Source organism: Notamacropus eugenii, chromosome 5 (genome assembly GCF_028372415.1).
Source record: "Notamacropus eugenii isolate mMacEug1 chromosome 5, mMacEug1.pri_v2, whole genome shotgun sequence".
Lineage (NCBI taxonomy): Eukaryota > Metazoa > Chordata > Mammalia > Diprotodontia > Macropodidae > Notamacropus > Notamacropus eugenii.
Genome location: NC_092876.1, coordinates 196958069 through 197012856, shown reverse-complemented (window position 1 = coordinate 197012856; position 54788 = coordinate 196958069). Strand labels below are relative to the sequence as shown.

The 54788-nt window shown below is 38.6% G+C and overlaps 3 protein-coding genes and 1 pseudogene across 5 annotated transcripts; 2 read left to right on the top strand and 2 right to left on the bottom strand.

The window, feature by feature from the left end:
* Positions 1-14798: 14798 nt before the first annotated feature.
* Positions 14799-16896, bottom strand: LOC140507786 (uncharacterized). Its single transcript, XM_072615703.1, has 4 exons — positions 16827-16896; positions 16043-16125; positions 15412-15831; positions 14799-14954 (listed from the first exon to the last, which is right to left on the bottom strand). The coding sequence occupies exons 1-4, from the start codon at positions 16894-16896 to the stop codon at positions 14862-14864; spliced, it is 666 nt and encodes a 221-aa protein (XP_072471804.1). The 3' UTR covers positions 14799-14861.
* On the top strand, positions 15865-30679 carry SLC46A3 (solute carrier family 46 member 3). Of its 3 annotated transcripts, none has more exons than XM_072611820.1 (7): positions 15865-16047; positions 17221-17399; positions 17874-18087; positions 21200-22070; positions 23354-23437; positions 27597-27753; positions 29781-30679. In XM_072611820.1, exons 3-7 carry the CDS (start codon positions 17896-17898, stop codon positions 29863-29865), a joined length of 1389 nt encoding a protein of 462 aa, XP_072467921.1. In that variant the 5' UTR covers positions 15865-16047; positions 17221-17399; positions 17874-17895; the 3' UTR covers positions 29866-30679. The 3 variants fall into 3 exon arrangements, with proteins under 3 accessions (XP_072467921.1, XP_072467920.1, XP_072467922.1); XM_072611819.1 differs by having other exon boundaries at positions 15865-16127; XM_072611821.1 differs by lacking the exon at positions 15865-16047 and adding an exon at positions 16134-16289.
* A 2664-nt stretch (positions 30680-33343) lies between these two features.
* POMP (proteasome maturation protein) lies at positions 33344-52294 on the bottom strand. Its single transcript, XM_072611823.1, has 6 exons — positions 52175-52294; positions 50486-50583; positions 49623-49683; positions 43699-43800; positions 36555-36648; positions 33344-35105 (listed from the first exon to the last, which is right to left on the bottom strand). The coding sequence occupies exons 1-6, from the start codon at positions 52175-52177 to the stop codon at positions 35038-35040; spliced, it is 426 nt and encodes a 141-aa protein (XP_072467924.1). The 5' UTR covers positions 52178-52294; the 3' UTR covers positions 33344-35037.
* Positions 38883-40096, top strand: LOC140505636 (aurora kinase A-like; annotated as a pseudogene).
* Positions 52295-54788: the final 2494 nt, after the last annotated feature.

The following is a 54788-nucleotide window of genomic DNA, read 5'->3' as shown; positions in this document are numbered from 1 at the left end:
CATCTCACAATGTTGCTGACACTATATATAATGTTCTCCTGGTTCTGCTAACTTTACTTTGCATCAGTACATGTAAGTCTTTCCAGGTTTTTCTGAAATTTGCCTGCTCATCTCTTTTTTTGGCACAATACTATTATTTCATTACATTCACATACCATGATTTACTTAGCCATTCCCCAATTGATGAGCCTCCCCTCAATTTCCAATATTTGGTTACAATATTCCTAGGAGTTTTCCTTTGGAGATCTCTTTCAGGAGGTGATCAATGAATTCTTTCATTTCTATTTTATCCTCTGGTTCTAGAATATCAAGGCAGTTTTCCTTGGTAATTTTTTTAAAGATGATACCTAGGCTCTTTTTTGGATCATGGCTTTCAGGTAGTCCAATAATTTTTAAATTACCTCTCCTGGATCTATTTTCCAGATCAGTCATTTTTCCAATGAGATATTTCAAATTGTCTTCTATTTTTTCATGCTTTTGCTTTATAATTTCTTGATTTCTCATAAAGGCATTAGCTTCTATTTGCTCCATTCTAATTATTAAAGAATTATTTTCTTCAGTGAGCTCTTGGACATCCTTTTCCATTTGACCCATTCTGCTCTTTAAGACATTCCTCTCCTCATTGACTTTTTGAACTTCTTTTGCCATTTGGGGTAGTCTAATTTTAAAGGTGTTATTTTCATCAGCATTTTGGGGTCTCCTTTAGCAAACTATTGACTTGGTTTTCATGATTGGCTTGCATCATTCTCATTTCTCTTTCCAACTTTTCCTCTGCTTCTCTTATTTGATTTTCAAAATCCTTTTTCAGCTCTTCCATAATTCATATTTTTCTTGGAGGTTTCAGATATAGGAGCTTTCACTTTGTTGTCTTCTTCTGGTTGTATGTTTTAATCTTCCTTGTCACCAAGGACGTAAGAAAATATCTTTTTACCAAGAAAGTAAGACTCGATAGTCCAGTTTTTTCCTGTGTTTACTCATTTTTCACAGCCCATTACTTGACTTATGAGCTCTTGGTTAAGAGGGTTCCAGAAGTAACTTTACTATACAAGTGTAGTTATGCAAAAGACTTCCATAATAGTCATGTTGTGAAAGACTAACTATATTTCCCTCCATCCTATCCCACCCCCCCATTGATTCTATTCTCTCTTTTGACTTTGCCCCTCCCCAAAAGTGTTTACTTCCAATTCAGACTTCCCTCCTCTCATTTGCCCTCCCATCATCCCCCCTACATCCCACTTACTGCCTTCTCTCCTACATACCTGTAGTGTAAAATAGATTTTCATACCAAATTGAGCGTGCATGTTATTCCCTCCTTAAGCCAAATGTGATGAGAGTAAACTTCACTTTTTCCCTCTTATGTCCCCCTTTATCCCCTCCATTATCTTCTATTTCTTTCATTCTTTTGGTTTGGTTTTGTAATTTCTTGGTTTCTCATAAATTCATTAGCTTCCATCTGCTCCATTCAAAGTTTTAAATTAGATTAAATAATTTTCTTCAGTGAACTTTTGAACCTCCTTTTCCATTTGGCTAATTCTGCTTTTTAAAGCATCTTCTCCTCATTGGCTTTTTGTGCCTCTTTTGTCATTTGGGTTAGTCTATTTTTAAAGATGTTATTTTCTTCAGCATTTTGTGGGGGTCTCCTTTAGCAAGCTGTTGACTTGCTTTTCATGATTTCTTTCATTGTTCTCATTTCTCTTCCCAATTTTTCCTCCTCTTCTCTTACTTGATTTTCAAAATCCTTTTTGACCTCTTCCATGGCCTGAGACCTTTGCATATATTTTTGGAAGTTTTGGATGTAGAAGCCTTGACTTTGATGTCTTCCTCTGATGGTATGCTTCATTCTTCCTCATCCAAAAGGATGGAAGAAAATACCTTTTCCCCTTTGACCTAACAATACCACTTCTAGGACCATATCCCCAAGAGATCATAAAAATGGGAAATGGTCCCACATGTACAAAAATATTTATAGCAGCCCTCTTTGTGGTGGCCAAAAAATGGAAATCAAGGGGATGCCCATCAATTGAGGAATAGCTGAATAAATTATGGTATATGAATGTAATGGAATACTATTGTGCTATAAGAAATGAGGAACAGGAAAACTTCAGAGAGAACTGGAAAACCTTATATGATCTGATGCTGAGTGAAAGGAGCAGAACCAGGACAACTTTGTACACAGCAACAACCACAGCATGCAAGGATTTTTTCTGATAGACTTAGAACTTCATTACAATGCAAGGACTTAAAAAATTCTCAATGGTCTTTTAAGGCAAAATGCCTTCCACTTCCAGAGAAAGAACTATGGAATTCAATTGCATAATGTAGAAGATCATTTTCTTTTGCATTAAATTTTGGTTTGTTATATGATTTCTCCCATTCACTTTAATTCTTCTATGCAACATGACTATGGTTAAAATGAATTTAATAGGAATGTATGTGTAGAACCTATATAAAATTTTATGTCATCTCAGAGAGGGAGGGGAGAGGGGGAAGGAAGGAGAGTAAGGGGAAAAAAATCTAAGTTATATGGTAGTGATTGTAGAACACTGAAAAGAAATAAAATAAAATAAAAAAAGACAATGCCTTTTCACCAAGAAAGTAACCTTCTATGGTCTTATTCCACTCCCTACCTCTCCCTTTTTTGGGCATTTTCCCAGCCAGTTACTTGACTTTCGAGTCCTTTGTAAAGTAGAGGGTATTCTTTAGGGACCTGTAAGTTCTCAGTTCCTCCAAGGTGGCACAATCAAGGTGGCACAAGAGGAGTTTACTCCTCTCCTGTAGTGCGTTCTGATCTGGAAGCAACCACAAGTTTTTCTGTCCAGGGTCTGTGAGTAGTATTCCCCGTCCACAGTCACCACCTGCTCCACCAAGACAGCACTCCTCCTCACCCCAAGTCTGCCACTCAGAACTGTGACCCAAATTGGCAGCTCAATTCCCCCAGGGTCTTTGGGCTCAGGCCTCCAAAAATGGATGCTGCTGCTGCTGCCTTGGGGCCAGATGTAGGGCTGAATCCTGTTCCCTTCTCACCCAGGTGAAAGAGCTTTCTTACTGACCTCTGAAGCTGTCTTTGGCATTTGTGGGTTGAGAAATCTGGGAACCTCAGTTGCTGCCTATGATTCTGAGCCCTGAAATCTGCTCCAGTCCTGTCCCTGCAGCCAAGGCTGGGCTGTGCTCCACTCTGAGCCTGATGGGATAGATCTTTCCGGTTAGCTTTCCAGGCTGTCTTGGTCTGGAAATCTCTTTCACTCTGTCGTTTTGTGGCTTCTGCTGCTCTAGAATTTGTTTAGAGTCATTTTTTACAGGTATTTTATGGGCTATGGGTGTAGAGCTAGAATAGGTTCATCCTTCTACTCTATCATCTTGTCCCCTTCACCATGTCTTATGGCATAATAATATTCCAGTATATTCATATACCTCAAATTTCTCAGCCATTCCCCAGTTGATAGACAGTTTCATAGTTTCTAGCTTTTTTTCTCAACACAAAAAGAACTACTATAATTATCTTTGTGCATATGGGTTCTTTCACTCTTTCTTTCATCTCTTTGGAGTATAAACCAGAAAAGAGATTGTCAAAAGAGGGGAAAGAATGGAGTCTTCACCCTGTAGGCTAGTAATGTGACTTTTATCTTGGAGAAAATCTAGGCTGCATTATTAAAGAGATAATTAATGAATCTTTGGAAAAGGGAAACAGGAATTGTCAAGCTCTAGTATGGCTTCTTCAAAGAGCCAGTCATAGCAAACTAATTTTATTTTTATCCTTGACAGGGTTACTAAACTGATAGATAAAGAAAGGGAATAGGGTAAATCTAAGTTACTTAAATTTTAGCCAAGTATTTGATAAGGTCTTTCATTCTCCTGAAAAAATATGGAGAGATGTGGGATGGATGAAAGTACAATTAGATGGATTTGAAATTAGATAGATGGTTGGATCCAAAGAACCACAGAGTAATCTCACTGATGGTTCATTGTCAACTTAGAAGTCTCTAAGGGGAATACCCAAGGGATTAGTCCTTGGTCCTGTGTTGTTTCATCAAGCAGATGAAACTGGGAGGCATGGCAAATATCCTAGATAATAAAGTCCCCTAGATAATAAAGGGTCCCAAAGAAACCTGAACAGGTTAGAACATTGAATTGAATATAAAATAGTAATTTTAGTAGTGATAAAAATAAAATTTTACACATGAATTTGAAATATTGACTCAATGAGACAAGATGAGGGGTACATGGTAGATAATAGTTTGCCTGAAAGATCTGTGAGTTTCTATGAAATGCAAACTCAAATGAGTCAACAAGGTGATATGGCAGAAAAAAATTAATTTCATCTTTGGCTGAATTAAGAGAGCTTAGCTTTCACAAATGAGGAAGTGATAGGTACATTGTACTCTGCCCTAATTGACTATATCTAGGGTATTGTATTCAGTTCAGAGCACCATATTTTTAGAAGGATCATGCCAAGCAGGAGAACGACCAGAGGAAGGCAACCAGGACAGTGAAGGAATTCCAAGTTCAATCCATATATAAAGAAGTCAAGGAAATAGAGATGTTTAGACAGGAGAAGAGAAGATTTATGGGGAACATGACACATATCTTTAAGTGCTTTCAAATGGAAGATGGATTAGATTTCTTTCAGTCCTAGATCCAGAGAAAAGAACTATGAGCAATGGGGGAAAGTTGCAAAGAGGAAAATTTAGGCTTGTCATAAGGAAAATTTTCCTAATAATTAAAACTAACCAAAAGTGGATTGAGATTCCTGGGATTCTAGTATATTCCTCCTCATCAAAAATCTCCAAGAAAAAAACCTGGATGACCACTTATTATGTTTGTTGTAGAACAGATTCTGGGGTAGGGGAAGGAGCACTTTTTCTTTCTTTCTCTTTCTTTCTCTCTCTCCATATATATATACATATATATATATGTATATATATATAATACACATATTACATACATATATGTATGTATATATACATATACACACAAATATATGCATATTTACATATATGTATGCACATATGTACCTGTATACACACATACACATACGTACTAGAAGATGTATAATGCTAATAATACATACCATAATAATATACATTGTTAATTATTATAATTATTATTTACCGGTATTAGTTATAATATTATTGTGTTAACATAATTAATATATAAGTATTGTTCATTATATAATGTAATATATAGAATAACATACCAGATTTTTAGGCATATCTATGTGTATATTATATATATATACATATATAGGTATGTATGTGTGTATATATATACATACACATATAGGTATGTATGTGTATATGTCTGCATTTTGTATTTTATATATGTATATGTGTATATATGTATGTATGTGTGTATATGTATATGCTTATATAAAATAGTGAGGTCTTCTTCAACTCTGAAATTCTGTAATTTGGGCAGGTCTTTCAACTGTGTTACAAAGTAGGCAGCACCGAAGACTTACTTTGGGCATGAGTTTTCTGGGCATTTGTTTGGTGAAGATGGCCTAAAAATTCTCTACCAGAGCATGTCTGCAGAAGGTAATGTTCATTTGGGAATGGTGGGGAGCAAAAGAGGAGTGCTGAAAATTACTCCATTGCTTGATTTTTCCTATTGCTTTACTTTGGTTTTGATGGGATGCTTGGGTGCCTGTGCTTAGACCCCAATTCTAAAATCACATTTCTCTCTAAATCATATTTCTCCCTAACTTCAAAACACTGTCTCAGGCAGTTTCTTCCTGGCCCAAAGACAGCCTGCCATAGATCTCTCTTCCTGATATAGTAGCCAGTTGCACCTATAGAATTTACTAGTTTGAACCAGCTGTGTACTGACTGAACTGGCTGTGTACTGGGTAATAACAACATTTCTACTCACTGATCAATCATATGTATCCTAGACTTAGACACATGTATACTCCCTTATGTTTATCATGTCTAACAAAACATTGATAGGAGTACCCTGGATATTACTTAGTTAGTCCTTGTTCTACTGGGAGACTTTCATATTTCCCACCTGCATATTAAAGTTATCAGGTGATTCTCTCAACATTGAACCAAGCCTTACAGCCAAGTTTCCTCTTTAGATTGACTCCCAGTGAAGACTCTGGTGCCTTTTATTTCGTTAATTATTGTTACCCAAATCAGGAAGACTGAGCAATTGATCTGTTGGCAACTGTTGCCAATATTACAAGGGCACCAGCTTCTCTCTTCTTATGAGGCTGCCTCTATCTAGCATGTGAATCTAATGAATGAATGAGCCTTTATTAAGTACTTACTACATGCCAAATGCTAAGGATACAAATGTAAAAAGCAAGACAACTCTGCCCTCAAAGAATTTACATGCTAATAAGGGAAAACAGCACATTTAGGGAAATGTTGGCTAGCTTGGGATGCTTGATTGACATGTCCTTTATGGGAATTATAGTGTTGATTTGATTACTGTTCCCAGAGCAAGAGGAAGAAAATAGGGGAGAGAATAACTCATGAAGCAACATGGCAGAAAGATTATTGGAGTGCTGTGTGGTGGATCTCAAATCACTTGGTCACCAATCAGGAACAGAGGGTTCCTGGGTAGGAGCTAAAATGATGAGCCTACTAGATTTGCCACCAGACTATATCTCACTATAGGAAACCATTTCTCAAATATCTTATGGTTAATTTTTTTTATGGTTTCAGTGGATAGAACACTGACCCTGAAGTCAGAAAGACCTGAAATCAAATCCAGCCTCAGATACTTACTAGCTATATGGCACTGGGCAAGTCAATTAAATCTCTGACTCAGTTTCCTCAACTGCAAAATAATACCTACTTGCCAGGGTTGTTGTGAGGATCAAATCAGATAATGTTTGTAAAGTGCTTAGCAGAATGTCTGGCACATAATAGACATTTAATAAATATTTATTCCTTTCCCCTGAAAGTTACACAAACGGTGTTCAGCAACAGCAACAATTTGATAACTCAGAAATGAAAACTTGATTTCTTTCCCTAATATTTAAATTAAAAAGTGACTTATCTGGCATACTATACAATAGCCAGAACATATAAACACCAAGTTATTTCAACCTTTGGAGGTAGTGATTAATTACATATAAAGTGGTCTATTCTATTAGCAGGGAGACTTGATGACTAGGGTGGGACTTCCCTGGAGCTTGGGAGAATCTGGTTATTTGAATGAATTTTCCTGTGTATGTTGATTATTTCCAATTTATCCCATATGGATCTTGTTTATTCCCAGTTTCTTACATGTTGTCTCCTGGAGGGCAGGGACTATCTTTTTGCCTTTCTTAATATCTCCAGTGCTTAGCACAGTGACTGGCATACAGTGGGCACTTAAATATTCTTTGACTGAGTTGTAATGAGCCATTATCTCTCTTTTAATTAGTTCCTTTCAGAATTTTGATCAAAGAGTGCAAATAACTGTTGAGTTCCATAACTTCTGGCACAGATATTTAGTAGCTGTATGACACGGGGCAACTCACAGACTCAGTTTCCTCATCTGTAAAAATTGGGATAGTAATAGCACCTATCTCACAGGGTTGTTGTGATGAAAAAAATGACATAATACATGTAAAAAGTACTTTGTGAACCTTAAAGCTAGCTCCCAGACCAGACTAACCTTGGAAGGGCAGCCCCTGCCTCACATCCAGATACCAGACATACTTTTCCTGATCCTTTTTGTTCTCCCAGGCCTCACAAAACATGACATCACTATCCCCCACAAGGTCAAACCAGGAGAGAGGGCTTTGAATAGTTTAATCACCAGGCTCCCTCAATAGACTGATTTTTACCCACTCGTATTTTATGGAACTTTTTCCTCAATGATTGGTATACTCCCTGAATATATTTCTCATCCTAAAGACTCCAAACTCCTGACCACAACTGTATAAACATCATGGCCTAGCCATTACTGCCCACCCCCTTATACCTATTCCCTTCAACCCTATCCCCATCCCACAATATCTCATTACAGATCTATCTACTCCTTTCTTTGTGCCCTCTAGAATGCCTGTTCCATAGTTAATAGTAAACTTGATTTCATAGTAAAACTTTTCTTTTTCTATTCCTTCCATCTTCTGGCTCTCACTGAGAAAGTATCACCTTACTCCCTTCCATGTGTGATCCAGACACTGGCCTCCTGGCTGTTCTTCAAACAAGACACTTCATCTCCTGACTCGATGCATTTTCCCTAGCTATCCCTCAGGCATAGAATATTCTCTCTCTTCATCTTTGCCTTCTGGCCTCCTTGACTTCCTTCAAGCTGCAGCTAAGAATCTCCATTTCTACAGGGAGCCTTTCCTGATTCCCCTTCATTCTCCTTTAAGTGCCTTCCCTTTGTCAGGGGAGTCAAATAATAGCTAGCTGGTCCAGTAGAAAAGAATACTGGTCCTGGAGTCAGGGAGACAAGTTCAAATCCAGCCTCAGCTACTTACTAGTTGTGTGACTATGGAAAAATCATTCAACCTCTTTCTGACTCAGTTTCCTGAACTATAAAATGAAGATAATAATAGCACCTACCACATAAGGTTGTTGTGAGGATCAAATGAGACATTTGTGAAGTTCTTAGCACAGTGCATGGTACATAGTAGGAATTTAAATACTTGTTTCCTTCCTTCCTTCCTTCCTTCCTTCCTTCCTTCCTTCCTTCCTTCCTTCCTTCCTTCCTTCCTTCCTTCCTTCCTTCCTTCATTCTAAGATCCTGTCAAGATATTAGGAGACATCCTGTTTTCCAAAGCGTGGCATAACAGCAATCCTTTGAACTCACCTTCTGGAACTGAAAGTCCCTGGACTTGGGCAAGCACTGTTATGAACAGACTTTTTGTCACTAGACAACCTTGCCTCCTTGTTGCTGTTGTGTCTCACCACTGTGCCATACTACATTGTTTGACTCTTTGTCTAGCCACAAGCATATATCAAGGTTCAGCCCCACTGCCTTGGGTCCCCCACTAGGGGTGGGGCAGCGGCACATGTGTCTAATCTGCCTCCTTGCTTGCAAGCTGTTTCCTTAACTCTGAAATTAAACTGTTTGATTCCTGACTCTCCTACCTCTAGCTTTCTCTGTTTGGCTCCAGTAGTTCTCAGGTGAGAGGCCGGTTGGGTCTGTCTGACAATTCTTTTCATCCCTAAATCTATGCTCCTATGACCCTTTGTCCAGGATGTTGCAAGGGATTCATTTTTTGCATAAATTCTGATCAAAGGAGATTTATATACCTTGTTTAACCTCTCCCTTGGATCACTCCCACTATGTGCTGCTGAATGAAGATGAAGAAAATCATACAACCTCAACTGTGCCCTCACTGCTCCTATGGCTAGGCAATCCTACACCTCCCTTCTCAGCTCACTATCCCCATCTCCACAGCAGCTTATCCAAAACTTTGTATCCCTCATCAAAACTTCCGTGACTTCCCAATCCTTCACCCCTACCTTCTCAGCTGAGAACCTTGCCTCATATTTTACAGAAGAAAAAACAAACTGGTCACATGCTATGAGCTTCTTGTTTTCACTTCTTCTTCATTTTCTACTGCATAATAAACTCCAGTGGTTCCCTATTACTTCTTGGATCAAATACAAGATCTTTTTCCTGGCTTTTAAAAGCCCTTCACAACCTGTTCCTCTCCTTGCTTTTCCATACTGCTCTCCATATATGCTAGGATCCAATTGTACCAGCTTTCTTTCTGTTCTTCACACGCTCCATTCCATCTCCCAGTCCCATGCTTTTTCACTGGCTGTCCCCCATGCCCTCCCTCTTCACCTCTACCTCCTGAGTCCTTCAAGACTCAGTTTAAATCTCACCTCCTTCAGGAGGCCTTTCCCAGTACCCCCCCTTCTCCTATTGCTAAAGCTGTCTCTCTGAGATGAACTTCCATTTAACAAATAATATACGTGTATATTAACTTCTGATTAATCTATAATATATGCATATTTTATACCATCTACCACATATATACATACAACTATACATATACAAATACATATACACATGTATATAGCATGTGCCATTTTTGGAGGTTGTCTCACCCATTTGAATATGACCTCCTTGAGGGCAAAGTCTGTTTTTGTTGTTTCATTTTTGCCTCTCTTTGGTTCCCCAGAACTTAGCAAAATACCTGGCACACGGTTGGTTGTTGTCCTTCATTCCTGAAGAGAACCAAAATGATATCACCATGATAAAGCGAAATTTCAGTGTGTCCAACTGTGGCTGATCAGTTCAATATGAGGTCTACCACAGGTTGGGCAGATAGTCCATATAAATATTTGGGGGGCACTCCAAATTTGCGCATCCTGCATTTACTTTGAGCTGTCTCAATTCTGCTTTGCTCAAAGAGCACAACACCTTCTCTGATGTGGGCACGTCATGTTGAGCAGTTTTGTGCCAGTGTCTCCCATGTTGCACAGTCAAACCCAAGTTCTTGAGAGAGACCTTGAGAGTATCCTTGTATCGTTTCTTCTGGCCACCACATGATCACCTGCCCCATATGAGTTCTCCATAAAATAGTCTTTTTGGCTAGCATACATTTTGCATTCAAACAATGTGGCTAGCCCATTGGAGTTGTGCTGTCTGAAGCATAATTTCAATACTTAGCAGTTCAGCTCGAGCAAGGACTTCAGTGTCTGGTACCTTATGCTGCCAGGTGTTCCTCAGAATCTTCCTAAGACAGTTCAAATGGAAGGTATTCAGTTTCCTGGCATGATGCTGGTAGACTGTCCATGTTTCACAAGCCTATAACAGTGAGGTCAGCATAATGGCTCTGTAGCTCTTCATTTTGGTAGTTGATCTAATACCTCTTCTCTCCCAAACCTTTCTTTGGAGCCTCCCAAACACTGAGCTAGCTCTGGCAATGCATGCATCAACCTCATTGTCATTGTGTACATCCCTGGAAAGTATACTACCAAGGTAAGTGAACTTATCCACAGCATTCAAAACTTCTCCATTTGTGGTAACCAATGGTTCTACATATGGATGGTGTGGCTGATGGAGCACCTGTGTTTTCTTAGTGTTAATTATTAGGCCAAAATTAGCACAGGCAGCAGAGAATTGATCCATACCTTGTTGCATCTCAGTTTCAGAGACTGCATTGAGTGCACAATAATCTGCAAACAGAAAATCATGCACCACCACTCCCTCCACTTTGGTCTTGGCTTGTAGTCTTTTCAAATTGAAGAACTTACCATCGGTATGGTAGTTGACCTTGATGCCGTGTTCATGTTCATTGAAAGCATGTCAGCATGGCTGAAAATATCATGTTAAAAAGCATGGGAGCAAGCACACAGCCCTGTTTCACTCCTTTGGTGACTGGAATGGCATGAGAGCATTGTCCATTAGGCAAACATGCCATCATGAAATTGATGTACAATATTGATGAACTTGTCCAGGCAACCAAATTTTGACATAATTTTCCATAAGCCCTCATGACTAACCAGTGTCAAAGGCCTAGGTAAGATTTACAAATGTTGTGTACAGACCTCTGTTCTGTTCCTGGCATCTCTCCTGGAGTTGTTGGGCAGCAAACACCATATCGACTGTTCCTTGGCCCTTTCTGAAGTCACACTGGCTTTCAGGTAGATGACTATCTTCCAGGTGAAGGATCAGCCTATTAAGGAGGACTCTAGCAAGAACTTTGCCAGCAATGACTAAGACAGAGATCCGCCTATGATTGTTGTAGAACAATCTATTCCCTTTATCCTCATAGAGGTGGACAATGGAGGCATCCTTGAACTCCTGGGAGATAACCTCCTCTTGCCATGTAACCTGGCACATAATAAGTGCTTAATAAATGCTTTGGACTCCCTGACAGAATGAAAGCACAGGCAGTGAAAAACTCAGATTAGGAGCTTTGGTTTCTTGCCCAGGACTCCATAAATACTTTCTACCTTCCTTCTGGTGTCATCATGTGTCCCCAGTTAAATGATCTCTCATCGAGTCTTGCATGACTTCAATACTTTAGAGGAGTTTTCAAAGCTGTAATTCTGTTCCAGATTTTCTTGATGAGTTTTGTTTTTATATCATCTTCATTTCCAAATAGGTTGCTCCTGCCTCCCTTTCTCAGAGAACTGTTGCTTATAATAAAGAATTTAAAAAGAGGTGGAAAAAGTAGTTCTGCATAACTGGACAACATATCAACCAAGTTTGCAGTATGTGTATACGGTGTTGCACAGCCATCGTTCCTTATTGCTGCAAAGAATAATAGTTAACACTTATATATGTGCCAGTCACCATGTTAAGTACTTTACAAATATATCTTATTTGTTCCTTACAACAACCCTATGAGATACATGCTGTTATTATTCCCATTAATAGAGATTAAGTGACTTTCCCAGGATCATGTAGACAGTGTCTGAGGTCAAATTTGAATTCAGGTCTTCTTAACTCCAGACCTGGCACTAGGTGGCATCATCTAGAAGAAAAGGAGATGTATTTTCTCTCTTCTTTTGAGTCAGGCTTGATCATTATACTTATATCACATTCAGATTCACTTTTGCTGTTCTTTTCTTTACAGTGTTATAGCTATCGTGTATAGGCAGCTTGGTGGCACAGTGGATAGAGTGCTGGACCTGGACTCGTGAAGATTCATCTTCTTGAATTTAAACATGGCCTTAGATGTTTCTAGTTGTGTGACCCTGGTCAAGTTAGTGTATCCTGTTTGCCTCAGTTTATATCTATAAAATGAACTGCAGAAGAAAACGGCAAACCACTCTAGTATTTTTGCTAAGAAAAACTCAATAGGTTCAAGAAAAGTTGAAAATGACTGAACAAGTCATTGTATATACTGTGTTCTTGGTTCTGCTGACTTCATTTGCATCTATTCATATACATTTTCCTATATTTCTTTGCATTCTTAATTTTCATTATTTCTAAATTAAATGAAAATTGATTAAAATTCATTCATACACCACAACTTTTTTAGCCAGTTTCCAAACTACAGAAACTGTTTCTACAAATATTTTGGTATATGCAGGACCCTTTGTTCTAGCTTTGACCTTTTGCATAGTATTTACCTAGAAGTGGAATCTCTGAGTAAAAAATATTAGAGTTTTTCCCTAATCTAATTGCAAAATACTTTCCAGAATGCTTGGACCAATTAACATCTCTACCAATGAGACATTAGTGTTTTTGTCTTTGCATACCCTCCTCCCATGGACAATCTCATATTTTGTCATCTTTGTCAACTAGCTGAATTCAAGGTGCAGCCTCAGAGTTGTTTTGATTTATATTTTTCTTATAAATAGTGATTTAGAGGAATATTTCTTTTAGTTATTAATGATTTGTTAGTTCATATCCTTTAACTACTTGTCCAGTGAGGAATAGTTCTTGGTCTTATATATTGTGTTAGCTAAACTGTATCTTCCAGTATAAATTTTCAATCATTTTCCTTACGTCCAATATTACATTGAGTATATATTGACTCTGTTTGGAGAATTTTGTGAAGTTCTTTGTACTCACTCATCTTCTAAATTAATATTAATTTATATGCTGCAGTTATCTTTGTTCACAGTGGTACATTCACAGAAGCCACCTCCTTTGCCTTCAAAGGTCCTCATATCAGCCTTTCAGAATCCTTATGTTCTGTGAAAGTCCAGCTTAGATGCCATTTCCTCCAAAATTTCTTCTAATATTCCAGGTTATCAGTTTTCTTGCCCCATCTCAAACCTTTCTGTAGCCTAGATTTCTTCTGTGTCAACTTTATGAATGCAAAAGAATACTTTTACCAGAGAGATGTCATGAAGGTAGAAGTGACATTTTATCAGTGGATTGGATATGAGGAATGAGAGAGAATAAGAAATGGAGGGTGAAACCTAGGAAGAAAGAACTTCAGTGCCCAGGAGAATGAGGGGTGGATAGGAAGTCAAAGATTATGAACTGTATTTAATAAATATACATTTAGTGACTCGAATTAACTCTCATTAATATATCATTTGCTCCTCAATATAATCCTGTGATGAAATCTAGGAAGATATTATAATCTCATAAACGAAGAATCTGAGTCTCCAGCAAGGTTGTAAGTGACTTGATCAAGGTCATAGTGTTGTGGTTTAGATTCTGCCCACCCAGGGACACCAAAACTGTTCCGATTTCATGATGTGTTGTGGTGGAACCACCTCAAAGAATTCAGAGTGAGACCACCTCTAATCCAAGTATAGACATTTATTGAGATTGACTCCTCTCATGGAGCAGGCTAAGTTCCAAGAGGAACCAGCAACTTCAGAGAAGGCAAGATGGATTTTTTTAGGGTAAATTTTTAGGGTAAAAATGCAATTACATAACATAAATTATGAATATGAAAAAGGTGGGAGGGGTTTGTGAAGGGATTAGGTAATAGGGGAGGGGTCCCAGCCACAGTGGAACTGCAGGTAGGATTACCCACAATGCTTACAGAAAAACTCATTTGAGGAAGTATGTATGTATGATAATGATATTATAATGAGCCTCTCTACATCATAAGTTTACTCTAGGGCAGTTCTTCACTATTACTGTGCAGGTGCCTACTTAGGAAAAGTCCCTTCTATTACTTTGGGGTCTACATGCTGCTTGGGCATCGTGGTGGTACTGCTTTCTGATTGGCTGAGTATTGTGGACTAGATGGATGTGGTTGTGGTTGAGTACATGGACACACCTGCTGTTGCTGTGGGAAATATGAGTTCATGGACACACCTGTTGTTCTAGTGAGCAGTGAGACACATATCAAGAAATTAGGCTATGGGGTGGGTGGCTGGCTGGCTGGGTAGGGGCAGTGGGCCTGCTGTCTGTGGAGTTGGGGGGCAGCTTTATTAGGATTCCATCACTAGGATTACCTAGTGGCAGAGACAGGATTACAACCCAGGTTTCTTTATTCCCGGACCAATGTCCCTTCTACTCTGCCGTAATGCTTTCCTTTATTTGTTGAAAGAGGTTTTATATGCAGTTATCATCTCAGAGGTGGGTAGCCAAGTAAAAGTTGGATGTAGTCCGAAAAGTTTCTTTTTTTTCTGTGAATAAAAGAAAAATAAGAATAGCCAAGAATGAGAACGTGTGCCCTTTGCACTTTCTCTCTGCCCCTGATACATAGAAAATAGAAATGATCGGAACACACTTCCCTATTTTTAGCTGTCATGTTTTAAGGAGGATGTGTTTATCTGGTTTGGCTCTGCCGGCTCTGACCTAGACTCGGGCCTGACTCGGGCCATTCATCTAGGGACCTGGACAAGGCAGGAGAGGTTGTGCCCACACCAGAGCCACACAAAAGGCTGGAAGCTGTCCCAGAATTAACGGCTTTTGCGGAGGCCGGCCCATTTTCCCTTTTGTACTTTCTGAAGTAGGCTGGGTCCGCTCTAGGCTGACCTGGCCAGCGACTTTGCTGAGTCACCCCGCAGGACTAAGGGCTTTGGTGCTGAAGCGAAGTATTCAGCCCCGGGAATGGCTCCGTTACAAAAGAAAGACACTGACCCACACGCTGCGCTCTGCCAGCCAGGGCCGCGCGAGCCTTCGCTGCAGGGTCGCCCTCCGCGGCACCAGACTTGGAGCGATCCGACCCATCTGCCTTCGTGTCCCACCTCCGCTCAGAACCTCGCTAGCCAGCACAAACGCTGGCACGCAACTTGACAGGGGGCGGGGCCCGGACGGTGAATGACAGCGGCCCAGACCAATGCCTGGCGTCGGGCGGACCGCGGGCCTCGCGGACGGGCTTTGGTTTACAAAGAGGACAACAAAGTGGTCTGCGATGCCCCGCCGGCCCTCGGCTTCGCGCTCTCCCCCCACCCCGCTCCCTTCCCTCCCCGCGGCCCTTGCGGGCCCCGGGCGCGCGGGGCGGCCCCTCTCCTGGACTCTCTTGTCCTCGGGCGGGGCGCCGGTCGGATGCGGCCGAGGCTCCGATTGGGCAGAGCCGCGGGGGGGACGTCACTGTCTTTGTCGCGGTCCGGGGCGAAGGCGGAAGGGGGGAAGGGGAGGCTCTCTGCCCGGCTCAGGTGGAATGGGCTGAAATGAGTGACAGCGACGCGGCTGTCGACCCCCGGGGGAGGACGCAGTGAAACGAGCAGAGGGGCAGGGAGAGCCCCAGGAGGGGCAGGAGGGAGCCCACTTCAGGTGAGGGGCGAGGGAGCCCACCTGGCCTGCCCCGGGCTCCGGAGGACACCTGGATCCGGGGCTGCCGTTCGGGCACCTCTGTAAGTGCAAGGGGGACTTCAGGCTGGGGCAGAGTAATCAGACCACGCCCCTCGGACCACCGCCACCCCCTCTTTGTAACTGTGCGCGTCCGAGGGGTGTTCGATTCGTTTGTACGCCAAAGAGTGGCCCCGAAAGTCCTAGATTGCCTTAGTGGACTCAAGGTGAGCCCTTGCTAATTTCACTTTGGCGTGTAGATCTGGCGACGCAGATTGGCTGCATAGACCTGGCTACACAGACTGGCAGTATCAGGGGGTAGACCTGGCTTCACAGACTGGCAGTGTCAGGGGGGTAGACCTGGCTACACAGACTGGCAGTATCAGGGGGTAGACCTGGCTTCACAGACTGGCAGTGTCAGGGGGGTAGACCTGGCTACACAGACTGGCAGTATCAGGGGGTAGACCTGGCTACACAGACTGGCAGTGTCAGGGGGGTAGACCTGGCTACACAGACTGGCAGTATCAGGGGGTAGACCTGGCTACACAGACTGGCAGTGTCAGGGGGGTAGACCTGGCTACACAGACTGGCAGTATCAGGGGGTAGACCTGGCTACACAGACTGGCAGTGTCAGGGGGGTAGACCTGGCTACACAGACTGGCAGTATCAGGGGGTAGACCTGGCTACACAGACTGGCAGTGTCAGGGGGGTAGACCTGGCTACACAGACTGGCAGTATCAGGGGGTAGACCTGGCTACACAGACTGGCAGTGTCAGGGGGGTAGACCTGGCTACACAGACTGGCAGTATCAGGGGGGTAGACCTGGCTACACATACTGGCAGTATCAGGGGATAGACCTGGCTACACAGACTGACAGTATCAGGGGGGTAGACCTGGCTACACATACTGGCAGTATCAGGCGGGTAGACCTGGCTACACAGACTGGCAGTATCAGGGGGTAGACCTGGTTACACAGACTGGCAGTGTCAGGGGGGTAGACCTGGCTACACAGACTGGCAGTATCAGGGGATAGACCTGGCTACACAGACTGGCAGTATCAGGGGGTAGACCTGGCCACAGAGATTGGTTGCTTAAGGTGGGGCAGATTGCATCTTCCTCCTCCTCCTTCTCCCTCCTTTTCTCTTTCTCCTCCTCTAGTTGCCCATGACAAAGACGTGCTGGCAACCAGCCTCACCCTGAGGAACAGGTGAGTCTTCTGACACCCAGAACAATTGCCATGAGAGCTCCAGGAAGCAGTGGGTACTGAGAGTCAAAGATGGGACCCTAATACTCCCATCCTCCTGCCCTGCCTGACTAACAGAAGATTTGAGCTCCAGGTAAGTCTCAACAATCCTCTTTTAGCTTTTCCCGTGAATTTGTCCTGTAAAAATAACCCCTTGTATGAGGAGACGGCAAATATGCCAAGATAAATATGTTTGATTAGGCAATAGTGATACTCTGAAAGGCCTTTGTAATTTGCGCAATAAAAGCCAGTAGGTGAGTTAATTAATTGAAATAAAGTTAAAGGAATTAAAAACATGATGGGTGACCAAAGCTAATAGTGTAATTTAATAAAGGTTGTTTTCAAGTTTTAGTTCAAAATGGTACCTTCTCTTAAAAACAGAGAATCTGAAATCTTCCAATTTACAGACTCCTGCTCCTAGGCAAAATAATTTCTCTTATGGTCCATGTGTAAACTTCCTAAGGTCTCCTTAATTTTTCCCTTTCTTCCACAAAACTACAACTTCACATTTGCTTCAGTATTATGATACTGAAGTACATTTGATTGCTGGTTTTCTTTTTTGTTTCAGAGAATTAAACCAGATCTTCATCATGAAGAAGATTTTATTTATAGAACCTGCCATTTTCCTTAGTGCATTTGCTTTGTCTTTGACTAGTCCACTGACAACACAATACATTTATCAGAGGATATGGAAGGAAACAAGTAACTATAGCTACATAGATCATAACAATATCTCCGAATGTGAAGCGAATAAAAGCAATCCAATTTATGAGATCCAAAAGGTAAGAAATAAAAAGATGGAATAAAAGGGAATAATGAAAATCACCTGTAAATTGTAAACTAACACGTAACGAATGAGAAAATTTAGCTACATTATCAACAAACATTTGGGGAAGTAGGGGCCAGAAGTTAGAAACAGGGATCTAGGTTGTATGCGTGAGCTATTTTGATATAATGTTATATTCCAGAAATCAGTCTCCCATCTAAATCTGATGGCACTGCATAATCTGGAAACAACACGGGGAGAGGAAAGTATGGCGGTTAGTAGAACTCTTTGGCCTTTGTCTAAATATTCAGTGGCTATATCATAGGCCTCAATGATTCTATCTTCATATCTGTTTCAAGAATAGCTTGATGGCAGAATTTCAAAGAGTAGGGAGATTATGACTAGCACTTCCTGTATATACACAGTTGGTATCCAATAAATACTCCTTAGTCATATAGATAAGGATGAGATACGCTGTAAAAAAAAAAAAAGGAACCATCATTCATTTAATAATGTTGGACTCATAAACTTGGACTCAGACTCTGCAAGGCCTGCTTTCAGATCCTGTCTCAGACACATAACAGCTGGGTACAGTTGGTACAGTTGGTACAAAAGAAAGAGATCTGGTTTTTGCTCCAGAGGACCTGGGTTTGAGTCCTGACTCTACTACTTACTACCTCCCCAGTGACCTTCATTTATCTCACTTCATTCTTCTGGCCTCTTCTTTCTTCATTTGTAAACTGAGGAAGTTGGGCTAGATGATGTAAAAGGTTCCCTCCAGCTTTAAATCTGTAATTCTAAATCCCCTGGCCTTTCTTGGATCCTTAGTTTCCTCCTATGTAAAATGAAGATAATACTAGCACCTTCATCTCAGCGTTGCGCAGAAGCAACAATGCACATGAAACATACTGTGAAACCTTGAAACACTCCATAAATGGGAGTTACCATGATTATTTTTGTATCATCTGTCTGGCTTGTTTCCTGAATATCATCTATATGGAATCTTAGATGGGAACTTTTTATTATTTAAAGTTTGTGAATAGCAAGCTGGTTTATAAAGAAAGTTATAATAGTGCTCACTACTATATTAGATGACACCTCAGTTTTATTCAGCAAGCATTGACTGAGTCCCTGCTACGTGTCAAGCACTGTGCTGGACAGTTGTGTTGGGGAGGTTTGAAGTTAGGAAAGCCCTCCCAGGGCTCTTGTCAGGATCAAATGAAATAATCATTTTCAAGCTCTTATCACAATGCCTGGCACATAGTAGGTATTATAAAAATGTCTTCTTTTTCTCTCTTTCTTTTTTCTTCCTCTCTTCCAACTTCTCCCACTTAGACTTGTCATATTACATTCTGCCTGCATCCCCTTCCTACTCCAGTAGTTTCAGTAATAAAAGAAAAACCAAAGCAGAACCCCAACCCCTCCTATAGGCAGGCTTTCCTCTAGTTGCTTATCCATGGAAGACTGATAAGATGAGAAACTCCTGTTAATTAGGCCTACTCCATTTTTCCCTAGCACAGGTATGTAGATTGCTGGTTCTTCCCACAGAAAGACCTGCTGACAGAACGATAAAGCTGGCTTCGGCTACCTTAGAAACCAGTGCCACCGACTTTGTCATTCAATTTTGAAGATTCTTACTAGCTTGGAAATTCTTCTGCGTAGTCCTGGTCAGCTAGTGTAGGGCTTTCAGTTGTGGCTAACATATACCTTGAAATTTTTCCCCTTCATAATGTTTTTATTATCAATATTTGGGAAGACTGGCAAAAACATCTTTTTTATATATTCTTTATTTCTGTGTGTGTGTCCTTTCCATATCTGTCAGTGTGTCTGTCTTAAATGTGTCTGTACTTCTCTGTTCTTTTCTAAGTCTCAGCCTGATTCTCTGTCCCTGGGCCTCTTGATCTTTCTCCTTCTGCCTCTGGTTCTCTGTATGTCTCTGGTTTTGTTCTACTTATCTTTGCTTGTCCTCCAATATCTGCATTTTTCCTTAAACTGATAAACACACACATACCCATTTACATTGAGTAAGGGCCTTATTTAGCATATTTAAAATTTTTATATTGCCATGAAAAACCTTCAAAGCTAAGTGGTATTTCCATAATTATTGGCATATTACCCTCTTCAGAGAAGTATTTTTGTGTAGTAGATAACCTGCCTCAGCGTCAAGGACACTTGGATTCAGAGGACCTACTCTGAGACATCCTGGTTATAGGACCTGGGGCAAGTCACTCTCAAAGCCATGTGTAAGAGTTGTTGATGTACAAAGGAATCCCCTATACTAATGTTCTCATAGGTCTGGACAAAACAAAGCCAAAAAAACCCCAACCAAACTACACACAAAAAAGGAACAAAACACAAACCACTTCTATATGTAACCCATATCAATTAAGGCAGAGATTGAAGCTAATTTGTGGGTAAAAGTTTTTCTAACCTCCATTCAAATTCAATCTCCAGGAAGCTCTGCTGATTTTATCCTTTCTAAAGCTCTCAATATATATTTTATTGACTTGTATTAATGCTTCTTTACTAAAAACACTCATCCAATACCTCATTATGTCATGGATAGGATCACAGGTTTTTAGGAACTATGATAATGTAGCATGTTGTAATGTAATGTAATGCCTGTAATGCTTTTCGTCCTCTCTCATACCTCCTGATTTCTCTGGCTTCCTTCAAAACAGCTCAAATCTCACTTTCTAACAGGAGACTTTTCCTGGCCCCCTACTCTCCTACCCCATTACTAGTGCCTTCCCCTCAGAGATTACTTTCCAACTACTCTTTATATATCTTGCATGTACCTAGTTGTTTGTATATATTGGTAGTACCTGGCACACAGTATTGGTTGATTGCTTTTTGACCTAGCGCCTTTCACATTGGAAAGGTTCAAATAACTCTCCCTGTGTCTGCCCTCTGAGTCCCAGACTCAGAGATTCAGAAAGGATCCTTATCAGCAGTTGGCCACCAGGTGATGAGCTTTTTGGCCATAGAAATCTGTCAGATTGTCAACTAAGAGGCTGTCATTTGCATTAGTCCAAGGGAATGAGATGATGGATCCTTTAAGTTTTTAAGTATGCTAATTATATTGATTGATCACATAATTATATGGATTTCTTTTTTCTTCTTTGTAGGAAGTCCAAAAAAAAGCCTCCCTTTTTAGTCTTCAGATGGACTTAAGTGGATTGATTCCTGGCATTGTGGTGACCTTCATTCTTTTATCCAGCAGTGATCAAAAAGGACGCAAAGGACCTCTGATTTTGTCTTCTATAGGTGCTCTTGCAAGCAGCATTTGGCTCTGTTTGCTCTCATATTTGGGCTTACCTATCCAACTTCTGATAGCATCCACCTTAATCAGTGCATTCTGTGGCAATTCAACAACCTTTCTGGGAGGATGCTTTGCTTACATAGTTGACCAATGTAAAGAAGAGAAACAGAAAACTATACGGATAGCCATCATTGACTTGATACTCGGACTTGTTACTGGATTGACGGGACTGTCTTCTGGCTACTTCATCAAAGAGCTTGGTTTCACATGGTCTTATTTTATTACTTCACTGGCTCTAGCTGTTAACTTGGCATATATCGTATTTTTTCTTGAGGACCCTATTAGTGTATCTTCATCATGGGATTCTTCCATGTCATGGAGTAAAAACTTTAAAAAATTATTTTTGAGAGCTTATATGCTGTTTAAAAATGTTCCTGGCAAACAAAGGACTTTGCTCTGTTTGCTCCTTTTTACAATGATGACTTATTTCTTTGTAGTAATAGGTTCATCTCCTATATTTATCCTTTATGAGCTGAATTCGCCTCTCTGCTGGAATGAAGTCTTCATAGGATATGGCTCATCCTTAGCAAGCATATCTTTCTTGACTAGTTTTCTAGGGATATGGATTTTTTCTTACTGTCTTAGAGATGTTTACATTGTTTTCATCGGAATTTTTACCACGACTGGAGGAATGGCATTGGCTGTTTTTGCCAAAACAACACTGATGATGTTGTTAGGTGAGTTCAAAACTTAACCCTTTGATGCAATCACACTGAAAGGGGAAACTTTTTTTTTTGAAGGGGGGAAGTGAGGCAATCGGGGTTAAGTGAATTTTCCAAGGTCACACAGCCAGTGTGTGTCAAGTGTCTGAGGCCACATTTGAACTCAGGTCATCCTGACGCTAGAGTCGGTGCTCTATTCAGAAAACTTTTATTATAAGATGCCCACTATCTGTATAGTAAGGATGGCATTTAAAATGCCAGTGGTTCCTGGGAATCATACCTCAAGAGAAAAAAGCAAATAAAATAAATGAAACCAGATTTTACCAGTAGATTGACAAACAAATCTGTTAGCTGAGGGAGGCTTATGCTAAACCAAAATTTAAGAAAGAAAAGATTACACCCAATTCATCATCAGTTGATCTACTGAAAGAGGATTAACTGAAGAAATTTAAATACATGAACTAATCTTGATTTACATTCAGGCCTCAAACTTTCAAGAATTGTTTTGGAATCCTTGTAGATCAGTCCATGCCAATAAGAGTTTGTTCCAAAATTCCTATTCCAGTGTTTTGCAGAACCAAAACTAAATCAGTTACATGCCTTATGTCTAAAAATCAATTAACAAATGTGTAAGCAAAAAAAAACTATTTCAAAATTTCTTGCATACTGTACATAAGGACAAATATATGGTTGCATCAATATTTATACATATCATAGCTGATGCATAAAATAGTAATGATTAGGAAGCCATCTGGTACAGTAGAAAGAGCCCAAGATTTAGAGTCAGTGGACCTACATTCAAATCACAGCTTTGTCTGCTGCTTATTATCTGGATGACCTTGGCCAAGTTACCTAGCTTCCCTGATACTCAGGTTCCTCATCTGTCAAGTGAGGGGTTGTTTATTGTTTATTTTAACATGAAAGTTAACAAGTGACTGTTAGATGTATTTTTTTTTCAAACCAGACTAACAAGCATAATGCCAGGCATGTGGTAGGTAAGTTCTTAATAGATGCTTCTGATTGATTCTTATGCTTAAAGTATACACTGATTTCAATGGAATGACAAACAGTTCTGAAATAAACCATACAGTATGGTTGGTAGGGTGCAAGAGGGAAGTTTGTTTTTAATTATACACCAGAGATTTACAATTGTCTAAGTCAATTCAGTCCTTGAGGTCTGCAGAATGAGATGCTTTTGGAAGGGGAAGGGAATAAGAGTTTGGTTTGGTTTGATATTTAGTTAAACATTGATCTGTTTTCTTAATAAATAAATGACTTTTAATGATTTTCCCCCCCAGTCAGGATCCCTTTCCTCTTTACCTTCATGCCGTTGTCTGTTCTCCGGTCCATGTTATCAAAAGTTGTTCCCTCTACTGAACAAGGTGAGTTTAATATATGAAAAAGACAGATTGTTCTTCCTGTTAAGAGATCTGGGATTATAAATCACAAAGGATCTGTTTATACTTCCTCATTGTGCTCTTCAGGGTTTTAGGTTTTTATTTGATTTTTTTAACCAAACTACATTTTAATCAAGTGGGTAACTGTGTTAGGGAGAAGCATAGACCTGTGATTTTACTGGTTTAGACAGCTCTCCTTGGAAAAAGTCCTGCCATAGCAGTTTCTCAAGTGTCCTACAATTTATGGGGTACTCAGAGGTAAAGTGATTTGTTCAGAGCCCTATACATAGTATGTGTCCGAGGGAGCATTGGACTCAGATCTCTGTGACTCTTAAGAGCAGCTCTCCATCCCCTATAGAGTTAGAGGGAGGGAGGGAGGGAGAGAGAGAGGGGAGGGGGAGAGAGAGAGAGAGAGAGAGAGAGAGAGAGAGAGAGAGAGAGAGAGAGAGAGAGAGAGAGAGAGAGAGAGAGAGAGAGAGAAAGAGAGAGAGAGAGGAGAGAGAGAGAAATTGCCCTGAAAGGGATAATATCCTAATGGGGAAGACAGCATGTGAATAACTAGGTCCATACAAGGCAGCAATATTGTGAACCTGAGTGACTGAAGTGAAGGTGACAGCTTCAGGAGTAATAGGGAAATATAGAAGGGGGAAGGTTTCAGGGGAAAGATGCATTGTTTTGTACATATTAAGTTTCAGATGGCTCTGGGACAAGCATTTTGAAGTTCCCTTTAAGCAATTGGCAATATCAGACTAGGACTTGGGAGCCAACAACTAGATATATCTGGGAATCATCTGGACAGAGATGATAACTGAACTCATGGGAGCTGATAAGTATAGTAGTATAGAGAGAAAAGAGAAGTTCTGAGACAGTCACAAGATGACCCCTCTCTTCCCTGCCATTTTATCAGTGCTCTGACAGTTTATGGGGACACTGTCAGCTTTTAATAGGAGAAATAAGATGTACTGAATAAATAGCCAGTATTTTCCACAGGCACATACTAAGGTCTTAAAGAGCCTTTGTTGATTTGACTTGATTTCCTTGAGTGGAGAAAAAAGAAGTTAGGAACACTTTTAAAAATTATTATTTTAAACTAATTTGTTGTTTATGTGACATCATATGGGATATTGGAATAGCTTAGCTTCTGAGAGATTTTTTTTTCCAATGCCTTATGAAATGGATTTATTTGGGGAATGATCTAATCCAGCAATCATTTATTCAGCATCAACTTTTACCACAAGGGCAGCTAGGTGGCACAGTGGATAGAGTGCTGAGCCTAGAGTCAGGAAGACATATCTTCCTGAATTCAAATCTGGCCTCATATATTTAGTATCTGTGTGACCCTGGACAAGTCATTTAACCCTGTTTGCCTCAGTTTCCTCATCTGTAAAATGAACTGGAGAAGAAAACTGCAAACCACTCCATTATCTTTGCTAAGAAAACCCCAGATGGGGTCACGAAGAGTCAGACGTGACTGAAAAACAACTTTTACTACATGCAAATTATTAGGATTTTTTTCTTTGTTTCATGGGCTGGTGATTTTTGCATTTAGTCTTATCTTTTGGACACAAACTCAAATCTGTTGCTGGGACTATGCTCTAAGCCTTTCTGCTCTAGAAGAACCTGCCAGCTATTTTGAGGGATCTGCAACCTCGTTAATAATAATAGTTGTTAAAATAGCTAACATTTACGTAGAACTTATCGTGTGCCTGGCGCTAAGTGCGTAACAATTATCTCATTTGATCCTCACAACAACCCTGGGAAAAGGGGGAAATAGGTGTTATTATCCCCATTTTACAGATGAGAAAAGTGAGGTAAACAGAAGTTGTGACTTGCCCAGGTTTATATATCTAGAAGTATAAGGTCATATTTGAACCCAACTCTCATTCCTGCCTAGATGCTCTATCCACTTTACCACCTAGTGCCCTGTCATTGATATGGGTACTTCCTTCAATAATACAGATTGCTTCATATCCACATCTTCTGTTGTGCAGCTCTTCCCCCACCCCCCACCCCCACCCTCATCAGTCTGCCACAGAGCCCCACCCATCATGCTAGTGGTCTTCTAGTTCTCTTGACACTGGGTGAGATGCCAGTGGAGTACACGGGCTGTCTGTTGCTTATTCCTTGTTCTCTACCCATGACTGGGCCATCTTCTTTTCTGGTCATACATGTCCCTGATGACTTCCTTTAAAATGTCAGCCCTGCTAGTGGGGAGACTAAGACTGGTGGGTCAGTTGAGCTCAACAGTTCTGAGCTGCAGCAGGCTAAGCTGATCAAGTATTCAAAGTTCAACATTAATATGATGAGCTCACAGAAGGGACCACCAGGTTGCCTAAAGAGAGGCAAACCAACCCAGGTCATCTGTCCTGTGATGAGCCTGTGAACAGTCATTGTACTTCTAGTCAGTATGAGATAGGGAGACCCAGCCTTTAAATAAAAACCAAATGCTTCCTTTCCTTGTTCCACTCTTTGTTGGTAACATGTCGTAGCCTACTTAGAACCAATATGCCCCTCAGTTTATTCTTTGCAGAACTGTTTGCAGCTCTATGAGAATTTTAAGGGTCATTAAAACATTGTGCAATTTCCTAAAGTCATTTCCACCTGTTTTCCATCAATTCTGGGTCCAGTTAGTTGTTGATCCATAATGTCTATCCAAGATATGTGTATTGGTGGGTGAGCTCATGGATTTTCCATACAACTTCTTATTAGACAACAGTCATTCTTCATTGACTTGTTTGGGTAAAAGGCTAAGTTTTCTTTGAGTTAGTATGGATTTCATTTAGGAGTCTCTGCAATGTTCTAGGGTATTAAATAATCAGTACAATCTAGGCCACAATGGATTCATCTGGAGGGCCTCACCATCTACAGGGATGGTATAATTTGGACTTTAATTCACGAGCATGACAAGCACCTTTGGCAAGAAGGTGTCTCCCTATTTTATGCCTTGTTTGCTATATAATCAAGCAAATGAATGGGAGATACCTTGTTGGGGAAAAACCTATAATGAACATTTTATTCTTTTAGAAGTCAACAAACAAAAGTCCAGGAGGGTGTTGTATTCTCTGTACCTTTCAGGCAATTGTGTGATTGTAAAGATGTGATCTGCTTTTTGAGAAAGTCCATTTCTTAGTGTAATCTTCAAGAACTCTTTTAATGCATGGGTAGATTCATCTAATAAATATTTTGTAGAGATAGAAAAGTAGGCATATTTTTATTTTTTCAATTGCCTTTTATGGTAGAAGGGTAACAAGATCTGAAACTATTTCCAGTCCTTTGTGACATACCACCCTTTCAGGTACTTTGTGACTGGATCACTGGACATTTTATATAACTGTGGTGCCTCCATCATGGACCTCCTCTGTACATACTTGGCCTAGTGTCTTTGTTTTATTTAATGACACTTCTACTTCCTCATTGTAGCACACTGAAACTATTGGGAAATAGAATCCAAATGTGATAGCTTTGCTGGCATTGATGGGAAAAAAGTTTGTTATGAAAATATTTGCAGATTTTATTCATTTTTGTGTTTTTTGTTTTCCTTTCTAGATGCTTAATCCTTAATTCAGATGCTTCAGGAGGGGAAATCTCCTTTTGGAGCCACTAGGATTTTGCTGGCTATCAATGGAATAATATTTTAATAGAGTCACATTAGCTTTATCATTTAATATCTGGCAGAAATGGAACTCAGGATGGGTGCTTGGAGGGTGGGGGCAGGGGATATGGATAGAGATCTTTGGTAGGATTGAGAAAGCAAAGAAAAATAAAACATTTATTTTATAATTTTGCAGAACAGCTGTTCAAACTAAAAATTTATTACCAAAATTTATGACTTATTTTGTTTATTTTAATAGCTAATCATGCTTACATGACTTTCAAAAATAAACCTGTCTTGTATTAAATCCCACGTTAGTGGAAAGCTTCATAGCAACATTCATGAGACTTTAATGACCTAAAACAAATGGAGAACCTGCAGCTTCTTGGTCACATGTGGCCTCAAGGCAGCAGGTTCCCCACCCCTGATCTAAAAGGTTCTAAAATCACGAAATTCAGTAGGTAATGGGACTAGATATTTTCTGATCACTTTCTGAACAATCTCACCCCACTGAGTGCTGTTCTTTCAGTTCAGTCATTTGTTTTCCCCCAGGTACCTTGTTTGCTTGTATTGCTTTCTTAGAGACGCTGGTTGGAGTTATTGCAGTTTCTGCCTTCAATGGCATTTATTCAGCCACTGTTGCTTGGTTTTCGGGATTCACTTTTATGCTCTCAGCTGGTCTTTTATTGATCCCAGCAATCAGTCTATGGTATGTCAATATTTAAAAATCGTTTAACTTTTAATCGTTTAACTTAAAGTTGTACATTGCAATGCACCTTTCTCAAGAACTTTTAACCTTAATAAAATTTGTCAATAATTTTAGAGTGGAAGAGGAAAGCTTAAGACATAGATGGTCACAGATAAATAATGATTAATCAGGAATGCAAAGGTATTAACTATTATCTCCTTAAATATAGTAAAAATTATTTGATTAACACATAAGAATAGAAATGTATTTTAAAACCACAGGAAGGCACTTTAATACCTGCTCAGCCTTTGATGAATCTTTTAAGCTCTTATTACTTCAGTTTCTCATCTGTGAAATAAGGAGGTTGGAACTTTACTTCCAGTTTGGATATTCTGCTATTCAATAGGATACTGATTTCATAGAAAATAATTTCTTTCAGGTAATATCCCCTAAACCTGAATTCAACCTGGATTTTTGATTAAATTTATAAAGCCAGAGAGTTCACTGGGCAGGCTATCAGGAGATCTGAGTTTTCATTCAAGATCAAGTACTAGTGGATTACTATGTGACTCTATCTTTGTATTTTAATAGAAAAAAGAAAAGAATTCATAGATTTAGAGCTGGAAGATCAGAAGAATAAACATAAAAACAGATTCACATCTTCTATTGTTTTCCAGATACTCCAAATCATTTGTCATTTGGGTAACTGACAGCTAGAAAAGGAGGAACTATCTATAGCATTATTGCTATTCAATATAGCTTAAAACAGATGTGATAACATCACTATATCATGGATGTAGCAAATCAGTTATATAATATAGATATCTGTAGATTTATAGATATTGATTATATGTTTACATATGTATATGTATGTACATATATATGTATATTTGTCATATTGTATTCAGAGAATTGAACTAGACACTCAGCTGCCTCTGCTCCGTTGGAAATGATGTTTAGTATGGAAGAAGTGTACATGGGGGCAGGCAAAATATTTATTGTCTTCTGGTTTATCAGATATATGCAAACAAAAAGTCTGTGCTCCAGGAATCTTGATTATTGAGATATTGTTTAGTTGTTTCAGTTGTGTCTTCCTGACCCCATTTGGGGTCTTCTTGGCAAAGATAGTGATTTGACATTTTCCTTCATCTCATTTTATAGATGAGGAAACTGAGGCAAACAGAGTTAAATGACTTGCCCAGGGTCACACAGCTAGTAAATGTCTGAAGCTAGTTTTGAACTCAGGTATTCGTGACTCCAGGCCCAGCACTCTATTCATTGTGCCACCTACCTACCCAACTGAGCTATTTATTACAATGGTTTAATAAAAATTAAAGTTCTCAATTTCATTAAAAAAATTCTTATGGAAAATCTTCATTCTTTTTCTGATGTACTGTATTTTACTTTTGTTAAACATTTCCCAATTACATTTTTACATTTATTTTTTTCTCAATTCCATGTAAACAAAAATTTTTAACTTTTTGAAAATTTTGAGTTCCCAATTCTCTCCCTCCCTTTCTCTTCTCTCCCCTCAAGACAAGCAATCTGATACAGATTCCACATGTGTAGGCATACAAAACATTTCCATATTATGTTGAAAATATTCAAATACGTGATATATATAGAAGCCATCTGTATCAAGAGCCAATGTAGATGAGTTCAGTGAAAAGGTTTCCTAAAACTTTTTTATCTCTATAAAGCTAAAATGTGCTTAGAAACCTAGTCTTAGATGGAAGATAAAGCTGAACCAACTCTTCTGTCAAACCATTTAAACTAGGTCTTCCTAACTCTAAGTCCTGTATTCTATCCACTTCACCATCTTTCTTCCCTCCCTTTTATTTCACACATGAGGCTTCTTTCACTTTTCCCCAAGATAGTGAACTGCATTTTATTCAAAATGACACTATGTATGTCTCTATACTTCATAATTTGATAAGTCTGTTGGCTAGGATAGGTGGATTGCAAATTACTGACAGACTCAGTAAACTGCTTTATCTCTTTGAAAAAATTTTATTCATTCATCTATTTATTCCTTTTTTTTTTTGCAGTGTTATAATGTGTACTAGGTGGGATGAAGAAGACCGTGCACCCCTTATACAAGAAGAATCCAGGGATGACAACGTAATCAACTGAATCATTATGATTTTTTTACTTATTCATTAGCATTGCCATATGCTCTACCTCCACACTAAATGAAACGATGGAGAGCACTATCACACTGTAACTAACTCCCTGCTAACTCGAAAATAAGGTCCTACCCAGGGACCATTTTTTGTAGGATACTACCTACGCACATTGAGCATTTAGTATGAGAGTGATGCTTAAAATGACATGTTAATACTAATACAGAGATGGAATTTTTCAATGAGCTGCTTCCCTTTTCCTTTTTGATTCTTAAAGAGGGACATAAAATATAAGGGCCCAGGGAAGCCACTGAAACCCTGGATCTGTGAACTCCAATCCTGTGATGTCCGTGTTCACCTCCTGAACAAAACACATGCCTTCTTTGTACCTTGGGGCTTTCATCTGTGTAATTTGTGAGGCAATACTGACTTACCTCTCAGGGATGTTTAGATGAATAACTAATGGAAATAATAAAATAATAATATCACATAGCAGGACCTTGTACCTGGTATAATGCATTGCACTTAATAAGTGCTTAACAAATCTGTCTCTATTGGCAATTTCCACAATTTAGAATAGTCACCCCTAAATTAGTTATCATTGTGTTATGGCTAACCCAAATTAATTATGGCCAAAATGATGAACCTCCAAAAGATAAGCTGTCTGAGCACTGTTTTTTTTTTTAAATTTCTGGTATATTTTATCAATGTTAATCTTGATTAATACTCCTAATTTTGTATAGGTTTGAAAAGGGGAATGTGGGCTTATAAAATCAATTTTTAAGAATCTATTGAAAAGTTAATAAATTGAAAAACAATGTGAAGCAACTTGTTTTCTATGACTGTATGCTACTCTTTTCTGTAAGAGATGTTCACGCTATATAATCCCTATAATTTTAACTGTATAAACAAAGACCAGAGTAATCACTTAATACTGAGGATGTCCCAAAAGTCTAAACGTCAGAAATATAAATGCTACAAACTTAAAAAAATATTTGAAAGGTAAAAAATTTTAAAATATTGGCAAGTTTCTTAATGCATTCAACATAATCACTGTCTTGTTTTACAAATCATTTGCCTATTTTTGAACTTTGTAAAAACTTTCATCATTGCTGCTCTGTGACTGAAAGGATTGCATTTGGAATCCCAGCCTTAAGATCATGAAAGAACGAGGTTTTGATGCCTTTGTGACAGTTCTGATGTGACCTCACAAGAGTCTCAGGTGACTGAAATAACTAAACAAGAATACCTCCACTACCAATCCAAGGTCTGAGAAAGTGTCGTCCACAAACTGTCTGAAATGCAATGCATGATGACAGGATGAATCGTCTTGTTAAAATTAAATTATTAAAAATTCACAAAAGAAATTTAAATGTAATTAAATTTTCAACTCATGGTTTTTGTATGTTTGTAGCATGTATACTTCTGTAGTTACTGAAGCCTGAAACATCACTGGGACTTTTGGGATAGCCCAAAGAGTAACCCATGGGGCTAGTAATGTTAATTCACCTTACTTTAGTGATGTTTTTACTATGCTGTATGGGACTTAACACATTATAACCACAAAGTAATTATTAGGCTACATATTTGTACTTGGTATTGTCATAGTTCTATGATAATAACCACACTGATAACGTATCACATAGCAGCAAACTTTCCTCACAGAAAATGTCTACTGTGTGAAATCAACTTGTGGTTTTCCTGTTCAGAGCAAAAATATCTGCTAAGCTTAAATAAGGTTATACCTGACTTCCAAGCTCTGCTGAAATGAAGCCAGTTTCTTCATGACCTAGGAAATTGTCATGGATGAACAATATATGTCCTTGTCCTAATTCTGCAAGGTCATGACCCTCAACAGAAGCAAAAGGACAAGGTGCAGCTGACAAAGTACACCCACTGGTTGTCATAAATCCAAGAGTAAAAATGATCTGCAATGAAACTTTACATGAGGGAGGAGGAAAAGGGGAAGATTTTTATTTTTACCTTAAATGGGCCGGAAATGATGTTCTTAAAAATGTCTCCAAACTTGAAAGTGGCAACAAATAACTCAGTGATAGTATGTCTATTAAGTCATGTCTACACTCTACTCAGTATGCTCAGACTTAAAATGTATTGAAGAAAGGCTGGACTGTTGATTGCTAATTGAAATTGTAATCAAAGCAGTTACAATAATAGTAGCTGAGCATTTATGTAACACTTTAGGATTTGCAAAATGCTTTAATCATGGAAGGTAGGTGCTATTATTGTTTTGCAGGTGAGAAAACTGAGGCACAGAGACAGCATAACTTGTATCACGGACAGACAGCTAGTGTCTGTGCTCCTAGCTGCCTTAGCTAAAAGAATCTGAATTGTAGACTGAACTCAGAATTGAAGTATTGATTCTGCCTGGTTTAAGTCAAATGAAACAGTAAAAACTATTCATTTTGCCTGATGCAATTCACAATTTTGAAAACTGACTTAATTTAACTATTGAATTGAATCAACCCACCTCAGTGTTCTAAATATAATTGTCTGGTAGATTCAATTAAAGCTTCCTGAGAAACCCAGTTAAAAATGCAGGTATAGACCACCCTACCTTCCAAACATGCCCTTTTCTATCATCTTAGCTTACCTTTTACATTACTGGTTCTATTTTTGGCCCATGAGAAGTATATAATTCCTCAGAAAGTAGCAGATCTACTTCACTTCTCATTTATTTTGCAAATGTTAATATGAATTTTTAAAAGTTTTGAATTATATAAGAATTGTACAGAACAATAGTCATGGTCACTACTTTGCTGAAAAAGTTTTCATAGGCTTTAATAGGGACAGTCTTAAGATAAATGAGGTGACAACATCAAGTTTTGCAGGTTTAAGGATAGAATTAATTAATAATAATGATATAGCTAATAATAAATGTATTTTAAGATTTGCAAAGTACTTGATATAGATTACCTCATTTGAATCTCATAACAACCCTAGGAGGCAAGTGCTAGAATTATCCCCATTTTGCACTTGAGAAATCTAAGGCAAGTAGAGGTTAAGTAATTTACCCAAGGACTGTGTGGATTAAACACATACATTAGCTAGTAAGGTGTCTAAGACAGAATTTGAACTTGGGTTTTCCTGATTCCAAGTCTACTTTTATCATTTAAAGCACATGTTCCTACAGATGTTTTAAAGTTTATCATTCCAGTAGAAACTAAAGACACCGAAAAAGCACAAAAAATCAATGCAACAATGTTTCTTAAAGGAGATACAGATATAGAATACAGGGCCTTTAAGGGAGTGACAACAAAAGATGTAAGGAACTGTTAACAAGATACACCTGGGGAATGACAAACCACTTACCTGCATTTTGCTTCTTACCTATCAGTTAAAATTACGGGATCCCCAAGTTCTAGCCCACCTTTACTGTTAAGATTCCAAATGATCCGTTCTTGAAATGGAATTGATTTTCTCCTATACCCTTACAGGGTTTAAAATAAATGAGACTGAGGTTTTATAGGTAATTTGGAATATTTTTATTGTGGATTTTCCCAGATTTTAACCACATAATACAATTTATTTTCTGTAAAAAAAATCTGAATCTGGATGCAAAACAGAGAGACAAGGGAAGTCCTAGACTGAACACTCAATAAATTGAACAAAGGCAGCTCTAATAATGTGGGAATTGAGTCAACCACACTGACTCCATCTTGTAACTTAATTCTGGATCTAGTTCAGTTCTCTTTCTATTCAAAAATGGGTCTAGTCCAACTTCTGTCCTGCGAGAAAACTTAGGATGGGAATTGTGAGAAAACTTTATTGCACTGTTTGGATCTAGCCCTGAGTGGCTGGGAAGCTGGACCACTTCTACCTGTTGCTTGAAGAATTTTGATTAAGGACCTAGGTTACCAGAAACTCAGTCAAATCCAAAGACCGATGCAAGGAGTTTTCTCACAATTACATCTCAAGAATTCCATGTCTCATCTGAAAATCGGCCCTTGTCTAGTCAGTTACTATTTCCACATTCCTTTGATTGAGTCCAGGGGTGGGGAATCTGCAGCAGCCTTGAAGCCATGTGGCCCTCTAGGTCCTCAAGTGCAGCCCTTTGACTGAATTAAAATTTCACAAAACAAATCCCCTTAGTAAAAGAATTTATTCTGTAAAACTTGAGACTCAGTCAAAAGGCTGCACCCAAGGACCCAGAAGGCCACATATGGCCTGGAGGCTGCTGGGTCACCATTCCTGGAATAAGACATTTCGGGGAGTGGGACACTTTCTGATTTCAAAGAATTGGACCTTTTTGTCTTCCCCTTCCCAGTTTGGAAAGTCTTAATCTTTCTTCCAATTAGAAATTAGATTACCTAATGTTGTATATCCTGTTAATTGTTTTCTTTTAATGCATAAAAATCTGTTTCCCTGGTCTCATTTTGTTACACAATTGGCATTTCTTTTGACAGTAAGCTCACTAGTCAGTACCCTCTACTGGCCAGAAGGGGTAACTGCCATCACTAGAGCAAAATATTAAAAGAGTAAAATAAACCTTAAGGCAGCTAGCTCTCTTCTAACGTAGCCAGGAAACATGATGACTTTGCAACCAAAGAGTCCTGCTTACTTTCATATATTGTGCTAATATGGTAAAAGCTAGTGAAGATATTTTAGGTTAAAATTTTTTTAACTTAAGTATTAATTCAAATAGGAATTGGAATTCTGCTCAGGTTAACTTTGGATCTGGCAATTATGTTACATGAGAAAACAGGAGTGATGTTAAGCACCTCTGCTAAGCAAAGCCCATTAAAGTTATGGAGTTGGAGGACTTTGTCTCTAAGGGACTTTACTTTAAGGGTGTGGGCCTATGTTCAAACCAGTTAGGTGTCAACGCAAGAGGATATACCAAAATGAGAATAATTAGAACACTTATTTTATGCTCTTATGATGATGCCTCTAAATATACAACAAAAATTTGTTCTTCATATTTAAGAACTAAAGTTCAGTTTTTCTTATTGCCTCACTTTCTAATATTCTAATATTCAGTTCCTCAAAATAACATGGTTACACAACAGTACAACATGGACTCAAACAAATTCAAATTACTGATATATTAACCATAAGAACAGTTATGCAAATGTTTTTTTAATATCATACACATCAAATCATAATAAAAAGACAACTATAAACTGGATGCTGTTCCTCTATTTTCATCAGCAACATATTTCTCTTACAGTAAACCAAGTTTGTATTCCACCATCATATGTGGTTCTCCCATTATTTCACTTTGTGACGGATCTACAAAAAACAATGAAAAAAATAATATAGCCTCAAAAAAGAATCAGAATGAAACATTTATGCTTGCTTTCTTATGTTAAGTATCTTCCAAACTTATATTAAGTTACATATATCTAAATATATATATAACTCATAGACTGATCACTACTCACTCTGATACTACCTTCCACATAAGACACTCAAGGGAGACCAGAAGCTGAACTCTCACTGAATGTTAAAATTGAGACCAGTGAGGTCAGCTAAGCCAGTGCCTCCATTTTAGAGATGAGGAAAATAAAACCCCAGAGAGGGTAAATGATTCGTCCAAGATTGCACAGAGCCAAGACTTGAACCCAGGTGTTCTGACTAAAACAGCACTTTCCAACTCCCTTATGTGGACAATAAGGTCTGGAGAACTTACCCAATGTCACACAACTAGAAGCAAAAGTGGATTTTAAGCCCAGGTCTTCTAATTCTCAGCCCAACACCCCTACCATATCACAGTGCTGTAAGAAGCCTTTAAGAACCTGAGGTCACCTCCATACAAAAGCACGGCTGTAGGACTTCAGTGACCCCAGTTATCACTGGAGATAACCCTGTGCCCCTCCCCATTTAAAATGCATAGAAAAATTCTACACTTGTTTCCTATAAAATTATTCATTATAACTTACATGTTTTATATAGTACTTGGGACTAATGGAAATAAATCCTCATTACCTGGGTACTAATAGTTATCACTTAGACTTCAAATCACAAAGCAATGGAGTTTTAAATAAATGCTCTTACATAATTAAAGAACTAAATTTTCTTCTTTAATTACAATAGAAAGTTTAACAGAGACTGAGACTTTAGTTTTTCCTGCATTTAAGAAATTCCTGTAGGGAAGATTCTCAAAGAGAAGGGTCCCTAACTATGCTTCTGTTGTGTCCACAGTACTTCCTCACCGGACATTAGCAGCAAAGCAAAACTGATGCAATCCAATTAGAATTCATTTGTCTATTTCTACAGAACTGCTGGGGCCTCAGTGCATAGAAGTAGTATGGCTGTCATCATATTTGTTTATTCTCCTGGGCCCCAGAAACAGTAGAGGATGCTGGCTGTATTGTTCTCAGACAAAAGTCATGTACATGCAAGAACAATTGCACTCTGGGGAAATTTGGTCAAAATGACATTTTCTCCCTGTACCCCATCACACTTATGGAATTTCAGAAAATTACTAAGAAGAAAGGGACAAAAACTTTTCTAAAAGAATTTTACTCCACTTGTTCCTATGCCATTTTTTGTTAATATTCATTATTATTATATTCATCTGTTGCTATCCATGTGATATACATAAGCATACAACTTAATTTAAGCTTAAGATTATAACAAAAATGTGCATGATAAAAATGTACATAGACTGAATTGATTTAAAAGCAATAAAAGTTAATTTACTTTTTTAATCTCTGGCATATATGACAATATACTTACCATTAAGAATATCTTCAAATCCAATACTCTCATCATTACCCCTCAAAATATCCAGGGAGAGGTTTGAGCTCTGAAGAAATGGAAGACGCTGAACCTGTAAGACATAAAGTGTGAAGGGTGAAAAACATAAAACAAAACATAAATATTGAAATCCAAGGGAAAATATAGTTTAGTTGTATAAAATTTAGTTTATATGTTCCTCACATTACATTTTAAAAATTCTATAACCTGCCAAGTAAATATTTCACATGAAGATACAAGAAAAGAGTTAAGAAGAACAAATCTTATTTTTCTTAAATTCAAAATTATACTTCGGCAAGAGGACAAAAATGGCATAAAATACTGCTAAAATATAAAACTGTAGCTTTTTGTTTGTAGTTATCCATTGTCAAAGTTGACTATCCTCTGTCTATCAGTCTCTCAGTCTGATCTGAAAATTAATATTCACATCCTATGGACGAAATGCTGTCAAGCAAATTCTAAGAAAAACCCAATTTTGTACAAATGTTGTATTTAGTCAAAATGTCACGTGCTGACAGGCATATTGTTTTGCATCATTTAATATATAAAAGAAAAGGTGCATAGGATCCTTTAAGAGATGTTGCAGCTTAGAACTAACGATCTCATTAACGCTTAATTTGTGAACTGGCAACCACAGATAACAATGAAGGATGAATAAATGTACATGAACTTGGTTCATGTTTGTCATTTAACACTTATCAAAGTTAAACAGGCATATTTAATGATTTATACAACTGTTACTGTGCAACATGGTAATCAGGCATAAATAGCAAAGGGTTGTTTGCTATTAGTGAAAAATACATAATTTTTTTAATATGCCAAAATCAAATGTTTACTATTCTTTTCTCTTTTCTTTGTTAGTTCCCTAATATCTTTAATTAAAACTTAGACTGACATGTTCCCCAGATGTTATTAATCATTACACAAAAACACATTTGACCAAGTGTCTCTAAGATCCTATCAACCTTTAATGTCACTCTATTGCCCTCTCCACAGGAGTATCTTAAGTGGCAAAGGACAGAAGGCAATAGAACTATGGGCAACCAGTAGGGTCGGCTTATAAAGCATGATCACCAGGCTATGGTGATGGGAAACAGGAATGGAATGGAAATGGTTGGGGAAATGGGAACCAAGGAACAGGATGGCGAGTAAAGGCCACAGAGTAAAAATAGGTCTGGATGCCTGGCATATGGAAGTCTTAGTGACTAAGGGAAAAGAAAGAGGAGATGGATGAAAAGAGAGCTGACCCAATTAGTGTTCTGACAGGCTTATATCATAGGATCTAGAACTGGAAGACACCTCAAAGGTTAGAGATTCCAAAATTTTTCCTTTAGAAATGAGAAAAGAGTGATTAAGTAACCTGCCACAAATCACAGGAGGTAAAGTCCCAGAACTAGAACTTGAACTAAGATGCCCTACCTCCCAACAAGGGGTGTCAAGGGAGAGTATGGAGAAGGGAAAAAGGGAAGAAGCCAACCTACACTATTACTGGAAAAAGACAACAATACCTGGACATGCCATAGAATTATGTACTATTGTTATCCTACATGGACATTAACAAAGCTGAAGAAAAATGCTTTGTATCTTGTCTAATCAAGGCTATGAGAAGAGGAATTCTGACAGAGAAGGTACTTATGATAGGACTTGTGAAAGAAATGCCAGAATAGGCAAAATGATAAAAGTATACACCAGTTTTAGTACACAAGGAGGAGAGTTCTAAATATGATTCACTTGAGGGGGAATTAGGATTTTTGGAGTTTAGTGAGTATCAACATTTTCTAATCCTGACCTATATATTGTTGTTCTCCAAGTCGTAGTCAATAACTTGGGGCTAGATAGCTTGAGGCTAATTTTAATAGAAAGAAAACAGCTTCAGTTTTAAGGAAAAAAAGTGTTTAATAGGGCAGAAGAGAAAACAAAACGGCAGTGAACATAATTAAGTCCCTAAATATTGTCAAAATCTTGTCCCAAAAGAGGGAGCAATTGAATGACTTTGGCTGAAAGGATAATGATTGAAATATAAATATATGTACACATATTTAAAATGGAAGCGAACTATGATTCTGTGATCTTTCAGTTCATGTTATCTCTATCTCCCTGGGTGCTCAGTTTCACTTGTCTACAGAGTTGGATCATTTTACCATCACTTGGCATAAGGCTGAGTATGAAAATGATATCTGGGTACATACTGCCCAAGAAGTTGATTGTAACCTTCTGTATTCCCTAAAGTTTTATATCTGAGATTCTCTGGTCAATAATTTCGTTGATTATTTTTGTTTCCGGCATGTCAGTCTTGGGCAGGGCAACATGGAGAAATCTAAAGAACACAGTATTTAAGGACCTAGCAACAAGATAAGGACTCCACTTGGGGAAGGCCCAAAACATGTGCTTGTGACTCAGCAGATTTCTTCTCAGAATCGGTTACCTACAAGTAGTGGGCAAGCTCAGCGAGTCTTAATGTTCATCAAATAGTCTTCCAGCTTCTTCCCAGGCACAAAAGAATGTCTCTAGTCATAAAGCAATTCATACTCAACAGCCACAGTAGTTACAACCAGCACCTATAACTCATCCTGTATGAAGACCACTAAATAGCACTCTAAACACTGAGCAGTCTCAGACACCAGTGTCTGGAAACACTCCTGGAAAGGAAGAACCACCAAGGCAGAAAAACGAGGAAACAAAAAGAAGCAATGGGCACTGGATGACTTTGAAATTGGTCAGCCTCTGGGAAAAGGAAAGTTTGGAAATGTTTACTTGGCACGAGAGAAGCAAAGCAAGTTTATCCTAGCACTTAAAGTGCTTTTTAAGGCCCAACTGGAGAAAGCAGGAGTTGAACATCAGCTGAGGCTAGAAGGAGAAATAGTCTCATTTCAGGCATCCCAATATTCTGAGATTTTATAGTTATTTTCATGATGCCACAAGAGTTTACCCAATTCTAGAATATGCACCTTGTGGAGAAGTTTATAGAAAGCTTCAAAAAATTTCAAAGTCTGAAGAACAAAGAATGGCTACTTATATCACAGAAGTGGCAGATGCCTTATCAGACTGCCACTCAAAAAAGGTGATTCAACGAGATATTAAGCCAGAGAACTTACTACTTGGATCAGACGGAGAGCTGAAGATTGTAGATTTTGGCTGCAGAGATGGCATGCCCCATCATCTAGGAGGACAATTCTGGCACACTTGACTATCTACCCCTGAGATAACTGAAGGCAGGATGCATGATGAAAAGGTGGATCTTTGGAGTCCTGGAATTCTGTGCTATGAATTTCTAGTTGGAAAACCTCCTTTTGAGGCAGAAATATATCCAGAAACTTATAGAAGCATTTCAAAGGCTGAATATAAATTCCCTGACTTCCTAAGAGAAGGGGCTAGAGATCTCATTTCAAGATTTCTGAAGCATAATCCTTACCAAAAGGCTGACACCGAAGGAGCTCCCTGAACATCCTTGGATCATAGCAAATTCTTCAAAATCACCAAGGAGCCAAAAAAGCAAAGAATCAAACAGTGCAAAATCTTAAGATTCTTGCCTTTAATGAAATTTGAGCTAAGATTACTGTTACCATACAAGAAATGATACTGAAGTGGGATGTAGTTTTGGGAAATTGCCTTCTGTCTGTGCTGTTGAAGGGGGAAAAAATTAACTTGAATGGTCAATACCTTAACCTGCACTAGTTCTAATCTTCAATGCTGTGAGTCAAGTGAGAAAATGCAACTAAAAACATCATTCTGAAGTAAGGCAGTTGAAGGAATAAAAGCAAACAAAGTTGCTTTTTGGCTCAGTCCTCTGAGGCTGGCTGACACAGAGGAGCTGCCCAAGAGCCTGTGTTAAGGTACCCTAGACACAGAATGCTGAAATTGCTGAGAAAGTTGGACTACAGCTGTCCCCATCTTGATGTCTTTTTAAGGACAGTACAATAACTTTCCAATAACTCTAAGTGTTGTTTTTGTTTTTTAATTTATTGGGTAGATGAGGATTTTGTCACGTGGTCTGAATTTGAACAAAACTGGTAAATCCCTATGAACACTGATTTTCTTTTCTATATACTGTTTGAATGTTGACTGTCCCACCAATTTATTAAATAAAGATTTGTTTAAAAGTAAAAAAAATAATTCCACTGTTTAGCCATTTAACCTTAAACAAGTCAATTAGAATTCCAGACTCTCTGATTTGGAAGGTACCCTAAAGGCCATCCAGTTCATTCCATCTTATCAATTCCTCCTCTTCAATAAAAGAAGAAAATTAGTTAGCTTTTAGTTTTTCATTTTGTTAGATGATCCAGGATGACTTTTTAATCCTATGCTATCTCCCTTCAATTATTCCCTTCCCAAAATTTAGCTGTGCTCATGGAGTGCAAACTAATTTAGATATGAGACCAAATAAAACAAAATCAAAAATAAAATTAATTAGGAATCAATGATTGTATGCTTCTACACAAAAAATTTTAGTAGTGTCTTCCAGAGCCAGGTAGAACTAACTGATTTTCCTTGCCCCTGCTGCCCTAGCATGATTGAGAACTGACATTATTTTACTAATCTTTTGCAAAGAATGCCTGTAATGAATGAGATACCTACATCATCCAATAAAAATATCATATGAACATTTTCATTAGGAAAGAAGAAAATAATAGTGGACCAAAAACTACTTTGGGAGTCGTTTTTTTTGCAAAACTAAACGGCAATAATAAGAGCTACACATTAAAACCTTGGTGAATGTGATTCTGAGAGTTGTGACAATGATCAGTGAAGAAGAATATAGAGAAATTTAGCAACCTATATAGAGAGCCTTCACAAATCTTGTAGTGAGATTTCAGTCAATTAACATATCTCATATCTGCTAAGGCCTGGTGGTAGTAGAATAAAGAGACAGTAGGATTCTTAACAAAGATCATTAAAAATTACATTACACTATGTCCAAAGGGCTACAAAAAAGTGCACACCCTTTAACCCAGCAATACCACTTCCAGGACTAAACCCTCAAGACATCATAAAAATGGGAAAGGGTCCCACATGTACAAAAATATTTATAGCAGCACTCTTTGTGGTGACCAAAAACTAGAAATCAAGGGAATGCACATTAATTGGGGAATGGCTGAATAAATTACGGTATATGAATGTAATGGAGTACTATTGTGCTATAAGAAATGATGAACAGGAAGACTTCAGAGAGGCTTGGAAAGACTTACATGAACTGATGCTGAGTGAAAGGAGAGGAACCAGGAGAACTTTGTACACAGCAACAACTAAAGTGTGTGAGGAATTTTTCTGGTAGACTGAGTACTTCATTGCAATGAAAGGACTTAAAAAATTCCCTATGGTCTCTTATGCAAAATGCCTTCCACATCCAGAGAAAGAACTATGGAATTCAATCGTAGAATGCAGCAGATCATTTTCTTTTGCATTACATTTTGGTTTGTTTCTCCCACTCATTTTAATTCTTCTATGTCACATGACTAAGGTGAAAATGTATTTAATAGGAATGTATGTGCAGAACTCATATAAAATTGTATACCATCTCAGGGAGGAAGGGGGAGGGAGTGAGAAAGGAGGGGGAGGGAGGGGAAAAAAAATCCAAGTTATATGAAAGTGATTGCAGAACACTGAAAACAAACAAAATAATAATAAAACGAATTATGTTACAAATTATCTAAAAAATTGAGTGTCAATGAACACCTTAAATGGTTTGCAATGTTCAAAAATAATAAGCATTCTAACATTCCCCCAAGGCATTTGCTTGTAATTTACAGATTTTATAAAGCAAAGTGGAATAAAGACACAAAAAGTTAAAGGTTCTCTACTCATTAGAAATATTCTCAGGCCTGAATTTCTGACAATTCCTCTATTTCTCACCCAACAGTTTTGGCTAGCACAAAGCTACCTCTAAACACAGACTCTGAGTTCCAATGCAGGCAGTTGCCTCTTCCCAGCAAACAGTTTCCATTCCAATTGCTGCAGATCACCACTGTCCACACACCCGCTGAGCACTTAATATATATAAAAAAGTAGTTCAGTACAGAGAGTTTTACAAGAGTTAGAAGACCTGGATTCAAGTCCTACCCCCTGTCACTTATTAGCTGCATTAACTACAAAAGTTACTTAACTTCTGACCTGCCTAACTCCCAGACTTTGGCTGTGAAAATCAAATGAGATCACTTCTCCGGGGCCTGGTTTTATCATCTATAAGGTCAGATGTATTGTGACTTTAAAAATCCATGTGAAAATGCTTTGTAAAGTGCTGTACAAAGATGTATTATCATTATATAATGTCAAAATAGGGTTGGCATAATTAGAAAAATTAATACTGCCATTAAATCTTCAAATTCTTTTATGCCAGTGTATCCCACCTTCCAAATTTTTGCCTCTCTTATGACAACACAATATGTGGTTTTGTTGAAAGCACTGTTAAATAGGGAAGATGACAGCCCTACGCTATACAAGAGAAGCTTTTATAGTGGTTTTTATAATTTCAATTCTATGGAATCACAAGTTCTTGTCACATAGAGTACTAGGGGATGTAGAATATCTATCTTATATGCTAAGGACATATGACTGATAAAATGCAGCTTATAGAATGCTAGTTAGAAGAGCCCAGAGAAATCATCTAATGCAACCCATCATTTTACAGCTTAGAAAAAGGAGATTCAAAAAGGCTAAGTCATTATTATGGTGGAAATTTTAGGACAAAAAGTAAGCCTCTTCACAACTTTGCCCCTATTGTACCCAGATGCCTGAAATGCACTCCTTCCTCATCCCCAGTTCCAGCATCTCTGTTGTCTTTCTTGACTTAGTTTCAGAGCTACATGAAATCTTTTTTAATCCCCACAGCCACTAATGAGCCTCTGTTGCATATATTTATATGTGCAGAGGTTTCCCTCACAGAATGTAAGTTCCCTGAAGGCAAGGACTGTGAAGTTATAACATCAGAATCTAACACAATTCCTGAAACTTATAGGAGAAATTTATAGAGAACAAATACTAAAACTCTAGCATGACTACTTTTAGCAGTTAAGCTACCTGTGCTACTCACAGAAGAAATGAATGGTGGAGGTGAAATAACTTAATTCTCCATTTTTTCAAACAATAACTGAGGCAGAAAATCCACTGCTGAGACAAATAAACCTACCTGTTTCACTGCCTTGAATTCCATCTGTAACTTCAGGGGAGCATATAGGCCTTGGATATTTCTCAGTGTGGAAAAATTCATTTTGTCTTGATTGAGCTGGAACTACAAAAGACAAACAGTTTAAAATGTTGCCTAAGTCTTTCAAGAGACATCAGTGAATACATGTGAATAATCCTACTTGGATTAAACATATCATTCATCATAAATGAAATAATGGCTAAAAATATTTTAGTCCCTTAAAAAATTTAAAATATAACTAGGCATGGACCAATGCCTGACACCGTACACAAGAATAAAGTCCAAATGGGTACAGGATTGAGGTATAAAGATTGATACTATAAACAAATTAGTGGAGCAAGGAATAGTGCATTTATCAGATTTATGGAGGAGGGAAGAATTTTTGACTAAACAAGCCTTATAAAGGGCAAAATAGATAATTTTAATTATATTAAACTGAAAAGTTTTTACACAACCAAACCCAATGCAATCAAGATTCGCAGGGATGTAGAAAACTGGGAAAGAATTTTTGCAACTAGTGTCTGTGATAAAGGCCTCATTTCTAAAATATATAGAGAACTGAGTCAAATGTACAAGAATACAAGTTATTCCCCAGTTGATAAACGGTCAAAGGATATGAATATGTGGTTTTCAGAGGAAGAAATTAAAGATATTTATAGTCATATGAAAAAATGCTCTACATCACTATTGATTAGAGATACAAATCAAAACAACTCTGAGGTACCACATCATACCTATCAGATTGGCTAACATGACAGAACAGGAAGATGATAAATGTTGGAGAGGATGTGAGAGAGTTAGAACACTAATTCATTTGGTGGAACTGTGAGCTGATCCAACCATTCTGGAGAGCAATTTGGAACTATGCCCAAAGGGCTACAAAAATATGCATACCCTTTAACCCAGCAATACCACTTCTAGGATTGTATCCCCAAGACATCATAAGACATCATGTACAAAAATATTTATAGCAGCCCTCTTTGTGGTGCTCAAAAACTAGAAATCAAGGGAATGCACATTAATTGGGGAATGGCCGAATAAATTGTGGTATATGAATGTAATGGAATACTATCGTGCTATAAGAAATGATGAACAGGAAGACTTCAGAGAGGTCTGGAAAGACTTATATGAACTGATGCTGAGTGAGAGGAGCAGAACCAGGAGAATTTTGTACACAGCAATAACCAGAGTGCGCAAGGACTTTTTCTGGTAGACTTAGTACTTCACTGCAATGCAAGGACTTAAAAAATTCCCAATGGCCTTTTAAGGCATTTGCCTTCCACACCCAGGGAAAGAACTATGGAATTCAATCGCAGATTGTAGCAGATCATTTTCTTTTGTATTACGTTTTGGTCTGTTATATGATTTCTCCCATTCATTTTAATTCTTCTGTACAACATGAATATGGTGAAAATGTATTTAATAGGAATGTATGTGCAGAACCTATATAAAATTGTATGCTGTTTCATGGAGGAAGAAGAGGAAGTGGGGGGGAGGGAGGGAAAGAAAAAAATCGAGGTTGTATGGTAGTGATCGTGGAACACTGAAAATAAATAAATAAAAATAATAAAAAATTCAAAATATTTTACACACATATATTTAATGGGCATATTTATTTGGCAACAAATGCAGGTAAAGTCTCACTTTAGGCAAAGGTGTTAGATGAAATCATGATCTATAAAGCTGATAAACTGTGAGTTTTGTTCACAGTATGTAAAGTTACTTCCATTAATATGTGAGGACTGTTGCCCAAAGATCATCAAAAATGTCCAGTGTCTCCCTTACCAAAAAAAAGTATATTTAGCAAAAATTACACTTTGAGAACAAAAAATAAAATGAGTTTCTAAGTATTAAATAAACAACAATTTCACAAAAGGATATGCCATCATATTTAACTGCCAAAATTTTCATTAATTTTTTGAAGTAGCACAAAGACTATGCCTCTTTTCCAAATAGCAACTTCTTTTCTTGAACTGCTCTTTAACAAATACAAATGACAATTATTACAATAATGAAATTTCTACTAGTTTCAGAAACATTCATTCATTCATTTATGCCTTTATCTATCCAACAAGCAATTATTAAATACCTACTATGTGCCAGGCATACTACAAAAACAATACAGAAAGACATTAACAGAATAAAAGTTAAATGTGGTGGGTTCTCTACTTCAGGGAATCTACAAATATGCATTCATTGAATTAGAAGCATTCTATCACATTTGGAAATGGACTAAAGGCTCAGATGAATTTTGGAAAAATAAAATTGGTCAAGTAAAGTGTTCCCAAATGTTACCAATTTTGATTCTAGAATAACATTGGGAGAATTTCATATCCAAATAATATTCAGTGTCCTGGACAAAGCATTTTTTCATGAAAAAAAGATACGGTCACAATGATTACTGCCTCCTTGGAAAATTATTTGTGAACCCAAAGAAATGTAGTAAAGAGCAAAACAATGTTTGGTCTTTAAAATTCTAAAACTGGATATACCACAATTATGAAAGATGATTCTAAAGGGAATCTTTTGGGTTTCTAAAATAATGAGGCTCACAGGTTCTAATTTGAGGCAATTCATTTTTTCTTTATAAGACAACTCTTACTAGATTCCTTTAAACACAAAACTCTTAATAATGTTTTGTATATTTTATTTGCAAAAAATTAATTTATACAAAACTTTAATAAATATTTACTCAAAATCTGATATATGCAGTGTTGTTCTAAGTGATATAGAGTACATTAAGATACACACACACAATCTACCCTCAAAGAGCTTACAATCAAATTGGAAAGAGTCACAACATAGTAACAAAAATACAGCTATAACAATCTCTTATGTTGTTTATGTATACATGATAGAGGAAACATGGCACAGTACACAGGGTTAAGTTCAGGACCAGGAATAGGTTCAAATAGCACCTCTATTACTCACTATGTGATTCTGGACATGTCATTTAACGTAACGATGCCCACACAACTACTTAGAACTTGGTGGACAAGCCATAGAAAGGTTCTTTTCTGTGCCAGTGGAAGGAGTTCCCACATGAAGCAACATGAATCCAATGATGAGCTACTAGAGAACAGAAGACCAGTCAGAAGTCTACTGCACTAAGTATGTGCAAGTTATAGAATCTAAGTCTGAAGGGAACTGAGAAGTCATCTAGGATAATCTACCTAAGAAATTTTTCCCATAGCAGTGTTGGCAGAGGTCATCCTCTAGCCAAGTACTTTTAGAGGAGGGAGCTCAGTAATTTGCAAAGGTACTTTTCCCACTGTTGGACCTTTCTAAATGAAGGTCCCCTGGATCTTCCACCAGCTGTGGGTTCCAGTTCTTATTTCTGAAATAAGATCCCATTATGTTAATACTCCTTCATACAGCTGAAGGCATTTGTCACATTTCCTCCTTAGTCTTTTATTTTCTAAATCAAACATCTCAAGTTCCTTTAGTTATTCATGTGATGTTTCCCAGCTCCTTCATCATCCTAATCACTTCCTTTTGGTTATATTCTTTTAAGTTTGTAAAATGTGGTTATTAAAACTCCACACAATACTCCAGATGTGTAGTTTGAAAAGCACAGAGGGACCTTCCTTTTATCAATGTATTGTATTTCTATGGTCTGAAATAATTTTTGTCCTTTTGTAGACATTTACTAAGTGAATGAGACATGCCAGGCACTGTCCTCTCATACTACTACTTATCAAAGACCCTTTCAAAAGCCTCATGTGTGACATAGAGGTGGCTCCGAGTTCTCAAAAGCCATCCCAAAATAATGCAAACCCGTACAAGCTGCTAAATACCTGGGATATAAGTTCACAGTTTAAGAACCAAACTAGATAAATTAAAACACTACAGTGTTGGCCATCAAGTATTGGTATGTTTTGGGGAAAATGACTTCAATTTTAGACATACTAGTTTTGAGATGATGACAAGTAACTGGAAATGTGAGAGGAGCTCAGTAGAAAAAACATGGCTAGAAAGACATATTTTGGTCTCATTAGCAGAAAAGTGATAGCTAAATTTGGGATGGTAGATTAAACTCTGTGAGTAGGAAAAATATAAAAGCAGGACTAAACCCTGACTACCTCCCAATGTAAGCTCATTGAAGGCAAACTGTTCCATTTCTCTACTTTTTATTTCCAGAAAAATAGCATAGTATGGGTCATAGGAGAACTAGTATTGCAACCAGAAGACCAAGGTTTATTTCTCATCTTTACCATGTACAATCTGGCATATATACCTGTGGACTAACCATGCAAGTCACTTTAAACTCTCAACAACGCTCAGGCAACTCTCAAGACTGAGTTTCTGTCAAAGTACCGATTTGCCTTGATAGTGAAATTTTCCTCACCAAGTAGTTACTTAGATCAAGAGTCCCCATCCCAATCCCAAGTAGCCAGCAGATAATATTAAACAATAATATTGTTTAATGAATTAAAGGGTAAGGATAAAAGTGAAGCAATCAAAGAATAAGTCAGTAGAAAGTGAGCATCAATGTAATATTGTGTTGACTCAGAAAGTTTATCCTTTCACTGATCATTCATCACCCTCCCCTGCTTGATACTCTCCAAGTTCTGTGACACCATTTTCTTCTTGTGTACTTGACAACTCAGTTTCTCAGTCTATTCTGCCAGATCTTTATCCAAATCATACCCATTACCATGGATATCCCCCAAGGTTCTGATGTGGACCTCTTTTCTAATTCTCTATACTCTTCATTTGGTGATCTCATCAACCCACAAAGGTTCAAAAATAACTTCTATGGAGATGAATCCCATATTTATATATATCTAGTCCTGTAGTTACATAGAACAAACCACCTTTTTGACATCTTGATCTGAACATAAGAATCTCAAAACTCAACATGTTTAAAATAGAACTCATTATCTTTCCCCGCCTAAACACTCCCTCTTTACAATTTTCTTTTCACACATTACTGTCAAGGGAACCACTATCTTTCCAGGCATCCAGGCTCACAACTTTACCATCCTCCTCAATTCCATACTCTTATACCATATGTGTATCTGAAGCTGTCAGAGCTTGTCATTTCCACCTTCATAAAATCTTTATAATATGTTTCCTCCCACTCCCACAGCTAGTACAGGTTATCACATAGGCTTGAATCACTTCTTACCCAGACTACTATAACAGCCTTCTAATTAGTCTTCCTTCCTCAAATCTCTTCCCACTGCAAACCATCCACTCTTCTGCTGCCAAAGTGGTTCTTCCTAAAGTACAGACCTGACCACATCACTCCCTCCCAGCTCAATGAGCACCAGTAATCTCTAGTATCTTCAGGATTAAATATAAATTAAATAATTTGACATTTAAAGCTCTTCAAAATCTGGCCTCCTCCTACCTTTCCAATCTTTCCTGCCCTCTATGCACATTGCAACCCACCTAATCTCACTTGTTTGTTTTTTCTCACCCATAACACTAACCCCTACCCTGATGTTGTCCTTCAGGTCTGGAATGCTTTGTCTTTTCCCTCTGATTCTTAGCTATCCTGGCTTCTTCAAGACTCAGATCAAATCCTACCTTGTATAAGAGGCTTTTCCTAATCCATCCCTCTATCCCCAATTTATGCTCCTCCCCCTTTAGTGCCTTCTGCGATTCTTTTCCATCTATTGTGTATATATCTTACATGTACAATTATTTAATATGGCCCCCTTCAACCCTCTTGAATGTGAGCTCCTGAAGACAGTGACTTGTGTTTTTGTCTTTCTTTATATTACCAGTGCTTAGTACATTATTTAATCACATGGTAAGTTCCCAATAAATGACTCATTGACTATTCTTTGGCAGTGGAAATGGTTCAATACAATTACATGATAAGTTAAATGTTAGCAGGAGAATTTTTAGTTTATGGGATAAGAATAAGAGAATCATGAATTCATTTATATACTTACATTTTTTTCCGATAATTCAAGAGGATGACTTGGCAAAAGTTCATTTTTGACACAAGAAAAACTGGAAATATAAAAAAAGACTAAAGTAATCAGATACAAAATTCAAAATAACATTTAATTTAGTTACTTTTAAGATACATTTCTGAAAGTTAAACATGTCTATCATAGGAAAACTACCTTAAACTGAAGAACAAGACTTCTACTTCACTGGTTCTAAGAGGACTTCTGAATGTATAATATGAATGCACAAGATAGTTTTCAGTTTCCTAATAGTGATTTGGTATGTTGCAAAAAAATATTCAGCTACAACATTACTGCAGGTAAGAAATTGATTAAGCTTCTGAATTCTATAAAGGTCTATAGATTTTAAAAGGTATTTTTCCCATCTTCATGCTACACCATGTGGAATAATTCCTCAGTCTTGGAGTTATTTCTTGCTGCAACAAAGCTATATAGCTCCATTACTAGAGAACAGGGATCTCTGGTCACTCATATCAGGTAAATTTTACATGTCTTCCTTTCTATATAAATGGAGAGTCAAGAATTAACTACAACCAAGAATTACAAGACTCATTTTATACGTGCTATAAATGAATAACTTATTTGCTTTATGACCCCCTTGGACTTTCCCATCTGTAGTGCCATCATTTTTTCAATCAATCAGGCTCAACACTCTGGAGTAATCCCCTACTCTCCTCCAACTTATATCCATTCAATCAATCCTACAGTCCTTTCAAAAATTCCTTAGTACTGCCTCTCTCAGCCATTTCTTCCTTTCCATTTCCTTTTGGCCTGAACTTCAAACTTCTCATTGGGGCTCTCACTTAATAATTCCATTACAATAAAGCCATCAAGTGACATACCCTCTCCGAAGAATATCATGATTTCCAAAAGGAGCACTAGCTGAAAGTTCAGAAACTGGAATACTGTCCTTTAGCTGAGATCCAAGTCCTCTGGTATTCTGCAAAATGAAAATGGTGAATTGTTACCAAATCAGCAATAAGTTAGTTTATGTGTTCAATTTCTAAAAAGGTTAAGGTGCTAACTGCAAAAAATAGATGACTAGTAGATATATTATATTGTGAAATACATAAAATTATACTTTTTGATGCAATTACTTTTCATTACAGGCAGTAATACAAAATTTATATTAAAATTATTTGTTGTTTCAACACCATGTACATGTTATTTCTGCAGAAAAAATTTTAAAATAATTGGCAAACAGGTTTAAATCTGGTTAGTGTTCTATTGTTAATAGTTCCCGTTACACTTATTTTCTTAGTGGTGTTACTAACTACTTGTATTGGTAAAATCCTATTGATTTAGAAACCAGAAAAATCACATTAATACTACTTTGTTTTACAAATTTGTTAGTACAAAGTTGTTAGGGGTTTTTTGGGGGACCAGATCTGTGATGTTCTAAAGTACCATTTCTTTCAACAAAAAAAGATGGCAACCTGTTAGTAACTTATAAGGCTTTGCTGCCTGGGACAGTGAGAAGATACTAAATGCCTTGCCCAACATCCTGAAGCAGGATTTGAACCCATGTTTATTTTTTTATTTTACCCTAAATCTAGTCTTTGATACATTGTCCTGCCCTTAAACAGCTTAATAATTTCCAGCATGTACAAAAACATTTCAATATACAAACTGAAAAAAGCAGGTAAGCTTTTTAATGGATATCCTGCTCAAAGACCTTCAATGGCTCCCTATCACCTGGAGTCATTCAGATCTTCTATGGATGATATTCTTTTCTCAGGTTACCCAGCACACCCCTCCCTTTCACTCCTCAAATATTATTTTATTTCTTAAAAAATTCCCTTCCTCTCTACTGTCATAACTATGAAGGAGGAGGGTGGGGAAGAGTTTGGGGGATAAGATCTCTTCCCCCTGAGGAGGAAGAAAAGGAGGAAAAAAAATTGAATACATATTTAATAATAATAACACAGCCTCCATCAATACATCAGGTACACAGCTATGGCTAACTAGGCCGCACTACGTGAGCTTACTACTATGTGCTTTACGTTTATATCTCATTGGATCGTGGCAACAAAGCTGGAAGGTGGGTGTAAAAAATCGTCATTTTACAGACGACGAAACTGAGGAAAACAGGGCGTAAGTACTTTCTCTGGATCATTCCGGTTCGGCAGGCGCCATTATCACTCTCGTTGTACAGAGGACACTGAGCCGAAGAGGGGTCGGGGCCTGTCCGCCTCGAGCCCGGCGCTCTGTTGAGTGCGCCACCCAGCAGCCCCCCATTTCACTTTCGGTTCTGTCCTTCCCCGCTCGAGGCCGGAGGCCCCGACAGGGAGGCCGATGGGGCGAGGGAAGCCCAGGACGTGCCAAGGCCAAGGCCGCCGCTGCCGCTCCGCCCCCTGCTCACCATGACTTGGCATAGGCCTGGCGCCGAGTCCCGGCCCCATCCCCCGGCACCTTGGGACGGGCACAAAGGGCGCAGGCACCGAGCGGGCCGCCCAGGCCGCGACCCAATACTGTCCCAAGCCTCTCGAGAGACTCGGGGTCCCGCAGCCCGGGGCGGTCACCACACTCACCATCTTCGATCCACCTGCCCACCGCCACAGCGATCATGCGCCTTCTCGTCCTCTACGCTGTCCATTTCCGTTTCCGCTGCGAGGCCGTCTTCCTCCGCGCCCCGCCCGACATCCGCCGGAAGTGCGTCAGAGCCGGCGTGGAAGGAAGAATAGGATCGGGCCGTTCTGAGGGAGATGCCGGGATCGGAGGCTCCCACGCTTGGTGCTTCCCGGGGGCCGTGGGGAGGGGACCGGAGGCTCCCCTGGGTCTGGAGACATGTGTTAGAGTGGGCGTGCGTCCTGCGCATCTGTGGGAGGGAGGGAAGGAGGGGGCGGCCGAGGCTTGTGACCCCTCTCTGACCTTTCATAACTATGTTTAGACTAGGCGCGTGCGAGGTGTGGACGAGGACTGGGCGTCCTGGGGACTGAGTCCCCCTGTGGGTGGGGGAAACGGGGAGAAATGGTACCTAAAATTAAAAGAAAACTTAGGTTTGGTTGGAGGCCGCTAGGTGGCGCCGTGGATAGGCCGCCGGACTCGGAGGGAAGACGTGAGTTCAAATGCAGACTCACTCTCCGCGTGACCTTGGGCAAGTGACTTAATTCAGTTTCCTCTTCGGTAGAATAAGGATAATGATCGCACCCCGCTCGCGGCGTGGTCGGAGCCCCGCAGACACCCAAGCCAGTGGGTCATTCGGGCCTGACGTTCTTTGGAGACGTGTCCCAGCGTCTTCCAGGTCAGGTCGTACACAGACCTCGAGTCCCTGCCACGTGCTAGCACTGCGCTTGGCCCTGGGGTCGCAGAGATTAAAAACCATCCTGCCCTCGAAGGACTTAGCTTTTTGTGGAGCTTTATAACTTGGAAGGAATCACCTTTGAGCTAGTGATTTCTCAAGAATGGTTCTCGAAAGGCGGGTGCAGAGAGGCAGCCCCTCTGGACTTCCAGATCCGTTCAGGCCATCGTTCCTCAGTCCCCTGGGGGGTTTTCCTGGCAGAGATGCTGGACAGCTTTGTCATTTCCTCCTCCAGCTCCTTTTACAGATGAGGAAGCTGAAGCAGACAGGGTTAAGTGATTTTCCCAGGGTCACACAGCTACTAAGTGCGTTGAACTCAGCAAGATGAGTCTTCCTGACTCCAGGCCAGGTCCTCTATGTGACCCCTTCTTACTGAGCTGCTTAGCTGTCCCTCAAGGCCAATATCAATCTGCTTTACCGTGGTGTTTATCACCACGCTCTTTACTATGGGGAAGATATCCTGTAGCCTAGGTGCACAAGAGTGCTGCCTCTTTTTTTAGTACAACTAATAATATTAAATATTGTCTGCATATTATTGTGTTATAATTTTGTAATATCAAATATTATCTATACCATTAAATATGATCTTTACCATTAGATGTGTACTCAGGACACTCTTCTGAGATGGGTTGTTTAAATTATATTAGTGTCATTTAATAGATGGGGAAACAGAATGAGCTAGTAAGAAGGTCTCTAGTGGAGTGCCTTAAGGATCTGTGCTTGTCCCTGTGCTATTTAACGCTTATTAAGGACGGGTCAAGGCACAGATAGTGTGCTTATATCTATAGATGATGCAGAAATGAGGAGAGCTAGTACACAGGATAATAGGATTTAAAGTCTGGAACATTGAGCTGAATCAAGATAAAATGTTATAGGAGTATGTGTACTCTTATACTATGGCTTAAAAAAATTTACTTTCACTAGTACAAGATGGGAGAAACAGGGTTAGACCATCTGAAAAACAAGCATATTGCAGTCTCAGTATGAGTCAGTATGATGTGGCACCCAAAAAAATGCTAATGCAGTTTTAGGCTACATTAAGAAAAGCATACTCTGGGACTAGGGAGAGGATCAGAGGTGGGGAACCTGGGGCATCAAGTCCAGACATGGTCTTCTAAGTCCTTGGGTGCAGCCTTTTGGCTGACTACAAATTTTATAGAGCAAAGCCTTTTATTAAGGGGATTTATTCTGTGAAGTTTAGATTCAACCAAAGGGTAACACTTGAGGACCTAGAGGTCCCCACCCTTGGATAGATATTGTAAAGTCTATTGTAATAGTGAAGGATCTCTAGATCATGTTATATGAGGATCTTTTAAAGACAGAGAGAGTATGTTTAGCTGGAGAAGAGAAGAATTAGGGGAAGGAAGGGAATGATAACCACTTTAGGGAAGAACTAGGATCAAGGGATGGAAATTTGCAGTAAGGCAAATTTAGGTGAAAGTGAAAGGGGTTGTCTTGTGAAATGGTGAGTTTCCCCTTGGAGATTTCTAAGCAAAAACTTTGGTCAATATGATGTGATTTAGAAGGAATTCTTGCTCACATTTGGGTTGGACTAGATGGTTTCTAAGGAATCTTTCATCTCTGTCATTCTAAAAGAAGTTTAAATGACTGGCCCACAATCACCTAACCTGTCAGAGCCATGGTTCAGACTACAATTCTCTTTTCATTACGTCACGCTACCTTCTAAGAATAGGTACTATGCTTCCTTTGTCTTATAGACCAGTTTTACTTATAAATGGGTCCTGTGTATCCTTTGGTAGTTGTGGAGAAAAATATTCACATGCAACCTTGTCTATTTCCATTTTAAGATTTCAGTATATAGCACATTTACCTTGAAATTTTGG

What these genes read in the sequence shown, in the direction of transcription:
- LOC140507786 (XM_072615703.1), bottom strand. Translation starts at nt 16,896, where the DNA reads ATGTGTAGCCAGGTCTACCCCCCTGATACTGCCAGTCTGTGTAGCCAG. An exon ending in TCCCTCGCCCCTCACCTGAA is followed by an intron (nt 15,832 to 16,042) that starts GTGGGCTCCCTC and finishes GCCCAATCGGAG; the next exon opens with CCTCGGCCGCATCCGACCGG. An exon ending in TGGCAGAGCGCAGCGTGTGG is followed by an intron (nt 14,955 to 15,411) that starts GTCAGTGTCTTT and finishes TTTTATTCACAG; the next exon opens with AAAAAAAAGAAACTTTTCGG.
- SLC46A3 (XM_072611820.1), top strand. Translation starts at nt 17,896, where the DNA reads ATGAAGAAGATTTTATTTATAGAACCTGCCATTTTCCTTAGTGCATTT. An exon ending in CAATTTATGAGATCCAAAAG is followed by an intron (nt 18,088 to 21,199) that starts GTAAGAAATAAA and finishes TCTTCTTTGTAG; the next exon opens with GAAGTCCAAAAAAAAGCCTC. An exon ending in AACACTGATGATGTTGTTAG is followed by an intron (nt 22,071 to 23,353) that starts GTGAGTTCAAAA and finishes TTTCCCCCCCAG; the next exon opens with TCAGGATCCCTTTCCTCTTT.
- POMP (XM_072611823.1), bottom strand. An exon ending in CATGATATTCTTCGGAGAGG is followed by an intron (nt 49,684 to 50,485) that starts GTATGTCACTTG and finishes TTATATTTCCAG; the next exon opens with TTTTTCTTGTGTCAAAAATG. An exon ending in ATTTGAAGATATTCTTAATG is followed by an intron (nt 35,106 to 36,554) that starts GTAAGTATATTG and finishes TGTTTTTTGTAG; the next exon opens with ATCCGTCACAAAGTGAAATA.